General features: G+C 44.6%; 1 protein-coding gene across 1 annotated transcript; it reads right to left on the bottom strand.

Moving 5' to 3' along the window:
- Positions 1-6,585: 6,585 nt before the first annotated feature.
- On the bottom strand, positions 6,586-35,898 carry LOC135507806 (alpha-1D adrenergic receptor-like). Its single transcript, XM_064927471.1, has 2 exons — positions 34,459-35,898; positions 6,586-8,696 (listed from the first exon to the last, which is right to left on the bottom strand). Exons 1-2 carry the CDS (start codon positions 35,408-35,410, stop codon positions 8,104-8,106), a joined length of 1,545 nt encoding a protein of 514 aa, XP_064783543.1. The 5' UTR covers positions 35,411-35,898; the 3' UTR covers positions 6,586-8,103.
- Between the last annotated feature and the right edge of the window lie 36,191 nt (positions 35,899-72,089).

Genomic DNA, 72,089 nt, shown 5'->3' on the forward strand with positions numbered 1-72,089 from the left:
TGGAAAATCTATTGTTCCATGTAGAGAATATGTTATTCAATGTGTTTGTACGGGCTAATAGCAGTAAGGCTATTAGCCTATTTGTTGATATTTTTTATACTTCAAAGGGTCTTACATTTCAAAATCAAATAGCAAAATAATCCTTGGTATGACCTTCGGTATGACCAATTCCATTTAGAAGAACCTGAACGGCTAAGACAGGGCTTAGTCTCTGAGGGGTTAGACTTGGGGCAAAGTTACCATTTTATCACACATGCAGTGTTTTGGGCGAGATAACCAAGATTTTGTTGGGCCTCCATGTTGTTTATTCTACTACAGTGTGTGTCATATACAGCGTTCCTCACTGAGTTTCCTGAATTCCTATCGGACCTTGTAGTCATAGAAGATAATATTCACATTTTTGGTGACTTTAATATTCACATGGAAATGTCCACAGACCCACTCCAAAAGGCTTTCGGAGCCATCATCAACTCAGTGGGTTTTGTCCAACATGTCTCAGTCATACTCTGGACCGAGTTTTGTCCCATGGAATAAACGTTGTGGATCTTGTTTTTTCTCATAACCCTGGACTATCGGACAAGCATTTTTTTTATGTTTGCAATCGCAACAAATAATCTGCTCAGACCCCAAGCAAGGAGCATCAAAAGTCGTGCTATAAATTCTCAGACAACCCAAAGATTCCTTGATGCCCTTCCAGACTCCCTCTGCCTTCCCAAGGACGTCAGAGGACAAAAATCAGTTAACCACCTAACTGAGAAACTCAATTTAACCTTGCGCAATACCCTAGATGCAGTTGCACCCCTAAAAACATTTGTCATAAGAACGAGCTCCCTGGTATACAGAAAATACCCGAGCTCTGAAGAAAGCTTCCATTAAATTGGAATGGAAATGGTGCCACACCAAACTGGAAGTCTTCCGACTAGCTTGGAAAGACAGTACCGTGCAATATCGACGAGTCCTCAGTACTGCTCGATCATCCTATTTTTCCAACTTAATTTAAGAAAATAAAAACAATCCGAAATGTATTTTTGATACTGTCGCAAAGCTAACCGAAAAGGAGGATTCCCCAAGAGAGGATGGCTTTCACTTCAGCAGTAATAAATTCATGAACTTCTTTGAGGAAAAGATCATGATCATTAGAAAGCTAATTACGGACTCCTCTTTAAATTAGCATATTCCTCCAAAGCTCAGAGTCTGCACAACTCTGCCAGGACCTAGGATCAAGGGAGACACTCAATTGTTTTAGTACTATATCGTGTTCACGCTACACGTTCCCCAAGGGCACCCCCCCCCACCGCTCAACTCAAAAAGTGGCACACAGAATGCAAAAATATTCTTAGAAATATTTAAAAATCTCTTGACACAATGATGAAAATAATCATGGCTTCTAAACCTTCAAGCTGCATACTGGACCCTATTCGAACTAAACTACTGAAAGAGCTGCTTCCTGTGCTTGGCCCTCCTATGTTGAACATAATAAACGGCTCCCTATCCACCGGATGTACCAAACTCACTAAAAGTGGCAGTAATAAAGCCTCTCTTGAAAAAGCCAAACGTTGACCCAGAAAATATAAAATACTATCGGCCTAAATTGAATTTTCCATTCCTCTCTAAAAATTTGGAAAAAGCTGTTCTGTTGCGCAGCAAATCACTGCCTTCCTGAAGACAAACAATGTATATGAAATGCTTCAGTCCGGTTTTAGACCCCATCATAGCACTGAGACTGCACATGTGAAGGTGATAAATTACCTTTTAATGGCGTCAGACCGAGGCTCTGCATCGTGCTCCTAGATCTTAGTGCTGCTTTTGATACCATCGATCACCACATTCTTTTGGAGAGATTGGATACCCAAATTGGTGTACACAGACAAGTTCTGGCCTGGTTTTGGTCTTATCTGTCGGAAAGATATCAATTTGTCTCTGTGAATGGTTTGCCCTCTGACAAATCAACTGTACATTTTGGTGTTCCTCAGGATTCCGTTTTAGGACCACTATTGTTTTCACTATATATTTTACCTCTTGGGGATGTCAATCGAAAACATAATGTTAACTTTCACTGCTATGTGGATGACACACAGCTGTACAGTTCAATGGAACATGGTGAAGCCCCAAAATTGCCCTCGCTAGAAGCCTGTGATTCAGACATAAGGAAGTGGATGGTTGCAAACTTTCTATTTTTAAACTCGGACAAAACAGAGATGTTTGTTCTAGGTCCCAAGAAACAAAGAGATCTTCTGTTGAATCTGAAAATGAATCTTGATGCTTGTCCAGTCGTCTCAAATAAAACTGTAAAGGACCTCGGTGTTACTCTGGACCCTGATCTCTCTTTTGACGAACATATCAAGACTGTTTCAAGGAGAGCTTTTTTCCATCTACGTAACCGTGTTCTGTTATAATCTCCACCTTGCACAGCCAGAAGAGGACTGGCCACCCCTCATAGCCTGGTTCCTCTCTAGGTTTCTTCCTAGGTTTTGGCCTTTCTAGGGAGTTTTTCCTAGCCACCGTGCATCTACACCTGCATTCCTTGCTGTTTGGGGTTTTAGGCTGGGTTTCTGTACAGCACTTGGATATATCAGCTGATGTTAGCTATATAAATACATATATAAATACATTTGATTTGATTTGGTAAGTATTCACCCCTCTCAAATTTTGTTGCACTACAAAGTGGGATTGAAATTAATGTAATTAGGATTGTTTTGTTGTCATTGGTCTCCACACAATACAAAAGTGGAAGAAAAATCACCCCAAAAAATAAATAATAAAAAAACAATACTATACCTTGATTTGATACGTATTCAACTCCCCGAGTCAAAATACGTTAGAAACACCTTTGGCAGCTCTGAGTCTTCTTTGATAAGTCTCTAAGGGCCCGATTCCGATTGAGGAAATTATGCCTTTCTTACACATGCCTTTCCTTTGCACTTCTCAGTAGTTAGTATTCAGACTTAATTTAGGAAGGTGTGTAACAGGCTTTGCAGGTGTGGTTCCCTTACGCGCACTGAATACATGTAACAACCCGCTTGGAGTTTGCCAAAAAGGCACCTAAAGACTCTCAGATTCTCTAGTCTGATGTCTGGAAGAAACCTGGTGTCACGTCTGGAGGAAACCTGGCACCTTCCCTACGGTGAAACATGGTAATGGCAGCAATGTTTTGGTACCATTCCACAGATCTGTGCCTCAACACAATCCTGTCTCAAAAAAAAATTCCTTCATGGCTTGGTTTTTGCTCTGACATGCACTGCCAACTGTGGAACTTTAAATAGACATGTGTGTGCCTTTCCAAATAATATCCAATCAATTGAATTTATACCAGGTGGACTCCAATGAAGTTGTAGTAACGTCTGAAGGATGATCAATGGAAACAGGATGCACTTGAGCTCAGTTTTGACTCTCATAGCAAAGGGTCTGAATACTTATGTCAATACGTTTTTTTTTTTTTAGATTTGCAAACATTTCAAAAACCTATTTTTACTTTTATATTATGGGATATTGCGTTGAGATTTCAGAGTTTTTTTTTCGTATTTAATATATTTTGGAATAAGGCTGTAACGTAACAAAATGTGGAAAAAGTCAAGGGGTCTGAATAGTTTCTGAAGTCACTGTAGCACATTCATACGGACTCCACACACACACACACACACACACACACACACACACACACACACACACACACACACACACACACACACACACACACACACACACACACACACCCATCCAATCATCATATACTGTATGCTGCTCTGTTTATCATGTACAGTATCCTGATGACTAATCACACCTTAGTCCTATATTTGTCTGCCCCTACCACTCCAGTATTCCTGCACATTGTAAATATGGTATTGGCACTGACCCTGGAACTGACCCTTTATATAGCTCACTTACTTCCTTGTGTTCTTCTTTGTTCCGCTTTACTATTTGTACAGTTGAAGTCGGAAGTATACATACACCTTAGCCAAATACATTTAAGCTCAGTTTTTCACAATTCCTGACATTTCATCCGAGTAGAAATTCCCTGTCTTTGGTCAGTTAGGATCACCACTTTATTTTAAGAATGTGAAATGTCAGAATAAGTTTTATTTCAGCTTTTATTTCTTTCATCACATTCCCAGTGGGTCAGAAGTTTACATACACTCAATTAGTATTTGGTAGAATTGCCTTTTAAATTGTTTAACTTGAGTCAAACATTTCGGGTAGCCTTCCACAAGCTTCCCACAATAAGTTGGGTGAATTTTGGCCCATTCCTCATGACAGTGCTGGTGTAACGGAGTCAGGTTTGTAGGCCTCCTTGCTCACACACACTTTTTCAGTTCTGCCCACAGATTTTCTTTAGGATTGAGGTCAGGGCTTTGTGATGGCCACTCAAAGTGCCTTTGTTGTCCTTAAGCCATTTTGCCACAGCTTTGGAAGTATGCTTGGGGTCATTGTCCATTTGGAAGACCCATTTGCGACCAAGCTTTAACTTCCTGACTGATGTCTTGAGATGATGCTTCAAAATATCCACATCATCTTCCTTCCTCATGACTCCATGTATTTTGGGAAGTGCACGAGCCCCTCCTGCAGCAAAGCACCCCCACAAAATAATGTTTGTGCTGTTGGGATGGTGTTCTTCGGCTTGCAAGCCTCCCCCTTTTTTCCTCCAAAAATAACGATGGTTATTATTGCCAAACAGTTCTATTTTTGTTTCATCAGACCAGAGTACATTTCTCCAAAAAGTATGATCTTTGTCTCCATGTGCAGTTGGAAACCGTAGTCTGGCTTTTTTTATGGCGGTTTTGGAGCAGTGGCTTCTTCCTTGCTGAGCGGTCTTTCAGGTTATGTCGATATAGGACTCGCTTTACTGTGGATATAGATACTTTTGTACCTGTTTCCTCCAACATTTTCACAGGGTCCTTTGCTGTTGTTCTTGGATTGATTTGCACTTTTCGCACCAAAGTACGTTCCTCTCCAGGAAACAGAACGCGTCTCCTTCCTGAGCGCTATGATGGCTGCGTGGTCCCATGGTGTTTACACTTGCGTACTATTGTTTGTACAGATGAACGTAGTACCTTCATGCATTTGGAAATTGCTTCCAAGGATGAACCAGACTTGTGGAGGTCTACAATTTTTTTCTGAGGTCTTGGCTGATTTCTTTTGATTTTCCCATGATGTCAAGCAACGAGGTTCTGAGTTTGAAGGTAGGCCTTGAAATACATCCAAAGATACACCTCCAATTGACTCAAATGATGTCAATTAGCCTATCAGAGGCTTCTAAAGCCATGACATAATTTTCGGGAATTTTCCAAGCTGTTAAAAGGCACAGTCAACTCAGTGTATGTAAACTTCTGACCCACTGGAATTGTGATACAGTGAATTGTAAGTGAATTAATATGTCTGTAAACAATTGTTGAAGAAATGACTTGTGTCATGCACAAAGTAGATGTCCTAACCAACTTGCCAAAACTATAGTTCGTTAGCAAGTAATTTGTGGAGTGGTTGAAAAACAAGTTTTAGTGACTCCAACCTAAGTGGATGTAAACTTCCGACTTCAGCTGTATTACTACTGATATTGATTACTTCATTGTTGGGAAATCAATGAAGGCATTTCACTGTTCTTGTGCACAGGACAATACAACTCTCTCTCTCTCTCTCTCAGTCCTCTTAGCTGAAGTCTCTGTCTGGAGTAATTGCTTGCATGGCCATTTTGTTATTGTCAGCTTGGCAGAGATTGTGGCCGGGCCCCTCACACAGCGGCTGACTCATACAGTACTTAAGGCAACGTCCCAAATGGCACTCTATCCCCCATTAAGCACTGTAGCGCTCTGGTCAAAAGTAGTGCACTATATCCTTAATAGGGTGCCGTTTGGGACACAGGGACTATGATTTATGTCTAGTGCTTTCCTTTGTCTCAAATTATGGGGGGGGGGGGGAGTGTACACTGAGTTGACAAAACAATAGGAAAACCTGCTCTTTCTATGACAGACTGACCAGGTGAATACAGGTGAAAGATATGATCCCTCATTGATGTCACTTGTTAAATCCAATTCAATCAGTGTAGATCACGGCTGTCAAACTCATTCATGCAGGTCCTCGTGTCTGCAGGTTTTTGTTTTTTCCTTTGAATTAAAACCTAGACAACCAACTCAACATTAGGAAGGTGTTCTTAATGTTCTGTACACTCGGTGTGTAACACACAAAGGCAAGGAACCATTTTCTATGCCCTCATCTGTGATACAGTAGTTATACTACTCTGGTAGTGCTACTATTACTCAATTGGTGTCAGAGAAGACATCTTTGATGTGATCATGGACATTTTTAACTGAATTGTGATTATGAGGGAATGCAGCTGGTAGGGCATTACAGTAAATGGTAAATAGCAGCTGCCAATAGTGACACCTGCTGGGAATGACAGGTACAGTACAATATGTAGTTACAATGCATATGTGGTGTGTAGTTTGTGTGGGTATTTTGTCCAAACCTAGCCACTGTACAATGTACCTGATACAGCCAGTTAAGGTTTCACCAGTTACTCATATGAATCGTTTCAGCCACGTTCTTAGAGTTTTAGTTCTAGGCTGGAACAAAAGCCTGCACCGACCAAGGCCCTCCAGGACTGACATCCATTTTATTTTGCTTAACATTGACAGACGTCATTGAACCATCAGCAAATACAAACGAAACAAAAGCGTATTTTTGGCAATGCAAAGAACAGACAAATACTGTAATCAACGTGTTCAAGGATTTCATTCGGTCAATCCTTGTCCTTTCAAAAGATAAATTACCTCTCTTCTCTCTGACCTCTCTTCTCTCTGGCTCTGATTGCAGTTACGGTAAATACACCATGATACTTATTCAACTGCTCCGTACATTGTTTCCAGTCTGAATGTGACCCATCACTTTTATAATGCAATTTCACAGAGGTCTGCTATTGTCAGTTCATCACAGTTCACCTCACTCATTCACTTAGCAAAATAATCAGATGCAATTATTATCACCCATACACTACCCTATGTTTACTCACGTCACCCCGACATTTTCCTGTGCAATGCTTTCGTCATTCAAGTCAGTGGCTTTTACTTTGTGATATGTGCTTTCTCGAAGAGAACACACGTCTATGCCCAGCTGCATTGTGTTAAATTGAGCTGGATTTTTTTTTTACCTTAATTTTACCAGGCAAGTCTGTTAAGAACAAAATCATATTTTCAACGAAGGCCTAGGAACAGTGAGTTAACTGTTCAGGGGCAGAACGACAAATGTGTACCTTGTCAGCTCGGGGGTTTGAACTTGCAACCTTCCGGTTACTAGTCCAACGCTCTAATCACTAGGCTACCCTGCCACCCCAATGAGCTGATATCCTAGAAAAGGGGTGTTTGTCAGTAGGTTATGGTAAAATGGAGTTGTGAGTTGTGACATTGTGTCTCGATGTTGCTGCTGGTTGTAGGGGTTGAGCTGTTTGGACTTGAGAGTGAGAATGCTCAAAGGACATAGGCTGGGATCATCAGCAGCCCGTCACTATCAATGAGAAGTCAGTTTGACACTTGTCCAGAAAGTGCCTTTTCCATACCCACTTATTGTTCTGCGCTTGTCTTTTTAACGCAGCTCAAATAAATAACGCTCCATTCCACTTCACTTCAATCGCCATCCAACAAAATGAAACAAACACGATACAATCATTAAGGTTCGATATCATATTTTGGAGCAATTTGTGCTCGGATCAAATTGGGCCATTTCCAGACAAAATGAACTCAGGCCTTTGATCGATGTCCAAACAACTCTCTGCAGACAAATGTTTCCCCAGTCTTGTTTGTTTGCTGGTCAAATGGTCCCATGATAACCCCAAGTTCCGATCTTACATTTTGTGGAATTTCCGCATTCCATTCCATTGTGCAAGTGGAAAAGAGCACTTCCTTTTGACTCTTACCTCTTTCTGCTTTGCAACGATAAACCCCAACTAGGTGATTTAAGGAAAGAATTATATTGGTCATTCCCTGTGTTGATACTCCAATGGCAACCATCACGTGCTTTCACTTGCAGCGTCACTGCAAATGTCAGTGAAATGAAAAGCAATTGAAATGACAGTAGCCATCCACATTCGCCACTCCCTTTTGTCTGTCCTTCTAGAATCTAGATGTCTGTCTCCTTCAGGCCGTAGCACTCTGTGAGGTCATAGATCTGATAGCAGCTCTGCTCGGCGACGTCGTTGTAAATCCCCATGGAAACCGTGTCAATCTCTGTCCTCGCAAGGGAGGGCGTCGCGACGCCTCCCTTAATCTTATTGGACAGATTGTTCATCTTCTCCTTGAGCTGGAACGATGACTTCTGTAGTGGCGGGAACAGACTCCACCCTTTAAAACTCAGTGAACGTCCTTGAGTACCCTTGTAGTAGTGCGAGCTCCCGCACAACTCATGGTTGATGGAGTAGCCCGGCCGGTAGTCTGTCACACTGGCATTGCCAATACCCATAGTACCCATTTCCCTGCCATCTATGCCCTGGTTGTGATGGCCCTTGACGGCCGTGCGCCAGTGCTGGTCATAGAAACGCCGCAGGACTCGGCGGCGACGGTGGCACTGGCAGCGGAGGAGGCGGGTGAAGGCGCGCTGGAACTCTTTGCTGGAGCACGGGTAGATGACAGGGTTAATGCAGCTGTTGAAGTAGCCCAGCCAGAAGATGACCTTAAAGACCATGTCAGATGGCTTCAGTGCCGGGAAGAAGGAGCCTGGGAGGGGACAGAGGAGAGAGGTGTTAGGATCTGTGATAATCTTGAAGATTTTGTGTGTAAGACAAGAATTGGCCTCAAATGAGATACATCTAGCTGTTTTTGCTATGCATCGTCAAGAGCGAACGGCAGCTTCTTCGGGTAAGGTTAAGGTGGGAGGTGTGTGTTTCTTTGTAAACAACAGCTGGCGCGCGATCTCTGGAAGTCTCTAGGTTTTGCTCACTTGAGTTGGAATACCTCTTGATAAGTAGCAGACCATACTATTTATCTAGAGAGTTTTAATCAATTTTTTCATAGCTGTCTATTTACCACCACAAACCGATACCGGCACTCAACGAGATGTACAGTATAGTGCCACAAACAGCTATATAGGGCCAGTGATTTTAATGCGGGGAATCCGAAAAACTGTCTTACCAAATGTTTTCCAGCATGTCACCTGTGCAACTAGAGGGGAAAAACTCTGTCACACCCTGACCTTGGAGATCCTTTTCATGTCTCTATTTTGGTTTGGTCAGGGCGTGAGTTGGGTCGGGCATTTCTAAGTTTTGTGTTTCTATAATTTTCTATCTCTGTTTTGGCCGGGTATGATTCTCAATCTGGGACAGCTGTCTATCGTTGTCTCTGATTGGGAACCATACTTAGGTACCCTTTTACCACCTGTGTTTGTGGGAAGTTGACTTTGTTTAGGCCACATAGCCTTTGAGCTTCACGGTTTGGTTTTGTAGTGGTTATTGTTTTTTTTAGCGTCATTTTGAATTAATAAAGAAAATGTACGCTCACCACTCCACACCTTGGTCCTCTCCTTTCATCAGCCGTGACAATTACCTTTATTCCACCAACAGAAATGTATACAAAGCTCTCCCTCTTCCTCCATTTGGCAGAGCTGACCATAACTCTATCCTCCTGATTCCTGCTTACAAACAGGAAGTACTAGTGACACGCTCAATATTGAATTGGTCCAATGAAGTGGATAATAAGGTAGAAGACTGTTTCGCTAGCACAGACTGGAATATGTTCCTGGATTCATCTGATAACATTGAGGAGTTTACCACATAAGTCACTGGTTTCATGAATAAGGTCATCGACGACATCACCCCCCATAGTGACCGTATGTACATATCCCAAGCAGAAGCCATGGATTACAGGCAACATTCACACTGAGCTAGAGCTGCCACCTTAAAGGAATGGGACACTAATCTGTATGCTTATAAGAAATCCCACGACAACCTCCAAGCCATCAAACAGTCATAACGTCAATACAGAACTAAGATCGAATCCTACTATCCTACTGATCTTTTTCAGATGTGGCCGGGCTTGCAAACTATCACGGATCACAAAGGGAAACCCAGCCGCGAGCTGCTCAGTGACGCAATCCTACCAGACGAGCTAAATTCCTTCTATGCTCACGTTGAGACAAGCAACAGTGAACCATACCTAAGAGCACCAGCTGTTCGGACAACTGTGTGATCTTGCTCTCTGTAGCCGATGCAAGACCTTTAAACAGGTTAACATTCGTCTGGAAAGAGCAGTGTGGAGTGCAATTGAGATTGCGTCATCTGTGGATCTGTTGGGGTGGTATGTGAATTGGAGTGGTCTATGGTTTCCGAGTGGTGTTGATGTGACGCATGACCAGCCTTTCAAAGCACTTCATCGCTACAGACGTGAGTGCTACGGGTCGGTCATCATTTAGGCAGATTACCTTGGCATTCTTGAGCACAGGGACTATGGTGGTCAGCTTGAAACGTATAGGTATTACAGACTAGGTCAGGGAGAGGTTGAAAATGCCTGTGAAGACACTTGCCACTTGGTCCACGCATGCTCTGAATACACGTCCTGCTAATCCTTCTGGCCCCGTGGCCTTGTGAATGTTGACCTGTTTAAAGGTCTGACTCACATCGGCTACGGAGGGAGTGATCACACAGTCGACTGGAACAGCTGGTGCTCTCATGCGTGCTTTAATGTTGCATGCCTCGAAGCGAGCATAGAAGGTATTTAGCTCGTCTTGTAGGCTTGTGTCACTGGGCAGCTCACGGATGGGTTTCCCTTTGTAATCCTTAATAGTTTGTAAACCCTGCCACATCCGACGAGCGTCAGAGCCAAAGTAGGATTCAATTTAGTCCTGTATTGACGCTTTGCCTGTTTGATGGTTTGTCTGAGGGCATAGCGAGGTTTCTTATAAGCGTCTGGATTAGTGTCCTGCTCCTTGAAAGTGGCAGCTCTAGCCTTTAGCTCAGTGCTGATGTTGCCTGTAATCCATGGCTTCTGGTTAGGATATGTAACTGTGGTCACTGTGGGGATCACGTCATCTATGCACAATTGATGAAGCCGGTGACTGATGTGGTATACTCCTCAATGCCATCGAATAAATCCCAGAACATATTCCAGTCTGTGCTATTAAACAGTCCTGTTGCATCCGTGTCATCTGACCACTTCCGTATTGAGCGAGTCACTGGTACTTCCTGCTTTAGTTTTTGCTTGTAAGCAGGAATCAGGAAGATAGAATTATGGTCAGATTTGCCAAATGGAGTGCGAGGGAGAGCTTTGTACGCATCTGTGTGTGGAGTTAAGGCAGGCTAGAGTTTTTTTCCCTCGAGTTGCACATATAACATGCCGGTAGAAAAAAGGTAAAACAGATTGAAGTTTTCCTGCATTACTAGAAGTTAGGTAAAACAGATTGAAGTTTTCCTGCATTACTAGAAGTTATGTAAAACAGATTGAAGTTTTCCTGCATTACTAGAAGTCAGGTAAAACAGAAGTTTTCCTGCATTACTAGAAGTCAGGTAAAACAGAAGTTTTCCTGCATTACTGGACGTTAGGTAAAACAGAAGTTTTCCTGCATTACTGGAAGTCAGGTAAAACAGAAGTTTTCCTGCATTACTGGAAGTCAGGTAAAAAGGACGTTTTCCTGCATTATTGGAAGTTAGGTAAAACAGATTGAAGTTTTCCTGCATTACTGGAAGTTAGGTAAAACAGATTGAAGTTTTCCTGCATTACTAGGAGCACTGCTTCTGGATGAGCATTTTCTTATTTGCTTTTGGCCTTATTCAGCTTGTTGAGTGCGGTCTTCGTGCCAGCATTGGTTTGCAGAGGTACATAGACAGCTACGAAAAACGGTACTCTTGGTAGAGATGTTTCAGTGGAGAGGAACGCTTGGTACAGCCCCCACGTCCCAAATCTCATCTCATCTCCGCCACGGTGTTGACTGTCCCTCCTTTCCTTCATCTCTCCTTGCCCTGGCCTGAGCCCTCTCCTTAGGGACCTGTGGGCAGTTTAGTTTAGATTGGAGCTGACGTGGTGCACACGCACACTATCCTTGTGGGGACCAAACAACTGATTCCCATTCAAAATCCAATTTTCCTTAACCACTAACCCTAAATCTCTAGGGCTTAACCTATTCTTAAAGGGACATTTCTATATTTTTAACTTCATATTCATCATCTCCAGCACCACCCCAACATCAACATATGTGAAAATAGCGCTTTTCTATGTTTTGTACAAAAAAAAGAAGATAGATGTTTCCAATGACATCATCAGCCAATTAGTAGGCAATTAATTAGTAGGCAATGTCTACTCATAAGTGGTTAAAATCACATAAGGCACACCAATATTGCTGGAAAAACCTGTCTTCCTCTAAGTTTATTAGTACTGTAACGATCGTTGTTGGAAGGATTGGACCAAGGTGCAGCGTGGAAGGCATCCATCATATTTATTAATGTGAACCAGCAACAAAACAATGAAGAGTAACAAAACGAACGTGCAGCTTTGTAGGGCTGAAAAGCAACAATACAAAATTAAGATCCCACAAACAGGTGGGAAAAGGCTGCCTAAATATGATCCCCAGTCAGAGACAACAATAGACAGTTGCCTCTGATTGGGAACCATAGCAGGCCAACATAAAAAAGAAACAACAAGACTACCCACTCTAGTCACACCCTGACCTAACCAAAATAGAGAAATAAAAGAATCTCTAAGGTCAGGGCATGACAACTACAAACATAGAAACGTCCCATTTTAACATATGTAGGTGTGGTGCTGGAGATTAATATTAAGTTTAACATTTAAAACAAAAATCCTTTAAACCTTAACCCCAAACCCCTAACCTTAACTTCTAACCCTAAACCTAAACCCTAACCATAATTCTAACACTACCAAATAATTAAACAGCAGCAGTAAAATAACTCCTGAGGCTATATACAGGGCTACCGGTACAGAGTCAATGTGCGGGGGCACCGGTTTGTCGAGGTAATTGAGGTAATATGTACATGTAGGTAGAGTTAAAGTGACTATACATAGATTATAAACAGAGAGTAGCAGCAGGGTAAAAGAGGGAGTTCTGGGTAGCCGTTTGATTAGATGTTCAGGAGCCTTGGCTTGGGGGTAGAAGCTGTTAAGAAGCCTCTTGGAGATCGACTTGGCGCCTGGTACAGCTTGCCGTGCGGTAGCAGAATGAATAAGGTGACGAGAGTCTTTGAGACCATTTTTAGGGCCTTCCTCTGACACCAACTGATATACAGTTGAGGACCTATATGGCAGGAAGCTTGAGCATTTGCCATACCAGGCAGTGATGCAACTAGTCAGGATGATCTCGATGGTGCAGCTGTAGAACCTTTTGAGGATCTGAGGACCATTGCCAAATATTTGCATTCTCCTGAGGGGGAATAGGCTTTGTCGTGCCCTCTTCACAACTGTCTTGGTGTGTTTGGACCATGATAGTTTGTTGGTGATGTGGACACCAAGGAACTTGAAGCTCTCAACCTGTTCTACTACAGCCCCGTCGATAAGAATGGGGGAGTGCTCGGTCCTCCTTTTCCTGTAGTCCTCAATCATCTCCTTTGTCTTGATCACATTGAGGGAGAGGTTGTTGTCCTAGCACCACACGATTAGGTCTCTGACCTCCTCCATATAGGCTGTCTCCTCGTTTTTGTATTGGTGAAATAACCTATTGATGTAATAGCCTACAGTTGTCTTGACATTTTGATTTAATTATTGTGGTAGGCTCATGTTTTTATTTTAATTTTACATCCTTTTCTCCCCAATTTCGTGGTATACAATTGTTAGTAGTTACTATCTTGTCTCATCGCTACAACTCCCGTACGGGCTGGGGTGCGACGAAGGTCGAAAGCTATGCGTCCTCCGAAACACAACCCAACCAAGCCGCACTGCTTCTTAATACAGCGCGCATCCAACCCGGAAGCCAGCCGCACCAATGTGTCGGAGGAAACACCATGCACCTGGCAACCTGGTTAGCATGCACTGTGCTTGGCCCGCCACAGGAGTCGCTAGTGCGCGATGAGACAAGGATATCCCTACCGGCCAAACCCTCCCTAACCCGGACTACGCTAGGCCTATTGTGCGCCGCCCCATGGACCTCCCGGTCACGGTCCGCTGCGACAGAGCCTGGGCTCGAACCCATATAGGCTCATGTTTTACTGCTACGACTTACCCACATGATTTATTTTCCCGGGACACCGTACCGCCTTACTTTTACCCCTGACCCTAACCCTAATTGTAACCCTAACCCTAAACCTAACCCTTAAGCCTAAAATAGCCTTTTTCTTTGTGGGGACAGGTGAAATGTCCAAATGTTCCTGGTTTTACTATGCTTTTGATGAAAACACATGCACACGCACACACACACACGCACACACGCACACACGCACACACGCACACACGCACACACACACACACACACACACAGTCTACTTGCAAGTGTCAGCATTGCACCGGCTTCACAGGCATTATACCAGTAGCAAAGATGTAAATAGCAAAAGAGAGGCACGCTTGCAAGTAGAGAGGAAAGGAGGTAGTGTAGTGAGGAAGGGGAGGAGAGGTTATCATCAGCCATCATCACCCACTGGAGTGGCTTTAACAACCTGACATAGGGTCACAACAGGCCTCCTCTCTTGGCCAGTATGGAGGTAATTTGGGTGGTAGTCAGGTCTCTGAGATGAAAGCGTGTTCCTTTTGGACAAGATTGGTGTGTGTGTGCATACGTATGTGTGTGCAATGGGTAATTGGTGTGTCTGCGTGTGCTTGTGTGTAATGGGTAATTGGTGTGCTAGTTTTGCTCGGAGGAACCCACAACCACCAAGCCAGATTTTTGGGGGCATTACTGTACATAACGATCCCTTTAAAGAACCAGACAACCCCTTGTGACCCCCTGTGTGGGATCTGACTGATGACACCATTATAGACTACTGTACTGTTGTCGGATGTATGTGGCCCATTAGGCTGCTACTACAGGAAGACTCGGTACCATTAGGTGGGTGATGGAGACAGAGTGAAACTCACTGGTGGTTCATTGTTTGAGGTCTTGCTTTGTTTTCTCTCGTTATTAGTGTTGTGTACTTGATGTAGAAGGCTGATGACGAAACAAAGATACAACTATCATGCTCTTTTCTGCCAGTTTTGGGGGAACTATACAATAGCTTGCTGTTTGCTGTGATTGAGCTTGCCTGTCGCAATGTAACCAATGAAAGAGTCCCTAAAGTGTGCCCATGTAAGGGGGTGCGTGTTGGTGGCAGGGAAGTCAGGGACAAGAGATCGAACTTGGTATAAACGGAGCAGTTTAATAAGTATTCAAAAACTCCGAAAACCAAAATATACAAAATAATACAAGTGGGTACAAAACCCGTCGCACCACAAGAAAATAACTTGCACATAGCTTACAAACAAACAATCACCGACAAGGACATGAGGAGGAACAGAAGGCTAAATACACAACATGTAATTGATGGGATTGGAACCAGGTGTGATACAAGACAAAACCAAAGGAAAATGAAAAGAGGATTATCGATGGCTAGAAAGTCGGTGACTTCGACCTCCGAACGCTGGCCGAACAAGGAGAGGGACCACCTTCGGTGGAAGTCGTGACAGCCCATCAGGCACTCTAGGCAGACTCAAGGGAACGTTCAAAGTATTTGAAAAGATTTCAAACCCAGGTCTGTTGTGTATACAGTACACACAGATTCGTTATTCACACTCACATGCACACACTCCTAACTTTGCCGCAGGGGGTATATGTGTCATATAAACAGCTCTATACCCTCCTTCCCCTAGTCTGCCCTCATCTGCCCAGTTTGAGATTGGTTTTCATCTGGTGCGGAGCTAGGAATCGTGTTTCAAGAATGAGTCACGCCAATTTACATCTGCCAGAAGGAGAGATTTATGTCCCTTTGGTCCTGTTCTTCCCAGAGGCTTCACTGCTGACTGGTTCAACACAACAACACAGCATTAAAATGAACTATCAGACACAAGGCATCATGGGAAAAGTAGTTGTGTATTGATTCTAATTGGCAAAATGACATAACCTTTGAGCGATTAATTACGATTGTAGTCACGAGTCATATGCTACTTAGGAAGTGCCTGGATTGATTTGGCTTGTTGCTTTGACACATCGCCGCTGTTGCCATGACCACATCAGCAGCCGGAGATGAATAACTACTTTATTATACTTTAGCTGCTTTTAGGAGTTTACAGAGTCTCTTTTATGTGGAGCTTCTCTTTCGAGAAGATGTTTTTTTTTTGTATTTTGTGAGGATATGGTTTTGAAAAGTTCAGTCATGACAGTTTAACAGTTCCCAGAGTCCCAGCCTTACAGTGCCTTCAGAAAGTGGTCATACTCTTTGACTCCTTGCACATTTTGTTGTCTTACAATCTGAATTCAAAATGGATTTAAATATGATAAATTGTTTCACCCATCTATACACAATACCCCATAATGACAAAGTGAAAACAGGTTTTTGAAATACAGACCAGCTGCACACCTGGATTGTGCAATATTTCTAAATTCTTTCTAGGTGTGTCCAAACGTTTGTCTGGTACTGTACCTCAACTGGTATGCCATCCAGCCCTGGAGTTTTTATCTAGAAGTTCCTCCTCTGTAATTAGGCGTCCAATGAGTATTTCTGTATAGCTGTAAATTTTACACTATTAATTGTTTAAAAATCCTTTCAAGTAACTTCAGTTCGTGGATATGGAGGAGACTGAAATTAAAACATATGCTTAAAGTACGTTGCTTCCTCTTTCAAAATATAGTTTGGTGAATCATGGATGACTCTGTCATTTGTAAAAAAAAAATTTTATTCTTAAAGCTCTGTCAAGTTGGTTGTTGATCATTGCTAGACAGCCATTTTCAAGCCATTTTCAAGCCTTGACATTAAGTCAAGTCAAGCCGCATTAAGTCAAAACTGTCATTAGGCCACTCGGGAACATTCACCATCTTCTTGGTAAGCAACTCCAGTGTATATTTGGCCTTCTGTTTTAGGTTATGGTCCCGCTGAAAGGTGAATTAGAATTTACTTGAGTGCCTTATTGCAAACAGGATGCATGTTTTGGAATAATTGTATTCTGTACAGGCTTCCTTCTTTTCAATCTGTCATTTAGGGTAGTATTGTGGAGTAACTACAATGTTGTTGATCTATCCTCTGTTTTCTCTTATCATAGCCTGTCACGTTCTGACCTTAGTTCCTTTGTTTTGTCTTTTGTTTTAGTATGGTCAGGGCGTGAGTTGGGTGGGTTGTCTATGTCAGTTTTTCTATATTTTTCTATTTCTGTGTTTGGCCTGATATGGTTCTCAATCAGAAGCAGCTGTCAATCGTTGTCCCTGATTGAGAACCATATGTGTTATGTACTTGAGTGAAGACCCAAAAGCGGTTTTAACAGAAAACAGAGTTCTTTAATGAAAAACAGGAATGGCATAAATCCTCTTCCAACGTTGTCAATGGAACAAAAGAACGTTAGTATAATGCAGGATGCACCTGCCAGGCAGACTCCGACAGGATAGGACAAGGTGGAAGCAAACGAGACGACAGCTTGCTTCTGGCATCAAAAACACAAACAAGAATCAGACACTGAAAGTAGCAGGAACAGAGAGAGAAATAGAGACCTAATCAGAGGGGGAAGAGAGAACAGGTGGGAAAGAGTGAATGAGCTAGTTAGGGCAGATGTAGAACAGCTGAAGAATGAGAGACAGAGAAGGTAACCTAAAAAGACCAGCAGAGAGAGACAGAGTGAAGAGAAAGGACAGGAACAGACATAACAAGACATGACAGTACCCCCCCACTCACCGAGCGCCTCCTGGCGCACTCGAGGAGGAAACCTGGCGGCAACGGAGGAAATCATCGATCAGCGAACGGTCCAGCACGTCCCGAGAGGGAACCCAACTCCTCTCCTCAGGACCGTACCCCTCCCAATCCACTAGGTACTGATGACCACGGCCCCGAGGGCGCATGTCCAAAATCTTACGAACCCTGTAGATGGGTGCGCCCTCGACAAGGATGGGGGGGGAGGGACGAGCGGGGCGCGAAGAACGGGCTTAACACAGGAGACATGGAAGACCGGGTGAACGCGACGAAGATAGCGCGGAGAAGAAGTCGCACTGCGACAGGATTAATGACCTGAGAAATACGGAACGGACCAATGAACCGCGGGGCCAACTTGCGAGAAGCTGTCTTAAGGGGAAGGTTCTGAGTGGAGAGCCATACTCTCTGACCGCAACAATATCTAGGACTCTTGGTCCTACGCTTATTAGCGGCCCTCACAGTCTGCGCCCTATTACGGCAAAGTGCCGACCTGACCCCCTTCCAGGTGCGCTCGCAACGCTGGACAAAAGCCTGTGCGGAGGGGACGCAGGACTCGGCGAGCTGAGATGAGAACAGCGGAGGCTGGTACCCGAGGCTACTCTGAAAAGGAGATAGACCGGTAGCAGACGAGGGAAGCGAGTTGTGGGCGTACTCTGCCCAGGGAGCTGTTCTGACCAAGACGCAGGGTTACGAAAAGAAAGACTGCGTAAATGCGACCAACAGTCTGATTGGCCCGTTCGGCTTGACCGTTAGACTGGGGATGAAAGCCGGACGAGAGACTGACGGAAGCCCCAATCAAACGGCAAAACTCCCTCCAAAATTGAGACGTGAACTGCGGGCCTCTGTCGGAAACGACGTCAGACGGAAGGCCATGAATTCGGAAAACATTCTCGATAATGATCTGAGCCGTCTCCTTAGCAGAAGGGAGCTTAGCGAGAGGAATGAAATGAGCCGCCTTAGAGAATCTATCGACAACCGTAAGAATAACTGTCTTCCCCGCTGATGAAGGCAGTCCGGTGATAAAATCTAAAGCGATGTGAGACCACGGTCGAGAGGGAATGGGAAGCGGTCTGAGACGGCCGGCAGGAGGAGAGTTCCCAGATTTAGTCTGCGCGCAGACCGAACAAGCGGCGACAAATCGACGCGCGTCACGTTCCCGAGTGGGCCACCAGAAACGCTGGCGAATGGAAGCGAGCGTACCCCGAACGCCGGGGTGGCCGGCTAACTTGGCAGAGTGGGCCCACTGAAGAACGGCCGGACGAGTAGGAACGGGAACGAACAGAAGGTTCCTAGGACAAGCTCGCGGCGACGGAGTGTGAGCGAGTGCTTGCTTTACCTGCCTCTCAATTCCCCAGACAGTCAACCCGACAACACGCCCTTCAGGGAGAATCCCCTCGGGGTCGGTGGAGACCTCAGAAGAACTGAAGAGACGAGATAAAGCATCAGGCTTGGTGTTTTTGAGCCCGGACGATAAGAAATAACAAACTCGAAACGAGCGAAAAACAGAGCCCAACGAGCCTGACGCGCATTAAGTCGTTTGGCTGAACGGATGTACTCAAGGTTCCTATGGTCAGTCCAAACGACAAAGGAACGGTCGCCCCCTCCAACCACTGTCGCCATTCGCCTAGGGCTAAGCGGATGGCGAGCAGTTCGCGATTACCAACATCATAGTTACGTTCTGACGGCGATAAGCGATGAGAGAAAACGCGCAAGGATGGACCTTGCCGTCAGAGAGAGAGCGCTGAGAGAGAATGGCTCCCACGCCCACCTCTGACGCGTCAACCTCAACAACAAACTGACTAGAGATGTCAGGTGTAACAAGAATAGGTGCGGATGTAAAACGATTCTTAAGAAGATCAAAAGCTCCCTGGGCGGAAACGGACCACTTAAAGCACGTCTTAACAGAAGTAAGGGCTGTGAGGGGAGCTGCCACCTGACCGAAATTACGGATGAAACGACGATAGAAATTAGCGAAGCCCAGAAAGCGCTGCAGCTCGACGCGTGACTTAGGAACGGGCCAATCAATGACAGCCTGGACCTTAGCGGGATCCATCTTAATGCCCTCAGCGGAAATAACGGAACCGAGAAAAGGGACAGAGGCGGCATGAAAAGTGCACTTCTCAGCCTTCACATAAAGACAGTTCTCCAAAAGGCGCTGGAGGACGCGTCGCACGTGCTGAACATGAATCGAGAGAGACGGTGAAAAAATCAGGATATCGTCCATGTAAACGAAAACAAAAATGTTCAGCATGTCTCTCAGGACGTCGTTAACTAGTGCCTGAAAGACAGCTGGAGCGTTAACGAGGCCGAAAGGAAGAACCCGGTATTCAAAGTGCCCTAACGGAGTGTTAAACGCCGTCTTCCACTCGTCCCCCTCCCTGATGCGCACGAGATGGTAGGCGTTACGAAGGTCCAATTTGGTGAAAAACCTGGCTCCCTGCAGGATCTCGAAGGCTGAAGACATAAGAGGAAGCGGATAACGATTCTTAACTGTTATGTCATTCAGCCCTCGATAATCCACGCATGGGCGCAGGGACCCGTCCTTCTTCTGAACAAAAAAAAACCCCGCTCCGGCGGGAGAGGAGGAGGAGACTATGGTACCGGCGTCGAGCGAAACCGACAAATAATCCTCGAGAGCCTTACGTTCGGGAGCCGACAGAGAGTATAATCTACCCCGGGGGGAGTAGTTCCCGGAAGGAGATCAATACTACAGTCATACGACCGGTGTGGAGGGAGAGAAGTGGCCTTGGAACGACTGAACACCGTGCGCAGATCGTGATACTCCTCCGGCACCCCTGTCAAATCGCCAGGCTCCTCCTGTGAAGAAGAGACAGAGGAAACAGGAGGGATAGCAGACATTAAACAGGTCACATGACAAGAAACATTCCAGGATAGGATAGTATTACTAGACCAATTAATAGAAGGGTTATGGCGCACTAGCCAGGGATGACCCAAAACAACAGGTGTAAAAGGTGAACGAAAAATTAAAAAAGAAATGGTTTCGCTATGATTACCAGAGACAGTGAGGGTTAAAGGCAGCGTCTCACGCTGAATCTTGGGGAGAGAACTACCATCTAAAGCGAACAAGGCCGTGGGCTCCCCTAACTGTCTGAGAGGAATGTCATGTTCCCGAGCCCAGGTCTCGTCCATAAAACAGCCCTCCGCCCCAGAGTCTATCAAGGCACTGCAGGAAGCAGATGAACCGGGCCAGCGGAGATGGACCGGAAAGGTAGTGCGTGATCCAGAAGGAGAGGCCTGAGTAGTTGCGCTCACCAGTAGCCCTCCTCTTACTGATGAGCTCTGGCTTTTACTGGACATGAGGTGACAAAATGACCAGCGGAGCCGCAGTAGAGACAGAGGCGATTGATGATTCTCCGTTCCTTCTCCTTGGCCGAGATGCGGATACCCCCAGCTGCATAGGCTCAGCATCCGAGCCGGCGGAGGAGGGTGGCAGTGATGCGGCAGGTGGCAGTGATGTGGAGAGGGGAGCAACGGAGAACGCGAGCTCCTTTCCACGAGCTCGGCGACGAAGATCAAACCGTCGCTCTATGCGAATAGCGAGAGCTATTAAGGAGTCCAGACTGGAAGGAACCTCCCGGGAGAGGATCTCATCCTTAACCTCGACGAGGAGACCCTCCAGAAAACGAGCGAGCAAAGCCGGCTCGTTCCAGTCATTAGAGGCAGCGAGAGTGCGAAACTCAATAGAATAATCCGTTATGGATCGATTCCCCTGACATAGGGAAGACAGGGCCCTGGAAGCCTCCTCCCCAAAAACAGAACGGTCAAAAACCCGTATCATCTCCTCCTTAAAGTCCTGATACTGGTTAATACACTCAGCCCTCGCCTCCCAGATTGCCGTGCCCCACTCACGCGCCCGTCCGGTAAGGAGAGAAATGACGTAGGCGATGCGGGCTGCGCTCCTGGAGTAAGTGTTGGGCTGGAGAGAGAACACCACATCACACTGAGTGAGGAATGAGCGGCACTCAGTGGGCTCCCCAGAGTAACACGGCGGGTTGTTGATCCTGGGCTCCGGAGACTCGGAAACCCTGGAAGTGGGCGGTGGATCGAGGTGGAGTTGGTGAACCTGTCTTGTGAGGTCGGAGACTTGGACGGCCAGGGTCTCAACGGCATGTCGAGCAGCAGACAATTCCTCCTCGTGTCTGCCTAGCATCGCTCCCTGGATCTCGACGGCGGAGTGAAAAGGGTCCGGAGCCGCTGGGTCCATTCTTGGTCTGATTCTTCTGTTATGTACTTGAGTGAAGACCCAAAAGCGGTTTTAACAGAAAACAGAGTTCTTTAATGAAAAACAGGAATGGCATAAATCCTCTTCCAACGTTGTCAATGGAACAAAAGAACGTTAGTATAATGCAGGATGCACCTGCCAGGCAGACTCCGACAGGATAGGACAAGGTGGAAGCAAACGAGACGACAGCTTGCTTCTGGCATCAAAAACACAAACAAGAATCAGACACTGAAAGTAGCAGGAACAGAGAGAGAAATAGAGACCTAATCAGAGGGGGAAGAGAGAACAGGTGGGAAAGAGTGAATGAGCTAGTTAGGGGAGATGTAGAACAGCTGAAGAATGAGAGACAGAGAAGGTAACCTAAAAAGACCAGCAGAGAGAGACAGAGTGAAGAGAAAGGACAGGAACAGACATAACAAGACATGACATATGTAGGTAGCCTGTTTTCAATTGTGTTTTGTGGGTGGTTATTTTCAGTCTTTGTGTGTTTGCACCAGATAGAACTGTCTCGGTTGTTTTGTATTTTTGAAGTGTTCAGTTTCTTATTAAAAAGATGAACACTAACCACGCTGCGCTTTCGTCCGATCCTTCTTCCACCCAAGACAACTGTTACATAGCCATTAAACTGTAACTGTTTTAAAGTTACGGTTAAATCCCTGAGCGGTTTCTTTCCTCTCCGGCAACTGAGTTAGGAAGAACGCCTCTATCTTTGTAGTGACTGGGTGTGTTGATACACCATCCAAAGTGTAATTAATAACTTCACCATGTTTAAAGGGATATTCAATGTCTGGTTTTATTTTTTACCAATCTACCAATAGGTGCCTTGCTTTGCTAGGCATTGGATAATATCCTTGGTCTTTGTGGATGAATCTGTGTTTGAAATTCACTGCTCAACTGAGACCTTTCAGATCATTGTATGTATGGGGTACTGATATGAGATAGTCATTCAAAAATTGTTAAACTGTTATTGCACACCGAGTGAGTCCATGCAACTTATGTGATTTCTTAAGCAAATGTTTACTCCTGAACTTGTTTAAGCTTGCCATAAAGAGGTTGAATACTTATTGACTCAAGACATTTTTAAAAACATAATTCCACTTGGACATTATGGGATATTGTGTGGAGGCCAGTGACAAACCACCTCAATTTAATCCATTTTAAATTCAGGCCGTAACACAAAAGGAAGAAAAGGTCAAGGGGTGTGAATACTTTCAGAAGGCACCATGTACATCAGTTTAAGCTACAAATTGAATGCTTTGAAAAACGTTTACGTGCGTGAGGAGCTGGTGACATCTCAGCTGTAAATATTCCCAAATCCAGGAGAAACTCTGTAATACTTAGATCCAGCAGATATAATACATTGTGACACAGTTATAATGGCTGATACATGCTAACAAAAAGTTATAAAGCATTATAACGGCAGGTTTTAAGTCAAGTGTTACCGGAAGCTATTCAGTATGTCAGCCATTTATAATAAGCAAATGACCTACCTGTCAATCAACTGCGGTGTAGTGTTGGGGGAGAGGATTCCTTAATTGAAGACGACACTCAATGTAAAGGTCATTGTTCTATGAATCAATGCTTTGTAATTGAAACCTTGAGTGAAGAGGCCTTAAAGGACTGTGCAACAGTGTAGTGCAAGCTTTGACAGGTGCCAATCACTTGGAGTGAGTCACGTACAGGCCTGGCTGATGGATCTGGCTGGGCCATATGATACTTAAATATTTTGAATAGTAACTTGCGGTTTTTACTTACACTTTCTGTAAGCCTTTATAGAGTATCCGATTTCAAGAGACATTTTATTTATTTAAAAATGTACTTCTTTTTTTACTCTGCAAAGAACAAACTCTTATTTTCAATGACAGCCTGGGAACAGTGGGTTAAACTGCCTTGTTCAGGGGCAGAAGGACAGATTTTTACCTTGTCAGTTTGGGGATTTGATATTGCAACATTTCGGTTACTAGTCCAATGCTCTAACCACTAGGCTACCTGCCACCCCATTCAAGTATTACAGGTATAGTTCAACCAAATTAAAAATTACATAGTTTTTCTTATCCCTGTAAGTCATCTATGAACAAGGTAACACAGTACTCCATGTCCATAGACCAGGGTAGGGAAACCAATGTGTCATTTTGTCATTTGGATGAAGTATCCCTTGTGGCGTGTTGAAGGTGAGTTATAAGATGCTTGGTCCAGACTAGTTATGTTGGATGTCCTTTATAGATGTGGCTGAGAAAAGCACAAGAAGACATAGTAGGATACACTCTGATTCAACCTTCTGTTTTTACTGGTTTGGTTTCTGGTAATAGTGGTCCATTATGAATCAGAGTGAATAGACAGATATCCTCTAAGTGCAACACCCATTTGGCCGTACAAAAAAGGTATGGAAGAATAATTATTATTGCGTCTGGACCAGCATTGGGAAAAAGGCAAAACCATGGAAATCTAGACCAACATTGATCACTATATATACAGTGGGGCAAAAAAGTATTTAGTCAGCCACCAATTGTGCAAGTTCTCCCACTTAAAAAGAGGAGAGAGGCCTGTAATTTTCATCATAGGTTCACTTCAATTATGACAGACAAAATGAGAAAAAAAATCCTGAAAATCACATTGTGGGATTTTAATTTATTTATTTGCAAATTATGGTGGAAAATAAGTATTTGGTCAATAACAACATTTTATCTCAATACTATGTTATATACCCTTTGTTGGCAATAACAGAGGTCAAATGTTTTCTGTAAGTCTTCACAAGGTTCTCACACACTGTTGCTGGTATTTTGGCCCATTCCTCCATGCAGATCTCCTCTAGAACAGTGATGTTTTGGGGCTGTTGCTGGGCTTTCAACTCCCTCCAAAGATTTTATATGGGGTTGAGATCTGGGGACTGGCTAGGCCACTCCAGGACCTTGAAATGCTTCTTACGAAGCCACTCCTTCGTTGCCCGGGCGGTGTGTTTGGGATCATTGTCATGCTGAAAGACCCAGCCACGTTTCATCTTCAATGCCCTTGCTGATGGAAGGAGGTATTCACTCAAAATCTCACGACACATGGCCCCATTCATTCTTTCCTTTACACAGATCAGTCGTTCTGGTCCCTTTGCAGAAAAACAGCCCCAAAGGATGATGTTTCCACCCCCATGCTTCACAGTAGGTATGGTGTTCTTTTGATGCGACTCAGCATTCTTTGTCCTCCAAACACGACGAGTTGAGTTTTTACCATAAAGTTATATTTTGGTTTCATTTGACCATATTACATTCTCCCAATCTTCTTCTGGATCATCCAAATGCTCTCTAGCAAACTTCAGACGGGCCTGGACATGTACTGGCTTAAGCAGGGGGACACGCCTGGCACTGCAGGATTTGAGTCCCTGGCCGCGTAGTGTGTTACTGATGCTAGGCTTTGTTACTTTGGTCCCAGCTCTCTGCAGGTCATTCACTAGGTCCCCCCGTGTGGTTCTGCGATTTTTGCTCACCGTTCTTGTGATCATTTTGACCCCACGGGGTGAGATCTTGCGTGGAGCCCCAGATCGAGGGAGATTATCAGTGGTCTTGTATGTCTTCCATTTCCTAATAATTGCTCCCACTGTTGATTTCTTCAAACAAGTTCAAACAGGTGCCATTAATACAGGTAACGAGTGAAGGACAAAGGAGCCTCTTAAAGAAGAAGTTACAGGTCTGTGAGAGCCAGAAATCTTGCTTGTTTGCAGGTGACCAAATACTTATTTTCCAGCATAATTTGAAAATAAATTAGTTAAAAATCCTACAATGTGATTTGTCTGTCATATTTGAAGTGTACCTATGATGAAAATTACAGGCCTCTCTCATCTTTTTAAGTGGGAGAACTTTCACAATTGGGGACTGACTAAATACTTTTTTGCCCCACTGTATATATATACAGCCAAGGGGGAAGGCTATGCTTACAGAGGTAGTCTATTGATGGACACAACCTGCTAAATTTGTCAAGCCCTCACAATTTGTCTTCTTTCAAATAGATGATCAGAGAAACAAATGGCAAAGCCCCTCTCGCCAAATTGGCCAATGTACTCTCAGAACCTATCAAGAATGTGAAATGAAAAAAAAAAGAATCCTCAAAGATAACATCGTGCAGGCCTGTTTTTCCTGAGCTAATTATTTCCTTTGGCAAAGCAGAGCTCCCCTTTCCCCCTCCCACCTCTCCATGGGTATGGGGATATTCATAATGGTATCATGTGAAAAAAGCGCAACAACATGTTAGTCATGTCCAAAATGGCACCCTATTCCCTATATAGTGTACTACTTTTGACCCATATGGCTCTAGTCAAAGTAGTGAACTATGCAGGAGATTATGTAATCTTTATTTATCTAGGCAAGTCAGTGAAGAACAAATTCTTATTTACAATGACGGCATACCCCAACCTAACCCTAACAACACTTGGCCAATTGTGCGTTGCCCTAAGAATAGTGAAGACCTCAACCCAATTGAGATGGTTTGGGATGAGTTGGACCGCAGAGTGAAGGAAACGCAGCCAACAAGTGCTCAGAATATGTGGGAACTCCTTCAAGACTGTTGGAAAAGCATTCCAGGTGAAGCTGGTTGAGAGAATGCCTAGAGTGTGCAAAGCTTTCATCAAGGCAAAGGGTGGCTACTTTGAAGAATCTCAAATATTGTAAGGGAGTGCGTAACTGGCGGCAGGGAAGTCAAGCGGAAGAGAGCAAAACTGGGTAATCAACGGAGCAGTTTTATTCATAAAACCACTGGAAACCAGAACAACAAACAAATGGGTACAAAATCCGTTGCGCACCAGAGAAAACGTGCACATGCACTTACAATCAACAATTCCGCACAAAGACATGGGGGGGACAGAGGGTTAAATACACAACATGTAATGAGGGAAATGAGACCAGGTGTGAGGGAAGACAAGACAAAACAAAAGGAAAATTAAAAGTGGATTGATGATGGCTAGAAGACCGGCGATGCCGAGCGCCGCCCAAATAAAGAGAGGAACCGACTTTGGCGGAAGTCGTGACAAATATAACATATATTTTGATTTGTTTAACACTTTTTTGATTACTACATGATTCCATATGTGTTATTTCATAGTTCTGATGTCTTAACTATTATTCTACAATATAGAAAATAGTAAAAAGAAAGAAAAACTTGAATGAGTAGGTGTGTCCAAACTTTTGACTGGTACTGTATATGGTTAGAGTTGTATTACTAATTACTATGCCTTCCTGTGTATCCTATATCAAGGTTTCTGTCACATTACTATACACATTGCCTAATGCATGTAATATATGACGAGTTTATTTCCTTAAGGCAGAGACATTGCGGCCTCAAAATGTATTTTTTGTTTTGTTCCTTGTCTTTAACAGCACACGGCCCCAGAGTTGATAATTTTCTCCATTTAGATTAGACCTATGGACAGCACTGACATTTTGTTTTTTGGAAAAAGTGAAACGTTGGTCTTGACTGTATTACAATATTTTCTCCTGCTGTCAGTCTGTCGCAGTTCCGCCACCACATTAACACGGACATTCCTACAGCGATAAGGCTCGTAGAAGAAGTGTTAAACATTATCTCTTTTGAACTGCTCCTAGAATTGGAGGGTCGTTCGACATTTGAGTGGCGAGGTGATGACATTTGAAAGATTTTGGCAACTATTTAACGCTGTGTGTGTGCTTGTGTTTGTATGTGTGTACGTGTGTGTGTACGTGCGCGTTTGCGTTTGTGTGTTCGGACAAGTGCTAAAAGCTTGTGTTCCAACACAAATAGATGTGTCATGGGGACTGGAGCCACAGAAATTGAGTCACGAGCATCATCTGAGCCACATTTCTTTAGCCTAAGATAATGACAATGCCTTCAGTGGTTGCTTAGTGTGGATTTATTGTTGCACCCTCAATGAAATGTCTTGGTAGTTGGCTTCCTCGCTCTGTGCACTATCATGAGGTTACCAAGCGATGTTTCTCACTTCGTTCTACCAAGACATTGCATGCAAAGACTAACTCAGAGACATGAAGAGGAAAGGCAGAGAAGTTTTGAGAGGGGGAGAGAACAAAAGAACGAGAGGGGTATTGTACGTGTGGAATGGTGCCATCTTTACCTCCTCCCTTCCCCCTCATCCTGGCTGTTGGGCGTGTGTTGTTGAGACTATGGGAGGAATTCAATTACAACTGTCATAAGGGCAGTGGACCGTTGGGTTCCTGGGGTCAGCGGCCTGAATACCGCAATTAAGAGTTACCCATCTCTCTTAATAGACTCTTTCGTGTCGATGAAATTGAACCATCCTTGTTTCATATTTCACTTTCTTAATAGTGCACTTGGAATATGTAAACATAAGCACAGTGAAAGAGATATATAACTTAAAAGTAATTGAATTGGGTTTGGGGAGGTGGGGACTGAGGGACTGGAGGTTGGAGGGCTGGAGGACTGAGAGGCTGGGAGGTTGGAAGGCTGGAGCTGGGGGGCCTCAGCTAGCCTGGCACAAGTAGCAGAGTGTGCTGGTTGGAGCCGAGCCAGGAGATGCTATCAGCCAACCAACAGCCAAGTACGCACAATAACATTCCGGGGGATTGTAGGAACTGAAATCTAAGGAACTCAACTTGATTAGTAGGCATAGTATGTTATGTGTAGGCTTATACAAAACAACGAGGCTGTGTTGGCTTGCAACAATGTTACAAACAGTGGTCCATTGAGATGGAAATCCCCAATGGTTTTAAACACACTTTCCTTTTTCAACCTAACACCTGTGGTGCGAATAGGATTTCCCATGATAGAAATCCCTATTGCAAAGTTAGTTGTTGTTTACTCTCAAAGATAGAGTACAACTTCTGAAAGATGCCTCCCTCTCTAAACTCTATGGTGCCTGACTAAACTTCACCCTTTGTTCCAAAAGCAATGTTTGCCGGAATATCGCTTTTAGAATTACCCATCTCTAAAATATTTTGTCTATCTTGGGGGCACAGTCCATTTGTTCTGTTGTTAAGAGTACAGGAACTGCAGCAAAAAAAAAGTTGTGCGCTGGGTGGAACTAATGAAGTGATTGCTGGCCATTTTTCTGCTTTTGAATGATTTTCCTGATACATACTGTAAATAATGCAATAGAAAGGACGAGGTATAGAGTGCGTGTGTGTGTACCAGTGGAGGCTCCTCAGAAGAGGACGGTGAGGACTGTACTCCTCAGTGAATTTCATAAAAATAAAAATGGTAAAACATTTTAAAAGTTATCCTTTTTTAGATAAAACTAGACTAAATATACTCACGTCATCAAATAATTGATTAAAATACACCGTTTTGCAATGAAGGTCTATTGTAGCCTCAACAGCACTTGGTATGGTAGCACCATGGTGTAGCCAGAGGACAGCTAGCTTCTGTTCTCTTCTCTGTACATTGACTTCAATACAAAACCTAGGAGGCTCATGGTTCTCACCTCCTTCCATAGACTTACAGACTAATTATGACAACTTGAAGAGGACATCCTCCAACCTATCAGAGCTCTTGACATGTTGTCCTCCCAATCAAAAGATCAGATAATGAAACTAGTACTGAAAGCATAAGCTACAGCTAGCTAGCACTGCAGTGCATAAAATGTGGTGAGTAGTTAGTTGACTAAAAGAGAGAGAAAGACAATAGTTGAACAGTTTTGAACAAATACATTTCTTCCAACATAAAGGAAAAGCAAGAGAGAGATAGAGAGAGATTACATTTTTTCTCTTTCTCTTTCAATTTCAATTACTTAGCTAGCAAACCCAGTTGTTCCTTCTAAATGTTCCATTTCCATACCGGCTGGCAACGTTCTTATCCCTTGTTTGCTAACTAGCCAACTATGACTAACTTGCAGTCACTTCAAAAAGTGCAGTCAGAATAACATCAACAGTAGCTGCATTTGCATTTGTTTAAGCTGTTTTCTAGTGACATTTATTTGGATGCATCCATAAAAATGAGCTAATGAGGTGCGATTTCGCCTGGCATAGAAAATGTGCTCACTTGTTAGGACACTGTTGTTCCGAGGAGCTCGCCAACAACACAGATAAAACAATCACTTCCAACTGACGCTGGAAAGACTGCAAACTAGCTACACTTTGTTTCATTTTACCTTTTTTTCTATTGACATTTCTTTGTATACATTGCATTCGAAAAGTATTCAGACCCCTTGTCTTTTTCCACATTTTGTTACGTTACAGCCTTGTAAAAAAAACATTAAATAAAAATATGTCCTCACTAATCAACACCCCATGATGACAAAGTGAAAACATGTTTTTTGATTTTTTTTGCAAATTTATAATATAATAAAAACTAAAATACCTTATTTACATAGGTATTCAGACCCTTTGTTATGAGACTCGAAATTGAGCTCAGGTGCATACTGTTTCCATTGATCATCCTTGAGATGTTTCTTCAACTTGATTGGAGTCCACCTGTGGTAAATTCAATTGATTGGACATGATTTGGAAAGACACACACCTGTCTATATAAGGTCCCACAGTTGACAGTGCATGTCAGAGCAAAATCCAAGCCATGAGGTCCAAGAAATTGTACATACATTTCAGAGACAGGATTGTGTGGCACAGATCTGGGGAAGGGTACCATAACATTTCTGCAGCATTGAAGGTCCCCAAGAACACAATGGTCTCCATCTTTCTTAAATGGAAGACATTTGGATCCACCAAGCCCTTCCTAGGGCTGGCCGCCCAACCAAACTGAACAATCTGGGGAGAAGGACCTTGTTCACAGAGGTGACCAAGAACCCGATTGCCACTCTGACAGAGCTCTAGAGTTCTTCTGTGGAGATGGGAGAACTTTCCAGAAAGACAACCATCACTGCAGCACTTCACCAATCAGGCCTTTACGGTAGAGTGGCCAGATGGAAGCCACTCCGCACATGACAGTGCGCTTGGAGTTTGCCAAAAGGCACCTAAAGTCTCTCAGGCCATGAGAATCAAGATTATCTGGTTTGATGAAACCAAGATTGAACTCTTTGGCCTGAATGCCAAGCGTCACATCTGGAGGAAACCTGGCACCATCTTTACGGTGAAGCATGGTGGTGGCAGCATCATGCTGTGTGGATGTTATTCAGTGGCAGGGATTGGGAGAGTAGTCAGGATCGAGGGAAAGATGAACAGAACAAAGTACCAAGATATCCTTGATGAAAACCTTCTCCAGAGTGCTCAGGACCGCAGACTGGGGTGAAGGTTCACTTTCCAACAGGACAATGACCCTAAGCACACAGCCAAGACAACACAGGAGTTGCTTAGGGACAAGTCACTAAATGTCCTTGTGTGCCACAGTCCAGACTTGAACTCGACATCTCTGGAGAGACTTGAAAATAGCTGTGTAGCGACTCTCCCCATCCAACCTGGCAGATTTTGAAAGGATCTGCTTAGAAGAATAGGAGAAACTCCCCAAATACAGGTGTGGCAAGCTTGTAGCGTCCTAACGAAGGAGACTTGAGGCTGTAATTGCTGTCAAAGGTGTTTGAACAAAGTGCTGCGTAAAGGGTCTGAATACTTATTTTCAATGTGATATCTCAGTTTTTTGGGGGGATGAATTTGCTAAAATGTCTAAAAGCCTGTTATTGCTTTGTCATTATGGGCTATTGTGTGTAGATTGATTATTAATTTCAGAATAAGGCTGTAACATACCAAAATGTAGAAAAAGTGGTGACACATTCATTACTATGGGTCAGCTGGAGATAGAATTTGAATATTAAAACAATGTTGTAAATGTCATAGAGACAGACAACAAGGTTTATACATATTTCCGCCATTGAAAACTATATGTTAGTCTAAAAGAAATGTGAGATAATGTCTGGATGCTTTTTACAGTGGAGATCAAGTTTACACATTCCCTGGCTAGTCTGATGAAACTGTGGATTGCGCAGTCAGACGAAACAGAATAAATAGGTATTTTAATGCCATAGACTTAGCTGGTGTGTTGTGGATTTAAGTCCACAAGCGAAGTGAAAAGGTAAGAGGAGGAGAGCGCATAATTGCGAGAAGGAATACAACATGGCTGCTATGAAAGTGAACTGTGTTTACGTGTGATCAGGGGTGTATTCATTTAGCCAAATTCTGTTGAAAAACGTTTCTTAAATGGAAGTAATCGAAACGAAACGATTAGACCCTAGATCAGGTTGATACAGGCAAGAGTGTGCAAGGCAGTATTGAATGTGTCACTGTCTGTCCATATGACACTTTCTGTCACCTCAAAATGTTTCCTCGACCTGTGTGCACCTACGTTGTAAACTTTCATTCATAGGCTAGGTTGTAGCAACCTCATGATGGGTATAGGGAAAACGTCAGTATCATGTAGTAGCCTTAATAACCTATCGCTGTTACATTGAACTGGGTGAATGGAATATGAATGACAGCCATCCAATATGCTGTAAGAGGCCATGCTCAAGAAAAGAAAGGTGTGTCCTCCCTCATCTTAAATGGCACTGACCGCCATTGGTGTGTACAATGTGTGCGTCTTTCTTATTTGACATCACAGTGGGCAGAGACGTCAGTTCAACATCTAGTTTTGATTTGAGTTGTCAAGTAAGGTGAATTCAACGTGAAATCAACAAAAATTGGACTTCGGTTAGAATTTGGGTGAAAAAGAATATGAAATGACCTTACATGGATCCAATCAGTTTTCCATGTTGACTCAATGTCATCACATCATTTTGGGAAGGTTGAAATTATGTGGAAACAACGTTGAGTCGACCAGTTTTTGCCCAGCAGGATGTCATCATAAATGGCTCCGCCACACATCATCAGTAGGGTAAAACGAACCTGTCTCACGACGGTCTAAACCCAGCTCACGTTCCCTATTAGTGGGTGAACAAGCCAAAGCTTGGTGAATTCTGCTTCACACGTTTGACCCCCGCCTCTTTCTCATTGATGCTCCTTATAAAACGTATTACTTGACATAATTAGGGTGGCATTTGAATAACTCCTGTTATGCCTCTCGTCTCTACATCTGACCCCATTTCACCAGTAAAGCACTCTTCCGCTCATTAGCATTTTATTGACCATCTGCCGCTCTGTGAGCAAGTCACCTGTTTGTTTCTCAAATCAACATCAGCCAAAAGTTCTTGCACTGACTCTCACACATTGTTTTTATTGCTGTTTAATGACCTGTAGAGTATATTGTGTTGCGTTTGAACACCTTCTACTCCCTTTCAACTCCTTTTCTCTATTGAGCTGTTTGTTGTAGAGAAATGCATTGTAAAAAAGAAACACCCACAACTCTTATTATTAAGTAACTGGTTACAGGCCTTTTTCTTCTTCTGTTGACTCAACTTCTCTGTCCAAGTGTTAACCTGAACTAAAAACTATTAGTTGGCCCAAACTAAGCTCCAACTTGAGAGAACTTTGTCAAAAAAATTCTGTCAATAATAAAATGATGTTTTCTCAACTCATATGTTCATTCAAGTAGAAACTATTATTTGGGAATCTTATAACTAAAAACAAAAGAATGTGCAGCTGATTACACACAGCTTTTTAAACTTACACAGCTGATACACAATTACATGGTGCATGTTAATTTATACAGTAATTATGATTCAATATGACCTCACCTGGGACATGAACACACAACCTCTTGGTTCATGGCATGCCAATCTTCCTGCTACACCACCATGTCTGCGGCAGTTATCAATTAACCTGATTATTCTCTCATCATTGATTTCATGTACTTATTTAAGCAATTCAAATGTTCAGTATTGTTGCCTAATGTTGGTGGGGAATATTATATATTTTAATGTGACTCCTTAATCACTATGATAAATAAAATATTTTTTCTTGAGTGTACGTTTATGTCTATGGACTGCAAACAATACATCGATAAATTGCACATGTATATAGGCATATGAAAAATCGGACTTATAGTTTTGTGTAATGATGCCGGATGCCACAATTAGAACTCTTCATGATAAGTTGTAGTACATTGTTACCGAGCATATGTCGTGTGTAATAGTGCGTAATTGTGGATTTCCTCAGTATGCTACGTTTATCTTCCAGAGAAAAAGAAAAGAATAACCAATACCTCACAATTTCAGATACGAAACGGGTGTATTGTATTGACAGTTTGCACGCTGCGCGCAACCTTCTCATACTAATTATGCACTTGGATGAATTTCAAACATCCTTGTTTCACGTTCTAAATAGTGCACTTCAATATGTAAACATAAGCACAGTGAAGATATAACTTAAAAGTAATTTAATTGTATTTGAGTGATATGGACACGAGGTATAGGCTACATCCTCGCAGTAAAATGCACACTCCGTCAATCAATACAGCGAATCCTACTGATCACACAAGGGAGAGCACCCACAAATGTACAGATTCAGAGACACGTATTTTACATATGGTTAAACAGAGAAGCAATTAGACTGTAGTTTCTATTGTGAACCTCTTTAACTCCCAATCAATTGCTAATTAAATGTTGATAATGCAAACCAACACTTACCCAGTGGTAAAACAAAGAAAAACGGTAGCCAACACAGGATGAACATCCCGACGACAATCGCCAGGGTTTTGGCAGCCTTCTTCTCCCGGGAGAACTTCATCAAGCGCACGGACAGCGAACTCCGGAACGGGTGGTTTTTACTCTTGGAAGTATCCTCCAGCATGCTCCGACAGTGAATCCTCAGCACCACTTCTATCGACTTATTTCTCTCCCGTTTGACCCCAGCTTCTAAACTCTTGGTAGTCCTCCGGGCCACCACGTAGACCCTGAAATACATCACTAGGATCACCATAAGCGGCAGGTAGAAGGAAAAGAGCGAGGAGAAGAGAGCATAGCCCGGTTCTTCGGTGATGCTGCAGACGCTCTCGTCGGTCGGCGGCGGTTCCTTCCATCCCAGCAGCGGTCCTATGGAGATGACCATGGAGGAGACCCAGACCAAGACCAGAATGACAGCGGCTTTCTTCTCCGTCATGATGGTGGGGTATTTGAGGCAGTGTTTGACCCCGATGTACCTGTCTATGGAGATGATACAGAGGCTGAGGATGGACGCGGTGCAGCAGAGAACATCCACCGCTGCCCAGATGTTGCAGAAGACCCGGCCGAACACCCAGCATCCCAGCACTTCCAAAGACGCAGAGAAAGGCAGCACAATAATGCTCAATAGCAAGTCCGCTATGGCCAGGTTGACTATAAAGAAGTTGGTGACAGTCTGTAAGTGTCTATTGCATAGCACCGAGAGGATAACCAAAATGTTCCCAACGATAGCCACCAAGATGAACACGGATAGAAAGACCCCGACCGCAATGACCTGGGGGTCCAGGGTGATGTTGGTGCAGCTGGTGGAGTTGGTGCTGTTGTCTGTGAATAGGATTCGGCCCAGGAAAGATTCGTTGAGAGCTTTTTCAAAATATATTCCATCATTGCTTTCGTTCATCAAATTAGAATATGTCATTTTGAAACTCCATAAAGAAAACGTTACAGTTTGATTCCAAGGGAAAACAAAGTGGTTTTCATAATGTTTTGTGTGTTCCCATTATGAAAATAAAACGAGATGAAATGGGACATTCTTCTCACAGATGTGAATTGTCTTGAATTTATAAACATCTCTAGTGTTATCTAGATTGTTTAATCTATTACATGCGTATTTTTTCCCCCAACAAAAATAAAATCGATGCGCAATTACAGCCCCATCCCTCTGTCTGAAAATGCGGGATCAACTATTCCTTTTTTTTAAACTGAAGACTGTTCCAGCCAGGGATTTTCTTTGAGTTCTTTGAGGTAGTAAAAATGTCAGAAAAGCTCAAATGAAGTATCAGTAAGTATATTTTTGTAGCTCCATAGCACCGGATGGTCCGATTCTAGTCCACTGGTGGTGTTCTTATAGTAAGAAGTCCAACCCGAACGACAGTCTCAGCCTGCCGAGGACCCCAGCATCTGAGCCCTGCGCTCCTCCCTAGCAAGTGGATTAAGTGACGCGTCTCCCAATAACTGCGATGCCAGGAGAGGGAGTCGCGCCCGTTTCCACACACTCAACGCGCATGCCAGTGTCGCCTCGAGTGTATATATTTTACCCATAGCCTAATATTCAGTTGATGTTTATACTACTTCAGTATAACATCGCTGACATATGCAACCTGAAGCCAGACTACATGCAAATTAAACCCTTCAGTAGAATATAATACACTACATTGCCAAAAGTATGTGGACACCTGCTCGTGGAACATCTCATAAAAAAATAATGGGCATTAATATGGAGTTGGTCCGGCCTTTGCTGCTATAACAGCCTTCACTCTTCTGGGAATGCTTTCCACTAGATTTTGGAACATTGCTGCTGGGACTTGCTTCCATTCAACCACAACAGCATTAGTGAGGTCGGGCAATGATGCTGGGAGATTAGGCCTGGCTTGCAGTTGGCGTTCCAATTTATCCCAAAGGTGTTCGATGAGGTTGAAGTCAAGGCTCTGTGCTTGCCAGTCAAGTTATTCCACACCGATCTCAAAACAATTTTCTGTATGGACCTTGCTTTGTGCATGGGTTCTTTGTCATGCTGAAACAGGAAAGGGCCTTCCCCAAACTCTTGCCACAAAGTTAGAAGCACAGAATCATCTAGAAAGTCATTGCATGCTGTAGTGTTAAGATTTCCCTTCACTGGAACTAAGGGACCTAGCCCGAACCACGAAAACCATTCCCAGTCCATTATTCAGTCTCCACCAAACCTTACAGTTGGCACTATGCATTTGGGCAGGTAGCGTTCTCTTGGCATCCAAACCAGATTTGTCCGCCGGACTGCTAGGTGGTGAAGCGTGATTCATCACTCCAGAGAACGCGTTTCCACTTCTCCGAAGTCCAATGGCTGCAAGCTTTACACCACTCCAGCCGACGCATGGTATTGTGCATCATGATCTTACGCTTGTGTGCGGCTGCTCGGCCATGGAAACCCATTTCATGAAGCTCCTGACGAACAGTTCTTGTGCTGACGTTGCTTCCAGAGGCAGTTTGGAACTCGGTAGTGAGTGTTGCAACTGAGGACAGACGATTTTTACGCTAGACGTTTCCACTTCAAAATAACAGCACTTGCAGTTGGCCGGGGCAGCTCGAGGAGGGCAGGAATTTGATGAACTGACTTGTTGGAAAGGTGACATCCTATGACGGTGCCACGTTGAAAGTCATTGAACTCTTCAGTACGGGCCATTCTACTGCCAATGTTAGTCTATGGAGATTTCATGGCTGTGTGCTTGTTTTCATTCACACCTGTCAGCAACGGGTGTGGCTGAAATGGTCAAATCCACTAAATTGAAGGGGGTTCCACATTCTTTTGGCCATGTAGTGTAAAATAGCTAGAATATAATATAATAGAATGGAATAGAATGTATACTTATTTGTGCATTTTGTAGCTCTGGTACATAATGTTAGATGTGTTAGTATTGTGACATATTTTTGGCAGAGATGTTTGAAACATAACAAATCCAAAACCACAAGTGAGTTGAAATGACCACTGCAACAAAAACACTGTCAGTCATGGCCCCAACCCAGAGCTGTAGGTTTGAGTGAAAATGGCCCTCTGGGTCCTAGCTGTAAAGTTGTCCCAGTGACTCTGTGCAGCTGCTTCTGTCCCCCAAGGGAGGGGGGGTCGTTATGAGCCACCAGGGAGCTCCGGGGGGGGAGCAGCGGAGGGGACACAAGCTCTGGGAAAATGGTGTGAGGCAGAATGCAGAGTCGCTGCCGGACTCACAAGGGGCAACACACATGCTGCGCTTCAATCTGCACTCCCTTTTTTTTGCAGTTACATTTCAAAAGATACCTAAGTGGAGAAAAACACACAAAAGCATAGAGCAAGATGCATGGCTGAGGAGTGAGTATAGGCTAGCCGTGATATTGCCTTAGAAAGAGGACTGAATTATGTATTTCTATGCATATTGCATGGGAAGTATGAGAAGTATGGCTATTTAGGCAGGGGCTGAATGAACATTGGCCTACATCTAATTTTTATATTACTGGTAATAGTTTGATAATATCTGATTCAAAACGATCACTCCTTATGCTACACATCCAGGGTTAGTCCTCCAAACAAGTCTAAAATATTTTCTTTTTTTTCATTGTGAAACAAATCATGAATTATTCTGATTCATTGTGGCATATGGGTGAAAAAAGGGTATGAAATGACTTAATGATGTCTGTCAGGGGTCCGGATGCTGGATGCTTTTCTGTTCATGCAGAGTAATGCAATAACTAACTACACAATGTCAGTCACCCTGAACCTCAACATCCAGTCTGCAGTCTAGAGGCAGTTCCTCGGGAACAATCCTCCCATGGACCATTTACATTTACATTTAAGTCATTTGGCAGACGCTCTTATCCAGAGCGACTTACAAATTGGTGAATTCACCTTATGACATCCAGTGGAACAGCCACTTTACAATAGTGCATCTAAATCATTTAAGGGGGGGGAGAAGGATTACTTTATCCTATCCTAGGTATTCCTTAAAGAGGTGGGGTTTCAGGTGTCTCCGGAAGGTGGTGATTGACTCCGCTGTCCTGGCGTCATGAGGGAGTTTGTTCCACCATTGGGGGCCAGAGCAGCGAACAGTTTTGACTGGGCTGAGCGGGAACTGTACTTCCTCAGTGGTAGGGAGGCGAGCAGGCCAGAGGTGGATGAACGCAGTGCCCTTGTTTGGGTGTAGGGCCTGATCAGAGTCTGGAGGTACTGCGGTGCCGTTCCCCTCACAGCTCCGTAGGCAAGCACCATGGTCTTGTAGCGGATGCGAGCTTCAACTGGAAGCCAGTGGAGAGAGCGGAGGAGCGGGGTGACGTGAGAGAACTTGGGAAGGTTGAACACCAGACGGGCTGCGGCGTTCTGGATGAGTGGTGAGAGCGCGTGGTGAGGAGACAGATTCTCGCCACGCCACCTGGTAGGAGCGACCTGTCAGGTAGGACGCAATCCAAGCGTGGGCCGCGCCGGAGATGCCCAACTCGGAGAGGGTGGAGAGGAGGATCTGATGGTTCACAGTATCGAAGGCAGCCGATAGGTCTAGAAGGATGAGAGCAGAGGAGAGAGAGTTAGCTTTAGCAGTGCGGAGCGCATCCGTGATACAGAGAAGAGCAGTCTCAGTTGAATGACTAGTCTTGAAACCTGACTGATTTGGATCAAGAAGGTCATTCTGAGAGAGATAGCGGGAGCTGGCCAAGGACGGCACGTTCAAGAGTTTTGGAGAGAAAAGAAAGAAGGGATACTGGTCTGTAGTTGTTGACATCGGAGGGATCGAGTGTAGGTTTTTTCAGAATGGGTGCAACTCTCGCTCTCTTGAAGACGGAAGGGACGTAGCCAGCGGTCAGGGATGAGTTGATGAGCGAGGTGAGGTAAGGGAGAAGGTCTCCGGAAATGGTCTGGAGAAGAGAGGAGGGGATAGGGTCAAGCGGGCAGGTTGTTGTGCGGCCGGCCGTCACAAGAAGCGAGATATCATCTGGAGAGAGAGGGGAGAAAGAGGTCAGAGCACAAGGTAGGGCAGTGTGAGCAGAACCGGGACCATGATTACGGACAGCTGGAGCCTGGAGGAGCTGCAAAATAACTCTTACAGAAATGTCCTTCCAAGATGGCCACCTGTCAATCATCTCCATTTTTCATCATGTCCTTAAAGCACCAAGTGCACATAATTTTTTTAATTTATCATAATGGTTTCTAAATCTGTCCATTTGTTGGCTCTGGACATGACTACAGAACATGTGAAGGAATGTATTTACTAGTGTGTTATGTCAGCAGAACACTACTGTTATCCAATACAACATACTTTTTTTTCAAGTTTAATATTCCACTTTTGGAAACCAGACAGAAGCAGACATTTTATTTTGTTGTTGTCCTTTGAATGTATTAACTTCTACGGACAAACGTGTAACTTTTCTGTGAAGTTCTCTGAGGAACAATGAATCTCGTCTCCCCCAGTAACAAGCAACTTTAAAATGAGGAAATTAAATAAACATGGTCTGTGATGTGACTGTGTGGTGGAATTGACATGTCTAGGTGAAAGCAACCTCTATCGCTGTACTGCTTCTTGTAGCAGACACCTTTGACCATACAAGGGGACTTACAAAGTTGATATTTGACATGTTATCCATTAAGGAGGAAATAGACTAATGCTATTTAGGAGAACTTCTTGCCTCAAGCGCACAGTAGTACAGTTCATATCCAAATCCGATTATCCAGCCGACTCACTTCGGTATTTCTAAACACCGCACTACATCTAAAACATGGAGAAGAGGAATGGAAAACAGTTGAGGTATATTTCCCCCTGCATCTGTTATCCCCCTGTCGCTAAATCAACTGTTATTCCTTTTTAGATTTTAAATACATGCTGGACAGTGGATACCCCCTCCCCCCTTGTCCAAACTGGTAAGAGAGTCTGAAATTTAACCCCGTGTCCAGCACTTTCCTATGTAGCATTGAGGACGCTCAGCTGTTACAGCCACCGCCTCGTTACAGTTCCCAGTCAGAAGCCTTTAATGTGAAACTGGGGCTACTGTCCTGTTAAAACATTCTGTCCCATCCCAATCCATCCCATTCAGACCTGGGTTCAAATAGTATTTTTCGTATTTCCTTATTGTTTGATTGAGCCCAACCTGGAATGCCCGATGAGATGGGTTTGCAGCTGCACTTTTGGGACTATTCCACTGATTCCATTGTGCCAGGCAACCTCAATCAAGTTCAGCTTAAGTACTTAAAAATAGAATAATACTATTTGAACCCAGGTCTTGGTTGGACTGCTGATCAACATTCTGCCCTCCATAGTTTGTCTGAGCTCATCCTGTTCCCCTTGAGTGAAGGATAACTTGGAAGCTATACATTTCACCCCCCAGGATAGGGCATCCAGGCAGTGATGGCAGGATTACATTTCTCCTGTGTGTGCGTGTGCGCATGAATTCGTATGTTCATGTGTGTGTGTGCGCGCGGGTTGTGTGCGTGTGTGCATGTTTCTTCAATGAACAGCATTATTTGGAGAGTTGCGTCGCTGGAAAATATGTTCATCATAACAATAACACATTTCCATAAACTTCAGTGGATATATCAGTACCTAAACATGCACACTTCCATGGTGCTCTCGATCAAACAGCGCGCAAGTGCAACACTTTCATGTTCTTGGCAGTGGTTACTTAATACTTTAAAGTATTACTTAAGTCATTTTTGGGGGTATCTGTATGTAACGGATGTGAAACAGCTAGCTTAGTTAGTGGTGTGCGCTAAATAGCGTTTCAATAGGTGACGTCACTTGCTCTGAGACCTTGAAGTAGTTGTTCCCCTTGCTCTGCAGGGGCCGTGGCTTTTGTGGAGTGATGGGTAACTTCGTGGGGTAACTTCGTGGGTGCTTCGTGGGTGACTGTTGTTGATGTGTGCAGAAGGTCCCTGGTTCGTGCCCGGGTATGGGCGAGGGGACAGTTTAAATTATACTGTTACATGTACTTACTTTACTATTTATATTTTTTAGAACTTTTACTTTTACTTCACTACATTCCTAAAAAAAATAATATACTTTTTACTCCATACATTTTCCCTGACACCCAAAAGTACTCTTTACATTTTGAATGCTTAACGGACAGGAAAATTGTCCTATTCATGCATTTATCAAGAGAAATATCCTGGTCATCCTTACTGCATCTGATCTGACCGATTCACTAAACACACATTTGTAAATTATGTCTAAGCATTTTCTATTAAGGTATCTGTACTTTTAGTCAAATCAAATCGAATCAAATTGTATTAGTCACATGCGCCAAATACAACAGGTTCACATTACAGTGAAATGCTTACTTACGAGCCCCTAACCAACAATGCAGTTAAAAAAAAATATGGATAAGAATAAGAGAAAAAAGTAACAAGTAATTAAAAAGCAGCAGCAGACTATATACAGGGGGTACCGATACAGAGTCAATGTGCCGGGGCACCGGTTAGTTGATGTAGTATGTACATGTAGGTAGAGTTGTTAAAGTGACTATGCATAGATGACAACAGAGAGTAGAAGTGGTGTGAAGAGAGAGGGAGGGGGAATACATATAGTCTGGGTAGCCATTTGATTAGATGTTCAGGAATCTTATGGCTTGGGGGTAGAAGCTGTTAAGAAGCCTCTTGGACCTAGACTTAGCGCTCCAGTACCGCTTGCCGTGCGGTAGCAGAGAGAACTGTCTATGACTAGGGTGGCTGGAGTCTTTGACAATTTTTAGGGCCTTCCTTTGACACCGCCTGGTATATCAAGCAGTGATGCAACCAGTCAGGATGCTCTCAATGGTGCAGCTGTAGAACCTTTTGAGGATCTGAGAAACCATGCCAAATTTTTTCAGTCTCCTGAGGGGGAATAGGTTTTGTTGTGCCCTCTTCACGACTGTTTTGGTGTGCTTGGACCATGTTAGTTTGTTGGTGATGTGGACACCAAGGAACTTGAAGCTTGCAACCAGCTCCACTGCAGCACCATTCAATGAGAATGGGGGCATGCTCTGTCCACTTTTTCCTGTAGTCCACAATCATCTCCTTTGTCTTGATCACATTGAGGGATTGGGGTTGTTGTCCTGGCACCACATGGCCAGGTCTCGGACCTCCTCCCTATATGGTGCCTCATTGTTGTCAGTGATCAGGCCTACCAATGTTGTGTCATCGGCAAATTGAATGATGGTGTTGGAGTTGTGCCTGGCCATGCAGTCATGAGTGAACAAGAAGTACAGGAGGGGACTGAGCACGCACCCCTGATGGGCCCCTGTGATGAGGATCAGCGTGGCGGATGTGTGCGACCACATGGGGGTGACTTGTCAAGAAGTCCAGGATCCAGTTGTAGAGGGAGATGTTTAGTCCCAGGGTTTTTTTTTTTATATTACCTTTATTTAACCAGGCATTCTTTTTTTCAATGTCGGCCTGTGAACAGTGGGTTTACCGCCTGTTCAGGGGCAGAACGACAGATTTGTACATTGTCAACTCAGGGGTTTGAACTTGCAACCTTCCGGTTGCTAGTCCAATGCTCTAACCACTAGGCTACCCTGCCGCCCCAGTGTCCTTAGCTTATTGATGAGCTTTGAGGGCACTATGGTGTTGAACACTGAGCTGTAGTCAATGAATAGCATTCTCATATACGTGTTCCTATTATCCTGGTGGGAAAGGGCAGTGTGGAGTGCAATAGAGATTGCATCATCTGTGGATTTGTTGGGGCGGTATGCAAATCGGAGTGGGTCTAGGGTTTCTGGGATGATGGTGTTGATGTGAGCCATGAGCAGCCTTTCAAAGCACTTCATGGCTACAGACGTGAGTGCTACAAGTCGGTAGTCATTTAGGCAGGTTACCTTAGTGTTCTTGGGCGCAGGTCTGTGGACTACTTAAAACATGTTGGTATTACAGATTCGGACAGGGAGAGGTTGAAAATGTCAGTGAAGACACTTGCCAGTTGGTCAGAGTATGCTCACAGTACACATCCTGGTAATCCATGTGGCTCTGCGGCCTTGTGAATGTTAACCTGTTTAAAGGTCTTACTCACATCGGCTGCGGAGAGCCTGATCACAGTCTTCTGGAACAGCTGGTGCTCTCATGCGTGTTTCTATGTTATTTTCCTCGAAGCGAGCATAGCAGGATTTCCTATAAGCTTCCGGGTTAGAGACCCGCTACTTGAAAGTGGCAGCTCTAGAGAGAGATTGTGATATCTCACACCTCAAAATAGGGTTACTTAATTAATGTTAGATCCCTCACTTCCAAGGCAGTTATAGTCAATTAACTAATCACTGATCATAATCTTGATGTGATTGGCCTGACTGAAACATGGCTTAAGCCTGATGAATTTACTGTGTTAAATGAGGCCTCTCCTCCTGCGTACACTGGTGATCATATCCCGCGTGCATCCCGTAAAGGTGGAGTTGCTGACATTAACGATAGCCAATTTCAAATTACGAAAAAAATTATTGCGTTTTCGTCTTTTGAGCTTCTAGCCATGAAATCTATGCAGCCTACTGTTTACAGCCCTCCTGGGCCAGAATAGTCCATAAACCCACTCCAAAAGGCTTTCGGAGCCATCATCGACTCAATGGGTTTTGTCCAACATGTCTCAAGACCTACTCACTGCCACAGTCATACTGTCACGCCCTGGTCGAAGTATTTTGTGTTTGTCTTCATTTATTTGGTCAGGCCAGGGTGTGGCATGGGTTTTTGTATGTGGTGTGTTGTATTGGGATTGTAGCTTAGTGGGGTGTTCTAGTTAAGTCTATGGCTGTCTGAAGTGGTTCTCAATCAGAGGCAGGTGTTTATCGTTGTCTCTGATTGGGAACCATATTTAGGCAGCCATATTCTTTGAGTGTTTCGTGGGTGATTGTCCTTAGTGTCCTGATGTCCTTGTTCTGTGTTTATTTACACCAGTATAGGCTGTTTCGGTTTTCGTTACGTTCTTTGTTTTGTAGTGTTTGTAATTGATTTGTGTTTTACGTTTGTTTATTAAACATGGATCGCAATCTACACGCCGCATTTTGGTCCGACTCTCCTTCCCACCTCGAAAGCCGTAACAGAATCACCCACCACAACAGGACCAAGCGGCGTGTCAACAGGCAGGAGCAGCAGGAGAAGCAACAGCGGCAGCAGGAGATACAAAATAAGGATTTCTGGACTTGGGAGGAAATCCTAAACGGAGAAGGACCCTGGGCAAAGCCTGGAGAATATCGCCGCTCCTAGGAAGAACTGGAGGCGGTGAAAGCGGAGAGGCGCTGGAATCAGGAGAATCAACAGAGACAGCAGCAGCAGCAACAGCAGGAGAAGCAACAGAAGCAGCAGCAGCAGAGGGAGAGGCTGCATTACTTGGAGAAATGGACTTTGGAGGAGATCCTTGATGGAGAAGGACCCTGGGAACAGCCTGGAGAATATCCCCGCCCCAAGGAAGAACTGGAGCCGAAGAAAGTGGAGAGGCGCCTGTATGAAGAGGCAGCACGGCGACGCAGATGGGAGCCCGAGAGTCAACCCCAAAAATTTCTTTGGGGGGGCTCAGGGAGAGTGTGGCAGAGTCAGGAGTCAGACCTGAGCCAACGCCCCCTGTTTATCGTGAGGAGCCAAGGAGGAGACCAGAACCAGAGCCGGTGTTGGAGGTGAGTGAAGCAGAGACTGTGAAGGAGTTAATGGGGAAATTGGAGGAGAGAGAAATGAGGGAGTTGCTGTGTTGGTGCTATAAGCATGGAATTCGCCCGACGGAGCGTGTTGGGGATTTGATGGCAACTGGGTCAGCGCTTCATACTCGTCCTGAGGTGCGTGTTAGTCGGCTGGTGAAGATTGTGCCAGCCTCACGCACCAGGCCTCCTGTGCACCTCCCTAGCCTTGCACGTCCTGTGCCAGCCCTGCTCTCAAGATCCCCAGTACGCATTCACGGTCTAGCCCATCCTGTGCCACCTCCACCCACCAGTCCTCCGGTGGCAACTCCCCGCACCAGGCTTCCTGTGCGTGTCCTCGGCCCAATACCACCAGTGCCAGCACCACGCATCAGGCCTACAGTGCGCCTCGCCTCTCCATCGCTGCCAGAGCCTTCCTCCTCTCCTGCGCTGTCGGAGTCACCCGCCTGTCCAGCGCTTCCAGAGCCTTTCTCCTCTACAGCGCTGCCGGAGTCTCCCGCCTGTCCAGCGCTGCCAGAGCCTTCCTCCTCTACAGCACTGCCTGAGTCTCCTGCCTGTTCAGCGCAGCCAGAGCTACCAGCCTGCATGGAGCAACCAGAGCTGCCAGTCAGCATGGAGCAGCCAGAGCTGCCAGTCTGCATGGAGAAGTCAGAGCTGTCGGTCTGCATGGAGCAGCCAGAGCTGCCAGTATGCATGGAGCAGCAAGAGCTGTCAGTCTTCAAGGAGCTGTCAGTCTGCATGGAGCAGCAAGAGCTGCCGGTCTGCATGGAGCAGCCAGAGCTGTCAGTATCCATGGAGCAGCTAGAGCTGCCAGTCTGCAAGGAGCTGCCAGTATGCAAGGAGCTGCCAGTCTGCAAGAAGCCGCCAGAGCTGCCAATCTGCAGGAAGCCGCCAGAGCTGCCAGTCTGCATGGAGCAGCCAGAGCCGTCAGTCAGTATGGAGCAGCCAGAGCTGCCAGTCAGCATGGAGCAGCAAGAGCCGCCAGTCAGCATGGAGCAGCCAGAGCCGCCAGTCAGCATTGAGCAGCCAGATCCGTCAGTCAGTCAGGATCCGCCAGTCAGCCAGACTCATCCAGATCCGCTAGTCAGCCAGACTCTTCCAGATCCGCCAGTCAGCCAGACTCTTCCAGATACGTCAGTCTGCCAGGATCCGCCAGTCAGCCAGACTCTTCCAGATCTGCCAGTCAGCCAGACTCTTCCAGATCCGCCAGTCAGCCAAACTCTTCCAGATCCGCCAGTCAGCCAGACTCTTCCAGATCTGCCAGTCAGCCAGACTCTTCCAGATCTGCCAGTCAGCCAGACTCCTCCAGATCTGCCAGACAGCCAGACTCATCCAGATCCGCCAGTCAGCCAGACTCTTCCAGATCCGCCAGTCAGCCAGACTCTTCCAGATCTGCCAGTCAGCCAGACTCTTCCAGATCCGGCAGTTAGCCAGGATCTGCCAGAACCACCAGCCAGCCAGAATCTGCCAGATCCAAATACCTGCCTGAGCTTCCTCTCAGTGCTGAGCTTCTCAGTGCTGAGCTTCCTCTCAGTGCTGAGCGTCCTCTCAGTACTGAGCTTCCTCTCAGTGCTGTGCTACCCCTCAGTCCCGAGCTACCCTTCAGTCCCGAGCTACCCCTCAGTCCCGAGCTACCCCTCAGTCCCGAGCTGCCTCAGTCCCGAGCTGTCCCTCAGTCCCGAGCTGCCCCTCAGTCCCGAGCTGCCCCTCAGTCCTGAGCTGCCCCTCAGTCCAGTGGGGTTCTGGGTGAGGACTACTAGGCCATGGTCGGTGGCGAGGGTGGACTATCCAAGGACGCGAGGAGGAGGGACTAAGACTTTGATAGAGTGGGGTCCACGTCCCGCGCCGGAGCCGCCACCGTTGACAGACGCCCACCCGGACCCTCCCCTATAGTTTTTGGTGTGCGTCCGGGGGACCGCACCTTGGGGGGGGGGGGGGGGGGGTTCTGTCACGCCCTGGTCGAAGTGATTTGTGTTTGTCTTCAATTATTTGGTCAGGCCAGGGTGTGGCATGGGTTTTTGTATGTGGTGTGTTTGTATTGGGATTGTAGCTTAGTGGGGTGTTCTAGTTAAGTCTATGGCTGTCTGAAGTGGTTCTCAATCAGAGGCAGGTGTTTATCGTTGTCTCTGATTGGGAACCATATTTAGGCAGCCATATTCTTTGAGTGTTTCGTGGGTGATTGTCCTTAGTGTCCTGATGTCCTTGTTCTGTGTTTATTTACACCAGTATAGGCTGTTTCGGTTTTCGTTACGTTCTTTGTTTTGTAGTGTTTGTGATTGATTTGTATTTTACGTTTGTTTATTAAACATGGATCGCAATCTACACGCCGCATTTTGGTCCGACTCTTCTTCCCACCTAGAAAGCCTTAACACATACTCTGGACCTAGTTTTGTCCCATGGAATAAATATTGTGGATCTTAATGATTTTCTCATAATCCTGGACTATCGGACCACCATTTTATTATGTTTTCAATCGCAACAAATAATATGCTCAGACCCCAACCAAGGATCATCAAAAGCCGTGCTATAAATTCTCAGACAGCCCTTCCAGACTCCCTCCACCTACCCAAGGACGTCAGAGTACAACAATCAGTTAACCACCTAACTGAGGAACTTAATTTAACCTTGCGTTATACCCTAGATGTATTGCACCCCTAAAAAATAAAAACATTTGTCATAAGAACTAGCTCCCTGGTATACAGAAAATACCCGAGCTCTGAAGCAAGCTTCCAGAAAATTGGACTGGAAATGAAAACACCAAACTGGAAGTCTTCCGATTTGCTTAGAAAGACAGTACCGTGTAGTATGAAGAGCCCTCACTGCTGCTCGAACATCCTATTTTTCCAACTTAATTGAGGAGAATAAGAACAATCCTAAATGTATTTTTGACACTGTCGCAAAGCTAACTATAAAGCAGAATTCCCCAAGAGAGAATGGCTTACACTTCAGCAGTGATAAATTCATGAACTTCTTTGATGAAAAGATCATGATCATTAGAAAGCTATTACGAACTCCTCTTTAAATCTGCATATTGGGCCTCCCCTGTGGCACAGTGGTTTAGGGCACTGCATCGCAGCGCTAGCTGTGCCACTAGATACTCCCGCCCAGACTCTGTCGAAGCCTGCCGCGACCGGGAGGTCCGTGGGGCCACAAACAATTGGCCTAGTGTTGTCTGGGTTAGGGAGGGTTTGGCGAGATATCCTTGTCTCATCGCACACCAGCGACTCCTGTGGCGGGCCGGTAGCAGTGCACACTGACCAAGGTAGCCAGGTGCACGTTGTCTCCTCCAACACATTGGTGCGGCTGGCTTCTGGGTTGGATGTGCGCTGTGTTAAGAAGCAGTGCGGCTTGGTTGGGTTGTGCTTTGGAGGACGCATGGCTTTCGACCTTCGTCTCTCCCGATCCCGTACGGGAGTTGTAGCGATGAGACAAGATAGTTATTACTAACAATTGAATGCCACGAAATTGGGGATAAAATGGTAAAATTAAAACCTGTTTAAGGATGCTGCGAATTTTCGCAGCTTTTTGTTAAAAATCGCACAACATTTCAACGTCCTGCTAGTCATGCCAGGAATATAGTATATGCATATGATTAGTATGTGTGGATAGAAAACACTCTGAAGTTTCTAAAACTGGTTAAATGATGTATGTGACTATAACAGAACGTGTGTCGGAGTCAAAATCCCAAGGAAACCTGTTCACATTTTCGAAGAAAAAAATATCAATCCGCCAGTCTCTGTGTTGTCTATGACAAGGTAAAATAGATAGCGACCGGTTTACAGTTCCTACAGCTTCCACACGATGTCGCCAGTGTTGTGAATTGTATTGTAGTTAATCCTTGGTCAGATGAGTAATAGGCACATCCTTTCGTCGAGTACACAGCAGGAAGTTATGAAAGGGAGAAAATGGACGTCAATTTCCAAACTTGCTGCTATTGAATACATATTGCCCCGTGATCAATTTGATCGTTTATTAACGTTTACTAATACCTAAAGTTGGATTACAAAAGTAGTTTGAAGTGTTTTGTCAAAGTTTATAGGCAACTTTTGTAATTTAAAAAAAGTGATGTTGCGTTTTGAAACAGAGTTTTTCCTGGATTTGACTGTGTTCATAAATGGACATTTTGGGCATACATGGACCGATTTAATCGAAAAAAAGACCCAATTGTGATGTTTATGGGACATATGGGAGTGCCAACAAAGAAGCTTGTCAAAGGTAATGAATGTTTTATATTTTATTTCTGCGTTTTGTGTAGCGCCGGCTGCGATAATGTTTTTGTTTACGTCCCCTTCGTGTGTTTTTGGGGGCTGCATGCTATCAGATAATAGCTTCTCATGCTTTCACCGAAAAATATTTTACAAATCTGACATGTTGGTTAGATTCACAACGAGTGTAGCTTTAATTGAGTACCCGGCATGTGTGATTTAATGAAAGTTTGAGTTGTATGGAGTACTATTAGTTGGCGCTCTGGAATTTTGTTGATTTTGATGCCTGTACAGGTACCGCAGCCGTAAACGGTTTTAAAATAAAAAATAAATAAAAAATCTGCATATTTCTCCAAAGCTCAGTTGTCCTTAGTCTGCAAACCACTGCCAGAATCAAGGGATTAATGATCAATTATGTTATGTTATGATGACTATGATATCATTTCTATTGAAATAGGGCCTCCAGGTACCTTCCTAGTGATTGATATCTTGGCTCCGAAGCCATAAAATTGGCCATGGGTGCCTTCAGGCACTTAACATGGTTCAAATGTATAGTCTGTTCAACCCCAAGAGCAAACGTGATTAAATATTTTGTGTCTAGACATGGAAGGATGAAACAACAAACAGATAAGGAAGAGTATACAGTCGTGGCCAAAAGTTTGAGAATGACACAAATATTAATTTTCACAAAGTCTGCTACCTCACTGTCTTTAGATATTTTTGTCAGATGTTACTATGGAATACTGAAGTATAATTATGAGCATTTCATAAGTGTCAAATGCTTTTATTGACAATTACATGAAGTTGATGCAAAGAGTCACTATTTGCGGTGTTGACCCTTCTTTTTCAAGACCTCTGCAATCCGCCCTGGCATGCTATCAATTAACTTCTGAGCCACATCCTGACTAATGGCAGCCCATTCTTGCATAATCGATTCTTGGTGTTTGTCAGAATTTGTGGGTTTTTGTTTGTCCACCCGCCTCTTAAGGATTGACCACAAGTTCTCAATGGGATTAAGGTCTGGTGAGTGTCCTGGCCATGGACCCAAAATATATATGTTTTGTTCACTTTTGCCTTATAGCAAGCTGCTCCATCATGCTGGAAAAGGCATTGTTCATCACCAAACTGTTCCTGGATGGTTGGGAGAAGTTGCTCTCGGTACCATTCTTTATTCATGGCTGTGTTCTTAGGCAGAATTGTGAGTTGGCCCACTCCCTTGGCTGAGAAGTAACCCTACACATGAATGGTGTCAGGATGCTTTACTGTTGACATGACACAGGACTGATGGTAGCGCACACCTTATCTTCTCTGGACAAGCTTTTTCCGGATGCCCCAAACAATCGGAAAGGAGATTCATCAAAGAAAAATACTTTACCCCAGTCCTCAGCAGTCCAATCCCTGTACCTTCTGCAGAACATCAGCCTGTCCCTGATGTTTTCCCTGGAGAGAAGTGGCTTCTTTGCTGCCCTTCTTGACACTAGGCCATCCTCCAAAAGTCTTTGCCTCACTGTGCATGCAGATGCACTCACACCTGCCTGCTGCCATTCCTGAGCTCTGTACTGGTGGTGCCCCGATCCCACAGCTGAATCAACTTTAGGAGATGGTCCTGGCGCTTGCTGGACTTTCTTGTGCACCCTGAAGCCTTCTTCACAACAATTGAACCTCTCTCCTTGAAGTTCTTGATGATCCGATAAATGGTTGATTTAGGTGCAATCTTACTGGCAGCAATATCCTTGCCTGTGAAGCCCTTTTTGTGCAAAGCAATGATGACGCCACGTGTTTCCTTGCAGGTAACCATGGTTGACAGAGGAAGAACAATAATTCCAAGCACCACCCTCCTTTTGAAGCTTCCAGTCTGTTATTCGAACTCAATCAGCATGACAGAGTGATCTCCAGCCTTGTCCTAATCAACACTCACACCTATGTTTACGAGAGAATCACTGACATGATGTCAGCTGGTCCTTTTGTGGCAGGGCTGAAATGCAGTAGAAAGGTTTTTTGGGGATTCATTTCATGGCAAAGAGGGACTTGGCAATTAATTGCAATTCATCTGATCACTCTTCATAACATTCTGGAGTAAATGCAAATTGCCATCATACAAACTGAGGCAGCAGACTTTGTGAAAATTAATATTTGTGTCATTCTCAAAACCTATGGCCAAGACTGTACACTGAGTGTACCAAATATTAAGAAAAATCATTCCCCTTTCCCTCAGAGCATCTTCAATTCATGAGGGCATGGACTCTACAAGGTGTTGAAAGCATTCTACAGGGATGCTGACCAATGTTGACTAATGCTTCTGACAATTGTGTCAAGTTTGCAGGATGTCCTTTGGGTGGTGGAGCATTCTTGATACAAACTGGAAACTGTTAAGTGTGAAAAACCCAGCAGCATTGCAGTTCTCGACACTTTCAAACCGGTGCGCCTGGCACCTACTACCATACCCCGTTCAAAGGCATTTAAATGTTTTGTCTTGCCCGTTCACCCTCTGAATTGCACACATATACAATCAATTGTCTCAAGGCTTAAAAATCCTTTAACCTGTCGCTTCCCCTTCATTTACACTGATTGAAGTGGGTTTAGCAGATGACATCAATAAGGGATCATAGCCTTCAACCGGATTAACATGTTCAGTCTATGTCACGGAAAGAGCTGTTTGTTTTGTTTTGTAATGTTTTGCCCATCCAACGTATATGCCCAACCTTACCTTCAGAGTGGGGAGATTATTACGAACCTTGCAGAAGTGTTGCTTTGGTCTCCCCTTGCACAGTTCTGTCTAATAAAACTCTTAAATATTCAATACATTTGTGCAAATATATATATTTTTTTACTCAGCAAATGTCCTCTCACTGTCAACTGCGTATATTGTCAGCAAATTAATATGTGTAAATACTTGTATGAACATAAGATTCAACAACTGAGACATAAACTGAACAAGTTCCACTCCAGAAATGGAATAACGTGTCCTTGAACCGGGAGGGAGGGGGTCAAAATCAAAAGTAACAGTCAGTATCTGGTGAGGCTACCAGCTGAATTAAGTACTGCAGTGCATCTCCTCCTCATGGACTGCACCAGATTTGCCAGTTCTTGCTGTGAGATGTTACCCCACTCTTCCACCAAGGCACCTGCAAGTTTTCATACATTTCTGGGGGGAATGGCCCTAGCTCTCACCCTCCGACCCAACAGGTCCTAGACGTGCTCAATGGGATTGAGATCTGGGCTCTCGCTGGCCATGGCAGAACACTGACAATCCTGTCTAGCAGGAAATCAGGCACAGAACGAGCAGTATGGCTGGTGGCATTGTCATGCTGGAGTGTCATGTCAGGATGAGCCACATGAGGGGGGTACCACATGAGGGAGGAGGATGTCTCCCCTGCAATGCTTAGTGTTGCGATTGCCTGCAGTGACAACAAGCTAAGTCCGATGATGCTGTGACACACCGCCCCAGACCATAACGGACCCTTCACCTCCAAATCGACCCCACTCTAGAGTACAGGCCTCGGTGTAATGCTCATTCCTTCAAACGACAAACACGAATCCAACCATCACCTCTGGTGAGACAAAACTGCGACTCATCAGTGAAGAGCACTTTTTGCCAGTCCTGTCTGGCCCAGCGGCGGTGGGTTTGTGCCCATAGGCGACGTTGTTGCCGGTGATGTCTGGTGAGGACCTGACATACAACAGATCTACATTATCTCCATCCAGCCTCTCTCAGCCTATTGGGGACAGTCTGAGCACTGATGGAGGGATTGTGCTTCCTGGTGTAACTCGGACAGTTGTTGTTGCCATGCTGTACCTGTCCCGCAGGTGTGATGTTTGGATGTACCGATCCTGTGCAGGTGTTGTTACACGTGGTCTGCCACTACGAGGATGATCAGCTGTCCGATCAGATGCCTGCTTCTCTGTAGTGCTGTCTTAGGCGTCTCACAGTACAGATGGCAATTTATTGCCCCGGCCACATCTGCAGTCCTCATGCCTCCTTGCAGAATGCCTAAGGCACGTTCACGCAGATGGGCAGGGACCCTTGGCATATTTCTTTTGGTGTTTTTCAGAGTCAGTAGAAAGGCCTCTAGTGTCCTAAGTTTTCATAACTGTGACCTAGGATCAAGGGAGACACTCAATTGTTTTAGTACTATATCTCTTGACACATTGATGAAAATAGTCATGGCCTCCAAACCTTCAAGCTGCATACTGGACCCTATTCCAACTAAACTAATGAAAGAGCTGCTTCCTGTGCTTGGCACTTCTATGTTGAACATAACAAACGGTTCCCTATCCACCGGATGTACCAACCTCACTAAAAGTGGCAGTAATAAAGCCTCTATTGAAAAAGCCAAACCTTGACCCAGAAAATATAAAAAACAATTGGCCTGTATCAAATCTCCCGTTCCTCTCAAAAGTTTTTGAAAAATCTGTTGCGCAGCAACTCACTGCCTACCTGTAGACAAACAAAATACACAAAATGCTTCAGTCTGGTTTTAAAAACCCATCATAGCACTGAGATTGCACTTGTGAAGTTGGCAAATTACCTTTTAATGGTGTCAGAAAAAGGCTCTGCATCTGTCCTCGTGTTCCTAGACCTTAGTGCTGCTTTTGATACCATCGACCACCCCATTCTTTTGGAGAGATTGGAAACCCAAATTGGTCTACACGGACAAGTTCTGGCCTGGTTTAGATCTTATCTGTCGGAAAGATTTCAGTTTGTCTCTGTGGATGGTTTGTCATCTGACAAATCAACTATAAATGTTGGCGTTCCTCAATGTTCTGTTTTAGGACCTCTACTGTTTCCACTATATATTTGACCTCTTGGTGATGTCATTCGAAAACATAATGTTTACTTTCACTGCTATGCAGACGATACACAGCTGTACATTTAGATGAAACATGGGGAAGGCCCAAAATTGCCCTCCCTGGAAGTCTGTGTTTCAGACATAAGGAAGTGGATGGCGGCAAATTTTTGACTTTTAAACTTGGACAAAACATAAATGCTAGTTCTCTGTCCCAAGAAAGAGAGATCTTCTGTTGGATCTGACAATTAATCTTGATGGTTGTACAGTTGTCTCAAATAAAACTGTGAGTGGGTTGAGTCTCTGATGTGATCTTCCTGTCCTGGTTGGTGCCCCCCTCAGGTTCGTGCCTTGGGGGATATCTTTGTGGGCTATACTCTGCTTTGTCTCATAGTAGTAAGTTGGTGGTTGAAGATGTCCCTCTAGTTGTGTAGGGGCTGTGCTTTGGCAAAGTGGGGTTATATCCTGCCTGGTTTGCCCTGTCCGGGGGTATAGTCGGAACGGGGCCACAGTGTCTCCCGACCCCTCCTGTCTTAGCCTTCAGTAACTATGCTGCAATAGTTTGTGTCGGGGGTGCTAGGGTCAGTCTGTTTATCTGGAGTATTTCTCCTGTCTTATCCAGTGTCCTGTGTGAATTTAGGTATGCTCCCTCTAATTCTCTCTCTTTCTCTCTTTCTCTTTCTCTGTCTCCATTCCCGGAGGACCTGAGCCCTAGGACCATGCCTCAGAACTACCTGGCCTGATGACTCCTTGCTGTCCCCAGTCCAGCTGGTCGTGCTGCTGCTCCAGTTTCAACTGTTCTGCTTGCGGTAATGGAACCCTGACCTTTTAACTGGATGTGCTACCTTGACCCTGACCTGCTGATTTCGACTCTCTCTCTCTCTACCGCACATGCTGTCTCTAACACTGAAAGATTGGCTATGAAAAGCCAACTGACATTTACTCCTGAGGTGCTGACCTGTTGCACCCTCTAAAACCACTGTGGTTATTATTATTAGTGCTTCTACATCTGCATTGCTTGCTGTTTGGGGTTTTAGGCTGGGTTTCTGTATAGCACTTTGTGACATCTGCTGATGTAAAAAGGGCTTTCTAAATACATTTGATTGATTGATTCCGTGAAGCATAATATACTACCGTTTTTAATGTCCCGTTGGTAGTTTAATATTCCGCGTAACTCGGCAATTTTATTTTGCATGTTTGCTAGCAGAATGGAGGGAAGTGGGGGTTTATTCGATCGCCTACGAATTGTCAGAAGGCAGCCCGCCCTTCGGTCCCTCTTTCTCCGCCTCCTCTTCACGCAGATCACGTTGATCAGGGCCTGTTCCTGAGGAAGCAGTACATCCTTTGCGTCGGGCTCGTCAGAGTCGTGAAAGGAAAAAAAAGATTCTGCTCGTCCGTGGTGAGAAATTGCAGTCCTGATGTCTAGAATTTATTTTCGGTAGCAGCGACATTATGTACAAAATAAGTACAAAAATAAGTTACAAACAATGCAAATAAATGAACAAAAAACACACATTTGCCTTCTTCTCCGGCGCCATCTCAAGTATGACAATTGGGTACTTTTTCCACCTCTGGTTCTGTCATGTTTACATTACAATGACAACATACTGCCATACTTAGTATTGTAGAGACCAGGGAACCATTGCATGACTTTGATGCATCTGGTTTGGTCCTTTTCGGACTCGTAATATCCAGAAAATAGGACGGCATGCAGAATTAAGTTATGAAGTGCCCTTGCTATGGACTAACACATAAATGATTAACATCACGTGACATTTCCCGTGTTGGCTGGCTGCGTTTAGCCAGCCCTTTATAAGGTGAACTCTGCGCTGTCCTTTTTGTGCTCTGTAAAAAATGTCTGGTATTTCCTTTGATAATCTGCTTTGACATACATCCACGCAAATAAGAATCTCAGCAATATGGATTTCATTGCTGTGTATGAAGAGCCCTCTACCTGCCTACCCTGTGGAGCTCTGGCCGTTGTATTCGATTACAGACAATGTGTCCTCGTGGTCTGATATATGCCGGTCAGACAACGGAAAAACTTGACAGATATTTTTGTTGGAATGCTTTGATAGTCATTTGAAAAATGGCGTCTGTTTAATTTTTGTATTGATTTATTCTAGGGGTAAGGAGGCCGGACTGGCGCAGGCAGATAAAGAAGATCGAAAGCTCTGTTTACTTTTCAAAGCACCTCGCTCCACGATTGATGTTTCCTATTTCTCACAGCTATTACAAAGACAATTGAAACGGCACGATTTTGCTGGCAACTGGATTTCATGCTCTTACCATAACTCTGGTGTTAGGAGGAAAGGACCCACTCATGGGTTGCGTCCCAAATGGAACCCTATTCCCCCCTTTGGGCCCTTGTCAAAAGTAGTGCACTATATAGGGAAGAGGGTGACATTTGGGACGAAGTGGTCCGTTAACCGCAACCCTGTCATCTTCGTGTGAAAACACTCATTTTGTCTGCCTGCCATGAAGATATCAGTATCAGAACAGTGCACCTGTCTGTGCCACAGTTCAGCTGAAACAATAGTCTGGTTAAACAAGCACCACAGTCCATATCAGACCTGGGTTCACATTTAGCTGGGGTTGATTGAACTTTCCTGGTGCCTTGGAACCAAGGGAATAGTTCCACATCTTCAAATCGAGCACATCTGGCACTCCAGGCAGGCTCAATCTAACGCTTGCATTTCGAATACCTTTTGAACCCAGGTCTGATTCTCACAGATAATGAGTCAATACTATACCCATGCCGCTCAATATGAATGACTGTGGCGTAATACAACATTTACACACAATACAATGTTTCTTTTTACACAATGTCATGTGTTCATTATGGTAACATGAGGCACAGGCATAACTCTTCAAGTAAATATCGTCACTAGTGTGGATCACCCGTCAAGCTTCTGTGATATCGTATGCTACAGCATATGACACTTTTACGTAGAGTCGTATGTTGTGATCTTACAGTATTGTAGTGGGCATACTATTTATAATGTATGATAAATACATTATAAGACGAAGCAATTAGCCTATTAAAAATCATTTCACATCCAGTATATTTAGGAAGCCAGATGGCACGATTTTATTTTTTATTTTTTTAAATTCATGGATAGTCAGGGGCGCACTTGGGGGAACACTCAGAGATCATTTACAAACGAAGCATGTGTGTTTTGTGAGTCGGCCAGATCAGAGGCAGTAAGGGTGTTCTCTTGATAAGTGTGTAAATTGCACCCTTTTCCTGTCCTGTTAAGCATTTGAAATGTAAGAAGTACTTTTGGATGTCAGGGAAAATGTATGGAGTAAAAAGTACATGATTGTCTTTAGGAATATAGTGAAGTAAAAGTAAAAGATATGTCAAAAATATAAATGTCAAAAATATAAATAGTAAACTAAAGTACATAAGTACATACCCCAAAACCCCAAAACGACTTAACTAGTACTTTACACCACTGCATCCACCACATCCTCAGGCTGTCTCTCATCATGGCTTTCTCTGCTCCAGCCTCCAGTCTGTTTGAGTGTCTGCAGTCTTGTCAGCTTCTCTGCAGGATGCAGGTTAGGGCTTCCGCTGGACACCTATCACGTGTGTGTGTGTGTATGTGTGTGTGTGTGTGTGTGTGTGTGTGTGTGTGTGTGTGTTTGCGTGTGTGCTTGCATGCCTGTGCGTGTATTGCAATGTGGTGACATCACCCGGCAGGGTAGTTGTCTTCTCCTCAGATGTGCAGCTGGCTGTCTCCTGTCTCTCAGGGAGTTGGTGGGGAAGCTCTCCATAGGATGTTGTGGTCCACAGGTCAGGCTTTTCACAGATCAGCCTATGGCCTATCACATCCGCTGGTCTGCAGAATGTTTATTTGCACGGGTTAGGGGCGGAGTTGGGCTTCACACTTCAAATCACACACACACACGCACGCACGCACGCACGCACACACACACACACACACACACACACACACACACACACACACACACACACACACACACACACACACACACACACACACACACACACACACACACACACACACACACACACACACACACACACACACACCTGATGACATGTACGCAGACTCTAAAGCCTATTCATACATGCTGTGCCATTCTTGTTATCGGTTGCATATATTCCAGACACTTCTGCAGGAAGAGCACATCCCCTATAAGGAAAGGTTAGCTCACTTGGAAGCAGAAAACACTGGGGAAAGTAAAGTACGCTTGTTGATTATTTAATGCACATTTTTTATTTGACCATCAGTCTTAAGGGAAGGTGCTAGAGGCAGCATCATCAGCATTGTGAAAGCATGTTTTTAATCCAAATGGCACCTATTCCCTATATAGTAGACTACTTTTAACCAAAAGTTGTGCACTAAATAGGGAATAAGGTTTCATTTGGGATGCACACACTGATTTATGGATTGGCCGTCTTCTCCCTCCAAGAGCATTCGTTACACTAAGTACCATCTTATCAAGGGAGAAAACCCATTTTGTATTCACGGCCCTGGCCATGCTTTCTACATGTGTAAATGAATGTGTATATCACTCGTTTCCCCGGGGCGCCACTAATGTAGGAGTCACTGCTAGCTAGCTAGCCAACAGCTAGCCAACGTCTTCCGAATTAAACTTCAACAACCCGGTCAACATTCCGCTTCGCTCCACAGGTAGTATCACATTTTCATTTCACTTCATTACAGTACAACGGTTTGATTTGTTTGATCGTAGCTAGCTAGCTACATAGCCGTCTTTGTATCTAAGACAATTGTGTAGTCTGGAGCGATTTTCTAGGTTAGCTAGCCAGCTATTGTCGTTCTTTTAACGTAACGTTACGTAATCAACACTGCTAGCTAGCCAGCTAGCCCCGAATAGCAGCACTGTAGAAACTATTACACTCGACGGAACGACTTGATTAGTGTAGTGTCAACAACGTAGCCACTGCCAGCTAGCCTACTCCAGCAGTACTGTATCATTTCAATCATTTTAGTCAATAAGATTCTTGCTACGTAAGCTTAACGTTCTGAACATTCGATAAGTGTAGTCCACTTGTCATTCCAATCTCCTTTGCATTAGCGTAGCCTCTTCTGTAGCCTGTCAACTATGTGTCTATCTATCCCTGTTCTCTCCTCTCTGCACAGACCATACAAACGCTCCACACCGCGTGGCCGCGGCCACCCTAATCTGGTGGTCCCAGCGCGCACGACCCACGTGGAGTTCCAGGTCTCCGGTAGCCTCTGGAACTGCCGATCTGCGGCCAACAAGGCAGAGTTCATCTCAGCCTATGCCTCCCTCCAGTCCCTCGACTTCTTGGCACTGACGGAAACATGGATCACCACAGACAACACTGCTACTCCTACTGCTCTCTCTTCGTCCGCCCACGTGTTCTCGCACACCCCGAGAGCTTCTGGTCAGCGGGGTGGTGGCACCGGGATCCTCATCTCTCCCAAGTGGTCATTCTCTCTTTCTCCCCTTACCCATCTGTCTATCGCCTCCTTTGAATTCCATGCTGTCACAGTTACCAGCCCTTTCAAGCTTAACATCCTTATCATTTATCGCCCTCCAGGTTCCCTCGGAGAGTTCATCAATGAGCTTGATGCCTTGATAAGCTCCTTTCCTGAGGACGGCTCACCTCTCACAGTCCTGGGCGACTTTAACCTCCCCATGTCTACCTTTGACTCATTCCTCTCTGCCTCCTTCTTTCCACTCCTCTCCTCTTTTGACCTCACGCTCTCACCTTCCCCCCCTACTCACAAGGCACGCAATACGCTCGACCTCATCTTTACTAGATGCTGTTCTTCCACTAACCTCATTGCAACTCCCCTCCAAGTCTCCGACCACTACCTTGTATCCTTTTCCCTCTCGCTCTCATCCAACACTTCCCACACTGCCCCTACTGGGATGGTATCGCGCCGTCCCAACCTTCGCTCTCTCTCCCCCGCTACTCTCTCCTCCTCCATCCTATCATCTCTTCCCTCTGCTCATACCTTCTCCAACCTATCTCCTGATTCTGCCTCCTCAACCCTCCTCTCTTCCCTTTCTGCATCCTTTGACTCTCTATGTCCCTATCCTCCAGGCCGGCTCGGTCCTCCCCTCCCGCTCCGTGGCTCGACGACTCATTGCGAGCTCACAGAACAGTGCTCCGGGCAGCCGAGCGGAAATGGAGGAAAACTCGCCTCCCTGCGGACCTGGCATCCTTTCACTCCCTCCTCTCTACATTTTCCTCCTCTGTCTCTGCTGCTAAAGCCACTTTCTTCCACTCTAAATTCCAAGCATCTGCCTCTAACCCTAGGAAGCTCTTTGCCACCTTTTCCTCCCTCCTGAAACCTCCTCCCCCTCCCCCCCCCTCCTCCCTCTCTGCAGATGACTTCGTCAACCATTTTGAAAAGAAGGTCGACGACATCCGATCCTCGTTTGCTAAGTCAAACGACACCGCTTGTTCTGCTCACACTGCCCTACCCTGTGCTCTGACCTCTTTCTCCCCTCTCTCCAGATGAAATCTCGCTTCTTGTGACGACGGCCGCCCAACAACCTGCCCGCTTGACCCTATCCCCTCCTCTCTTCTCCAGACCATTTCCCGAGACCTTCTCCCTTACCTCACCTCACTCATCAACTCATCCCTGACCGCTGGCTACGTCCCTTCCGTCTTCAAGAGAGCGAGAGTTGCACCCCTTCTGAAAAAACCTACACTCGATCCCTCCGATGTCAACAACTACAGACCAGTATCCCTTCTTTCCTTTCTCTCCAAAACTCTTGAACGTGCCGTCCTTGGCCAGCTCTCCCGCTATCTCTCTCAGAATGACCTTCTTGATCCAAATCAGTCAGGTTTCAAGACTAGTCATTCAACTGAGACTGCTCTTCTCTGTATCACGGAGGCGCTCCGCACTGCTAAAGCTAACTCTCTCTCCTCTGCTCTCATCCTTCTAGACCTATCGGCTGCCTTCGACACTGTGAACCATCAGATCTTCCTCTCCACCCTCTCCGAGTTGGGCATCTCCGGTGCGGCCCACGCTTGGATTGCGTCCTACCTGACAGGTCGCTCCTACCAGGTGGCGTGGCGAGAATCTGTCTCCTCGCCACGCGCTCTCACCACTGGTGTCCCCCAGGGCTCTGTTCTAGGCCCTCTCCTATTCTCGCTATACACCAAGTCACTTGGCTCTGTCATAACCTCACATGGTCTCTCCTATCATTGCTATGCAGACGACACACAATTAATCTTCTCCTTTCCCCCTTCTGATGACCAGGTGGCGAATCGCATCTCTGCATGTCTGGCAGACATATCAGTGTGGATGACGGATCACCACCTCAAGCTGAACCTCGGCAAGACGGAGCTGCTCTTCCTCCCGGGGAAGGACTGCCCGTTCCATGATCTCGCCATCACGGTTGACAACTCCATTGTTTCCTCCTCCCAGAGCGCTAAGAACCTTGGCGTGATCCTGGACAACACCCTGTCGTTCTCAACTAACATCAAGGCGGTGGCCCGTTCCTGTAGGTTCATGCTCTACAACATCCGCAGAGTACGCCCCTGCCTCACACAGGAAGCGGCGCAGGTCCTAATCCAGGCACTTGTCATCTCCCGTCTGGATTACTGCAACTCGCTGTTGGCTGGGCTCCCTGCCTGTGCCATTAAACCCCTACAACTCATCCAGAACGCCGCAGCCCGTCTGGTGTTCAACCTTCCCAAGTTCTCTCACGTCACCCCGCTCCTCCGCTCTCTCCACTGGCTTCCAGTTGAAGCTCGCATCCGCTACAAGACCATGGTGCTTGCCTACGGAGCTGTGAGGGGAACGGCACCGCAGTACCTCCAGGCTCTGATCAGGCCCTACACCCAAACAAGGGCACTGCGTTCATCCACCTCTGGCCTGCTCGCCTCCCTACCACTGAGGAAGTACAGTTCCCGCTCAGCCCAGTCAAAACTGTTCGCTGCTCTGGCCCCCCAATGGTGGAACAAACTCCCTCACGACGCCAGGACAGCGGAGTCAATCACCACCTTCCTGGAGACACCTGAAACCCCACCTCTTCAAGGAATACCTAGGATAGGATAAAGCAATCCTTCTCACCCCCCCTTAAATGATTTAGATGCACTATTGTAAAGTGGCTGTTCCACTGATGTCAGAAGGTGAATTCACCAATTTGTAAGTCGCTCTGGATAAGAGCGTCTGCTAAATGACTTAAATGTAAATGTAAATGTAATGCTTATGAGTTAGTGGTGGAGTGGACAACAAAGGTGTGTGTGTGTGTACAGTACAGTACAGTACATCATTACTGTTTGTACAGCACTATTATAATGCAGGCCCCATTGTAAACCTAATGTTGGCACTCAAGTATTTTTGCCAAACCTGGAGTATCTGCATTTAATAAATGCATAGAACATCTTCATGCATAATGAATTGGCATGAGTAACGAGTATGATCACATAGCCCATTCTTGTAAACATTCTTGTAAACCTTCTATTCATGGAAGGTTTATGGTATCTTTATGGTATCGCTATGGTATCGTGTGCCTTGTTACGGCAGGCTTGAAACTCAGCAACCGAAAAAGAAGCATTTGCCCAAAATAGAGCCTGAAGAATGTAAACCATTTTGAGGTTGTTTGGGCTGGATTGGATTGCTCCTACATTATTGTGTTGGTGTAAGGAGCTTTCGGAGTTTAGGGCTGGCTTGACTCATGCCAGAGGTAGTTTATTGCTGGTCTGTCTGGGTGACTTGAAGAGATAACACACTGTGGAGAATTGGAAGAGGTATGTATTGGATGGCAGCCCCTGCCACAAGTCATGTTTGAGCCAAAATGGCTACAGAGGCTGATGGGAACAGACACGTACCTTCCCCCCCAGGGACCAAACCGCAACAGTCAGGTGGGAGCTGAGAGATAAGGGTCTGGGAGGGTGATGGGAAGTTGGGAGAGAGAAGGTTTGGGGGTAGAGAGGAAGGAAAGGGGAAAGTGAAGAGAGGAAGGAGAGGGGGTGAGGAGGAGAGAACAGGGGAGATAGAGAGTTAGGGGATGTAGGCGCAAATGTCCTTTTCACACAGAGACAACACAGGGCAGAGACGATGGTGATTGTTTTGGAGCGATTGAGATGTACAGGATACCTGATGGAGACAGGTGGCCAGGGAATCAGCATGCATTTGTTAGGGTTTATTAGAACACAGTGTTTATTAGAACACAGTGTTTATTAGAACACAGTGTTAATTAGAGCACACTCTTTATTAGAACACAGTGTTTATTATAACACACTGTTTTTAGAACACATTGTTTATTAGAACACTGTGTTTATTAGATCACACTCTTTATTTGAACACAGTATTTATTAGAACACAGTGTTTATTATAACACACTGTTTTTAGAAAACAGTGTTTATTAGAACACTGTGTTTATTAGAACACACTCTTTATTTGAACACAGTGTTTATTAGAACACAGTGTTTATTAGAACACACTTTTTATTAGAACACACTCTTTATTAGAACACACTCTTTATTAGAACACCATGCCTCAGGACTACTGACTCCTTGTTGTCCCCAGTCCACCTGGCCGTGCTGCTGCTCCAGTTTCAACTGTTCTGCCTGTGGCTATGGAACCCTGACCTATTCACTGTGATTACTATTATTTGACCACGCTGGTCATTTATGAACATTTGAACATCTTGGCCATGTTCTGTTATAATCTCCACCCGGCACAGCCAGAAGAGGACTGGCCACCCCTCATAGCCTGGTTCCTCTCTAGGTTTCTTCCTAGGTTTTGGCCTTTCTAGGGAGTTTTTCCTAGCCACCATGCTTCTACACCTGCATTGCTTGCTGTTTGGGGTTTTAGGCTGGGTTTCTGTACAACACTTTCTTATATCAGCTGATGCAAGAAGGGCTATTTAAATACATTTGATTGGATTTGATTTGAGAACAGTGTTTATTAGAACACACTCTTTATTAGAACACTGTGTTTATTAGAACACCGTGTTTATTAGAACACACTTTATTAGAACACTTTTTGTCCTACACACACACACACACACACACACACACACACACACACACACACACACACACACACACACACACACACCAGATAATGACCTGCCAAAATACACATACACACTGGTCCCTACTCCCTGTAGCCTCTGTCGGAATGAGAGTTTCAGTTGTAGATAAGAGGTGCCAGCAGGTTGCAGAACGCATGTTGTGAGCTCGCCTACACACAGACATACACTCAGCAGCCACTGAGAGAGAGGAAGAGAGAGAGCAAGAGAGAAGAGGAGGGAGAGGGAGAGCGAGAGACAGCGAGATTGAAGAAAGGAGGGGGAGAGCGACAGAGAGAGAGACAGAGGGGACTTGTGTCTGGACAGAGGCAGATGCAGACACACTAAAGGGGCTGGTTAGTTAAGGAGGCAGTAGCAGTGGCTATTTACTGGGTCCTCCAACTACCACATAAAGAGAAACTCCCCCTGCTAGAACAACACTGGGGGGAGGGAGGTAGAGCGGTGGAAGCAGGTTAATGTTTATTGTCATGACAATAAATATCAACCTTCTTGTCCTGGAGGCAGAAACAAGCGATTTTCTCTTAGATACGCCAGCTGTAAAGTTAAAATTGGCTATATGGTAAAAAAGTATTGAAAACAAAACTGCTTTTTGGTCTTAATTTAAGGTTCGAGTTAGGCAGTGTGGTTATGGGTTAAGGTTAGGGTTATATTTAAAATCAGATTTGATGACTTTGTGGCTGTGCCAGCTAGTGACCACTCTGCAGAGCTGCCTCCAGAATAAGACTCATGACAAAGAAACGTTAACCTGCCGTACATGACAGAGGAAGAATTAAAGGTTGCAGCACAAGAATAATAACTTGTTTACACAATATAACATTGAGCACAGTGACATCTGGGATGACATTTGTTGGAGGAAATATGTAAAAACTTGCAGCACATCTTATAACAACAACAACAACAACAACAAGTCACTGTTTAAATAACAGAATTGGCATACAGAGGCATTTGGCTCACCATTTGTTGAGGTTGGTGGATTTGAAAATGATTCAGGTTGGCCATTGGACTCTTTCTCTGACATACAAACACAGGCAAACCAATTTATGCAAAACATCACAGCACAATTGAAACTATATGGCACTTGGAAACCAAACGAGGGGGGTCTATGGTGATTGGGCTAAGAGTGGCTGAGGGGTGCAGTATTACCCACCGCAACACACTCGCACACTCTCCCTCCACCTTAATTCGACATCCTCAAGATCTTCAATGGCAGAGGCAGGGGGGAAAAAAGGCACAATGTCGAGATTGGCTTCTCACAGCATATTGTTTTTCAGGGCAGCGATGTCACCTATTATCTCAGGGTACTTGGAAACCCACTGCAGTATTCTAAGGTGACGATGAAGGGCCATGGAAAACATACACCATTCTTCTCCAAGGTTACTGCAACACTGAGGGGGTTTACTAGTACACACACGCACGCACGCACACACACACACACACACACTGAGGGGGCGTAAAAATGAGGAGCGTCATGTCACACCTTCTGACTGCTTTACAGCAAATGACTCGCCATTGCCGGTAGCTGTAAACTATCTTGGACTCCTTGGTCTCCATCTCTCATGTCTTTGATGCAAAATTCGTACACACACACACACACACACACACACACACACACACACACACACACACACACACACACACACACACACACACACACACACACACACACACACTGTTTCATATGTTTGACAGACTGCAGTTATGTCCCAAGCAGCTGTGCGGGAGGAGCGCTCAGCAGATGGAGCACATCGAAACAACAATTCATTAGTCCACCACTAACAGATACTCATATCAAAGAGCTAATCGTCTCACAATACTGGGAACAAATCTTGTTCTTGCTTTGCGAGAGATGGTTTTGGGGAAGCCTGGGGGATCCAGAATGAACACTACGTTCTGCTGGATCCACCAGGCCTGGGAAGTAAAGCCTCGGAATCTATTTATTTTAGCATTTATTTTGGTTTAACCAAACCTTAAAACACTCATGTGGCTGAACCAGCCAGTAGCTTTTCAAAATAAAAAGTAGGAACAAGAATTGATTTATTCAGATGTCCTATTCAAATCTCACCTGAAACTGTCCCAAACTTTCCCTCTGAGGTTGCATTGCAATTAAGGATGAAATGGAAGGAAAGAGAATATTTTTATTCAACCAAACACCAGCAGTGAGTGACCTTGCCCTTCATTAAAGAGATTTATAAACCACTGAATACATTCATAACATGCAAAACTTTGCATAACTCTCATCAGAGAATTCTCTAAGTGTAGCCCAAGCCTATTAGCTTTCATCACACATAAACATTAAGAGGGAAAAAAATGACAAACTGGGTAAAAGCTATACATAAACACATTATATACGAAAACACATTATCAGCCGTGTAGAGTACTGTCACGCCCTGACCTTAGAGATCCTTATTATTCCCCATGTTTGGTTAGGTCAGGGTGTGACTCGGGTGGGAAATTCTATGTTTTCTATTTCTTTGTTTGTGGCCGAGTGTGGTTCCCAATCAGAGGCAGCTGTCTATCGTTCTCTCTGATTGGGGATCATACTTAGGTAGCCCTTTTTCCCACCATTAGATTGTGGGATCTTGTTTTCTGTTTAGTGTCTGTACCTGACAGAGCTGTTTGCTTTCATGTTTGTTGTTTTGCTTGAGTGATTTTTGAAAATAAAATATCATGAACACTTTCCACGCTGCGCTTTGGTCCACTCCTTTTGACGGGAGCCATTACAAGTACAGTATATGCTGGGAGTCGGAAAGCAAGTGCAGGTGGTGAGATTAATAATAAATCGATCATAGAACAATACAAGAAACAGGAGTAAAATATAGACGTGTAACACACAGTCAAAGACAGTCAATAACGCTAGAGGAAAGAACCAAGGGGAGTGACAGATATAGAGAAGGTAATCAGGAAGGTGATGGAGTCCAGGTGAGTGTCATGAGGCACAGTTGCACGTAACGATGGTGGCAGGTGTGTATAATAATCTGGCAACGTTGACCAGGAACGGGCCTGTCGCTTCTTTAAAAAAAATATATTATTTCACCTTTATTGAACCAGGTTAGCTAGTTGAGAACAAGTTCTCATTTTCAACTGCGACCTGGCCTAGATAAAACAAAGCAGTTTGACACATACAACAACAAAGAGTTACACATGGGATAAACAAACATACAATCAATAATACAGTAGAAAAATCTATATACAGCATGTGCAAAATGAGATAAGAGAGGTAAGGCAATAAATAGGCCATGGTGGCGAAGTAATTACAATATATCAATTAAACACTGGAATGGTAGGATGTGCAGAAGACGAATGTGCAAGTAGAGATACTGGGGTGCAAAGGAGCAAGTTAAATAAATAAATACAGTATGGGGATGAGGTAGATTGGATTGGCTACATACAGATGAGCTATATACAGGGGCAGTGATCTGTGAGCTGCTCTGACAGCTGGCGCTTAAAGCTAGTGAGGGAGGTAAGAGTCTCCAGCTTCAGAGATTTTTGCAGTTCGTTCCAGTCATTGGCAGCAGAGAACTGGAAGGAGAGGTGGCCAAAGGAAGAATTGGCTTGGGGGTGACCAGTGAGATATACCTGCTGGAGCGCGTGCTACGGATGAGTGCTGCTATGGTGACCAGTGAGCTGAGATATGGCTGGGCTTTACCTAGCAGAGACTTGTAGATGACCTGGAGCCAGTGGGTTTGACGACGAGTATGAAGCGAGGGCCAGCCAACGAGAGCATACAGGTCACAGTGATGGGTAGTATATGGGGATATTTTGTAAATGACATCGAGGAAATCGAGGATCGGTATGTTCAGTTTTACTAGGGTATGTTTTGCAGCATGAGTGAAGGATGCTGTGCTGCGAAATAGGAAGCCGATTCTAGATTAAATTTTGTCTTATATCAAATAGGAAGCCGATTCTAGGAAATAGGAAGCCAATTCTAGATTTAATTTAGTCTTATATCATTTTAAAGCTATTCTCGTTGTCAATCCCACCAAAGTGTCCAATTTCAAATAGGCTTTTCAGCGAATGCACTACAAACAATTATGTTAGGTCTCCACCAAACCACAATAAGCACAGCCATTTTCCAGCAAAATATAGCATTCATAAAAAGCATAAATAAAGATAAAATGAATCACTAACCTTGAATTATCTTCATAGGACTTCATGTTACACAATACATGCATGTTTTGTTACATTGGCACATTATATTCACTAGTTCCAAAAACATCAAGTGATTTTGCATAGCCACATCGTTTCAACAGAAATACTCATCATACATGTAGATGATAATACAAGTTATACACATGGAATTCTAGATATACCTCTCCTTAATACAACCGCTGTGTCAGATTTAAAAAAAAGTTTACCGAAAAAGCAACCCGTGCAATAATCTGAAATGGAGCTCAGAACAGTAGCCAAATTAGCCTCCATGTTGGAGTCAACAGAAACCTGAAAATACATGATAAATGTTTCCTTACCTTTGATGAACTTCATCAGAATGCAGTCCTAGAAATCCCTGCTCCATAATAAATGCTTGATTTGTTCGAAAATGTCCAATTAGCTACTTTGGTTAGCACGTTTGGTAAACAATTCCAAAGTCACCAAGCGCGTCCACTATAATGTGACAAAATGTCCAAAAGTTCCGTAACAGTCAGTAGAAACATGTCAAACGATGTACCAAATAAATCTTTAGAATGTTCTTTACATATATCTTGAATAACATTCCAACCTGAAAATTAGAATTACTTCAGATGAGCGGTGGAACGCAAGTCCTTCCCCTGTGAACGCGCCTGGTGAAAGCATGGTCCACTCATGGCTGTGGTGACTATTTCCTGTGTCAATCGACCCCCCTTCACATTAAAGTCATCAGACAAAGTTCTATTGACTGCTGACATCTAGTGGAAGGAGTAGGAAGTGAAAACTCATCAATATCTCGCTGTAATTTCAATGAGACCTTGGTTGAAAATATGCCACCTCCAGAAAAAAAACAGGAAGTGTAATTTCTCAGGTTTTTGCCTGCTATATGAGTTCTGTTATACTCACAGATATAATTCAAACAGTTTTAAAAACTTCAGAGTGTTTTCTATCTAATACTACTAATAATATGCAAATATTAGCAACTATGACTGAGGAGCAGGTCGTTCATCCAAGCTACTCAATACTGCCCCTGCAGCCATAAGAAGTTAATGTGAGTCTGGAAGGAGAGTTTACAGTCAGACACCTAGGTATTTGCATTTGTCCACATATTCTAAGTCAGAACCGTCCAGAGTAGTGATGCTGGACGAGCGGGCAGGTGCGGGCAGCGATCGGTTGAAGAGCATGCATTTAGTTTTACTTGCATTTAAGAGCAGTTTGAGGCCATGGAAGGAGAGTTGTATGGCATTGAAGTTCATCTGGAGGTTAGTTAACACAGTGTCCAAAGAAGGGCCAGAGATATACAGAATGGTGTCATCTGCATAGAGGTGGATCAGAGAATCACCAGAGGCGAGAGGGACATCATTGATGTATACAGAGAAAAGAGTTGGCCCGAGAATTGAGCCCTGTGGCACCCCCATAGAGACTGTCAGACGTCCGGACAACAGGCCCTCCGATTTGACATACATAACTCTAATCGGAGAAGTAGTTGGTGAACCAAGCAAGGCAATCATTTGAGAAACCAAGGCTGTTGAGTCTGCCAATAAGAATGTTGTGATAGACAGAGTCGAAAGCCTTAGCCAGGTCAATGAATACGGCTGCACAGTATTGTCTCTTATCGATGGTGGTTATATCGTTTAGGACCTTGAGCATGGCTGAGGTGCACCCATGACCAGCTTTGAAACCAGATTGCATAGCGGAGAAGGTACGGTGAGAATCAAAATGGTCGGTGATCTGTTTGTTTACTTGGCATTCAGAGACCTTAGAAAGGCAGGGTAGAATAGATATAGGTCTATAGCAGTTTGGGTCTAGAGTGTCTCCCCCTTTGAAGAGGGGGATGACTGCGGCAGCTTTCCAGTCTTTGTGAATCTCAGATGATACGAAAGAGAGGTTGAACAGGCTGATAATAGGGGTTGCAACAATTTTGGCAGATCATTTTAGAAAGAGAGGGTCCAGATTGTCTAGCCCCGCTGATTTGTAGGGGTCCAGATTTTGCAGCTCTTTCAGAACATCAGCTATCTGGGTTTGGGTGAAGGAGAAGTGGGGAAGGTTTGGGCAAGTTGCTGTGGGGAGTGCAGGGCTGTTGACCGGGGTAGGGGTAGCCCGGTGGAGAGCATGGCCAGCCATAGAAAAATGCTTATGAAATTCTCAATAATTGTGGATTTATCGGTAGTGACAGTGTTTCCTAGCCTCAGTACAGTGAGCAGCTGGGAGGAGGTGCTCTTATTCTCCATGGACTTTACAGTGTCCCAGAACTTTTTGAGTTTGAACTACAGGATAAACATTTCTTTTTGAAAAAGCTAGCCTTTGCTTTCCTAACTGCCTGTGTATATTGGTTCCTAACCTCCCTGAAAAGTTGCATATCACGGGAGCTATTTGATGCTAATGCAGAACGCTACAGGATGTTTTTGTGCTGGTCAAGGACAGACAGGTCTGGAGTGAACCAAGGGCTATATCTATCCCTGGTTAAAAAAAAAATAATGGAGCATGCTTTTTTAAGATGGTGAGGAAAATGTCCGTTATTTATGTCCAATTAGCTACTTTGGTTAGCACGTTTGGTAAACAATTCCAAAGTCACCAAGCGCGTCCACTATAATGTGACGAAATGTCCAAAAGTTCCTCAACAGTCAGTAGAAACATGTCAAACGATGTACCGAATCAATCTTTAGAACGTTGTTTTAATGGAGCATGCTTTTTTAAGATGGTGAGGTAGGCACTTTTAAAGAATAACCAGGCATCCACTACTGACGGGATGAGGTCAATGTCATTCTAGGATACCCCTGCCAGGTCGATTAGAAAGGCCTGTTCGCTGAAGTGTTTTAGGGAGCGTTTGACAGTGATGAGCAGTGGTCGTTTGACCGCAGACCCATTACGGATGCAGGCATTGAGGCAGTGATCGCTGAGTTCTTGGTTGAAAACAGCAGAGGTGTATTTGGAGGTCGAGTTAGTTAGGATGACATCTATGGGGATGCCTGTGTTTACGAATATGGGGTTGTACCTGGTAGGTTCATTGATAATTTGTGTGAGATTGAGGGCATCAAGCTTAGATTGTAGGATGGCCGGGGCCAACATCCGGTGAAATTGCAGAGCGTGAAATAAAAGAAATACTAAATTCAAATATTTAACATTCTTGAAAATATATGTCTTTTTCATCAAAATAAAGCTTCACTTCTTGTTAATCCAGCCAAGGTGTCAGATTTCAAATAGGCTTTCCCGCGAAAGCAAACCATGAGATTATCTGAGGACAGCGCCCCGCATACAAATGCATGACAAATCATATTTCAACCAGGCAATTGCGACACAAAAGTCAGAAATAGCGATATAATATATGCCTTACCTTTGATGATCTTCTTCTGTTGGCACTCCAAAAGGTCTCAGCCAAAATGGGAGCCACTTATAAAAACTCCAACTTCTCCCTAATTTTTCCAAAAAACAGCCTGAAACTCTTTCTAAAGACTGTTGACATCTAGTGGAAGTGCCTTGGAACTGCAATCAGAGAGGATTTTGCTCTATAATAAAAGTGTCAGCCATTGAAATCAGTGTTATGCTGAATTGTTTTTTTGAGGGGTGGTTTGTCCTCGGAGTTTCGCCTGCCATTTCAGTTCTGTTATACTCACAGACATTATTTTAACAGTTTTAGAAACTCTAGAGTGTTTCTATCCAAATCTTTATGCATATCCTAGCTTATGGGCCTGAGTAGCAGGCAGTTTACTTTGGGCACGCTTTTCATCTGGACATCAAAATACTGCCCCCTAGCCCAAGAGAGGTTAAGCATGTTTCAGTTTAGGTCACCTAGCAGCACGAGCTCAGAAGATAGGGGGCCAATCAATTCACTTATAGTGTCCAGGGCACAGCTCGGTGCAGAGGGTGGTCTATAGCAAGCAGCAAT

The sequence above is a fragment of the Oncorhynchus masou genome, chromosome 21 (assembly GCF_036934945.1).
Source record: "Oncorhynchus masou masou isolate Uvic2021 chromosome 21, UVic_Omas_1.1, whole genome shotgun sequence".
Taxonomy (NCBI): Eukaryota; Metazoa; Chordata; class Actinopteri; order Salmoniformes; family Salmonidae; genus Oncorhynchus; species Oncorhynchus masou.

What these genes read in the sequence shown, in the direction of transcription:
- LOC135507806 (XM_064927471.1), bottom strand. Translation starts at nt 35,410, where the DNA reads ATGACATATTCTAATTTGATGAACGAAAGCAATGATGGAATATATTTT. An exon ending in TTTCTTTGTTTTACCACTGG is followed by an intron (nt 8,697 to 34,458) that starts GTAAGTGTTGGT and finishes GTCCCCTCCCAG; the next exon opens with GCTCCTTCTTCCCGGCACTG.